At 39.7% G+C, this 72089-nt stretch overlaps 2 protein-coding genes across 2 annotated transcripts; one reads left to right on the top strand and one right to left on the bottom strand.

Moving 5' to 3' along the window:
- The first annotated feature begins 10425 nt into the window (after nt 1-10425).
- On the top strand, nt 10426-42885 carry LOC138884903 (uncharacterized). The gene is made up of 2 exons (XM_070165767.1): nt 10426-11073; nt 42742-42885. Exons 1-2 carry the CDS (start codon nt 10426-10428, stop codon nt 42883-42885), a joined length of 792 nt encoding a protein of 263 aa, XP_070021868.1.
- A 14123-nt stretch (nt 42886-57008) lies between these two features.
- Nucleotides 57009-57563, bottom strand: LOC138884904 (uncharacterized). The gene has a single exon (XM_070165768.1). The coding sequence runs from the start codon at nt 57561-57563 to the stop codon at nt 57009-57011; it is 555 nt and encodes a 184-aa protein (XP_070021869.1).
- Nucleotides 57564-72089: the final 14526 nt, after the last annotated feature.

Below are 72089 nucleotides of genomic sequence, written 5' to 3' on the forward strand. Positions count from 1 at the left end.
CTAAGTTGAAACTTTAAGTGATCCTATTTCTGTATACTTTTTGATTGCTGGGACCTTTGTTTGAGTTCCAAGGATTGAATGACCCTGTTTGCTCCTTACTTCCTGAGAATCCAAAACTATTTTCTTAAAACTGTCACCAGTTTTCAATTCCTACTCTTATAACACCTAGGGTCCTGCCCCTCCAGTGTGAACATTGCCTAGGAGTCCATGATACTCCTCTGAACTTTGACACACTGTGGTTGGCTCTCCAAAACTGGCTCACAAAAGGTTGCTTTGAAAAGTTTTCTGGTGTGAGCATTGCCCGGGGTCCCTGAGGCCCTTGGGAACTTTGACACACCAGGATACCATTGGGTGCACTATGAGAATATTGGCATGTTCATACTTGGTTGAAGGCTTGATTTTTCCAGGTTTACTTTTTGGGCCTATCCAGGCTCCCTATAGTTTTAGCAGTCTCATTTCTGTAATTCATTATTTATGTTTGGTTTGTAATAATAATTTCTTTGTAAACAGAATTGGGGATATTAGTAAAACTGGGAGGGATTCTTATATGTATTTTGTTGGGAACGGGTAGATACCATGCTTATAGAATTTTATTCAGTTCCTGCATTTAGAAACCATGTCTATCGGTTGTCGCGATGTTTGTTTACCTATGTGCATTTCGATACCCTACCTATAATTTTAATATCAGTTCCTGCATTTAGAAATCATGTCTATAGGTTGCTGCAATGTTTGTTTATTTATGTGCATTTAGATACCCTATCTATAAGGTTAAAATCAGTCTTGCATTCTAGATATCATGGAAATAAGGTTTAAAATCAGTTTCTGCATGCAAATAAGGTTCAAATCAATCTTTGCGTTTAGATACCATGTCTATAAGGTTTTAAAAGTAAATTGTGAAAATAAGATAAAGTGTATAAAAGGTTTAAAACTAATTCTGCATTTAGATACCATGTCTATAAGTTTAAATCAGTTTCTACACCTAGAAAGCATGCCTATAGGACCTAATGAATCAAACTACTTGTTTAAAATTGTTTACTGGTTTATTGTTGTGCTGATTAACGATTAGATATCATGTTCATAGGACACCTCTGATCCACGCCTAGGCAAGTCATTAGGGCGACTAAAATCTTGAGGTCATAAAGCTGTGCTTTGTTTAATTGTTGTGAACTGCCCAGATTTAACTAGTCCTAAAATCAGCAGGCAACTAATCAAGTACCTTCTGCCTCGCTTTAATAAAAACGCTGCATATGTTCTACTTTGTACCCACCTAGATATCCTGCTATAGGACTTCTAAAGTGTCTGAAATACTGTTGTTTGAGACGTGCAATTGCTTGCTTATTTGTGGAGGTAAAATGTGAGCCTTTATTTGTTTCTTTATCTAGCAGTCCTATTTGTTTTACTTGTCGCTTAGATTTTCTCCTTTTAAACACTATAGGAGAGTCTATATCCACCTTAACTAGAAGTACTAAACACCTCCATGAACATAATCAAGGGACGGGTAATGCACGCATAGAGTACATTTAGTTAGAATCGCTTATACAACCACTAAGGGAAGGGTAATCGGGTAGTAAAGTATATGATGACCTGTGCGCTAATGCTATGTGTAGCACTCCAACTTGGGGACGATTACCAAGCATTGTACAGAAGTGATCCTATAGGCTAAAAAACCTAGGATCCCCCTTTACTCCTTGTTTTAAATGTAATATCCATTTGTCTAAATTTGTTTATAAGACTAATTCACTTAATTCGAGTTTGGCCGGGACCCATCATTGTGAACCTCGAGGGGTATCTAACACCTTCCCCTCAAGGTTATTTCGAGCCCTTACATAATCTCTGGTAATGCAAACCGGTTTTATGATTTATTTTCTTTAGGTTCCCTAACACACCTTAAATCCGTTAGGTGGCGGCTCTTCAAATTCCATACTCACTTCCCAAAAAGAAATGAGTTGTTCCCAAGAAATGTCAAAACCCGAACTCAGCGAGGAAAAAGGGTGCACGACAGCATGGCGACTCTGCTAGGGATATTTTTGGCTTTTACCATAACGAACTTGTTTTTGTGAATTAGTCTTAAGCATGTTTAATTCTGTTAATGCATGTGCACCCTTTCCCTTTCCCCCTTATTTTGATTTAATTACCTATTTCTCAAGCATTCATGATTTCTTTCATTTCCTGAAACTGACTTGTCTCCTTGTTTTCTATCTTAACTGTCTTTCAATTATTTAAATACCATATTTACCATTTTTAACGTGCAAATACGTGACAACATGCTATTTATTGCTGCATAAATCATGCTCAACATCATATTCCATTCGTGCGTAATCAATCCTATAGCATTGCTTGATTAGTGTTTGCGCTCTTCCTATATATCACCCTTTAAATTCGGAAAGGCATATTTTTGGTAAAACTAGTCGATCAGTGGTGCAATCAATGGTTCCGGGCCTTTCCCCCTCAAGTTGTCCGCTTGAGGGTACCAGTCTAGACCTCTATAGAAACCTTACTCTGATTAATTGTATATGCATCATGGTTAAACCTAGCCGGGTTAATATGTTGTCCATATAATAACCCTTTAAGACAAGCCTCGTCTAAAGTCCATCAGGTTTTTCATAATCCCAACGGACGTAACCACGATTGTGTGCATTAATTTTGGAGAAAAGGGGAAAGGGCCTAACCATATCATGTGAAAAGGGTATTAGGAAATTTGCCTTCTTTGTTGGACCTCCATCCAAACAAAATGTTGATCGAGGCTGCCACCATGTTCTGGACAAAGAAAGGGCTATGTTCTGCTTTGGAGACATAGAAATGACCTCTCTTTTGGAAGAAATAGGGGGATTCGCTGGGTTGCCTTGGGATAGTCCTGGTTTATTGGTACTTGAAAATCACACCACTAGGGGATTACATAAGTGATGGGGTTAAAGAAGAATGATGACTTGGAGTGCCTGAAAAACTCCTACATATCCTTCGACTTTCTCTATGAACAATACGGTCACAGCAGGTCTTATCGTATTTTGGATGATGAATTCTCCATCACCTCCTTGGGTTGGATTCACCATAGGGTCTTTGTGTTCATCATGTGTTTCTTGGGTATGCTAGTGTTCCCGATCCAAGGAGATAGAATCCATACCAGGCTTTGATGGATGGGATCGAGGGGCAGACATACACCATTATCCCTATGATCATTGCAAATATGTATCGGGCCTTGGAGCGCTGTCAGAAGGGGTACAAATACTTCGAGGGTTGCAATTTGCTGCTGCAAGTTTGGCTATTAGAACATATCCAAAAAGGTCAATACCATCAGGAATTTTCACGAAGGCTATGGAATGAGAAATATAACCTTCCACCATCCCAAGAAAATGACCTATATCCCATACATGTTTGCTCAACCAAAGGATGATATAGGATAGGTGCAGTTTTTCAACAATTTAACCGAGGACTAGGTTCAATAGATGTTCGAGAGGTTCCCTACCGATGAGTTCATCATCAGATCCAGGGATGTTACATACTTGGTACTGATCGGGTTAAAGGGCATATACCTTTATGCTCCTCTCATCGTTATGAGATAGGCAGGTAGGAGGCAGGTCATACTGCGAGTTGCTAAAATGAGTCACTATAGGGCAAATTTTCAGGATGATGACATCCCATACAAATGTGAAAATCAGCACATGTGGCATTTGAAAATTATCGTGGAAAAAGATACCATCGAACTAGATCGATATCATGCCGGTCATGTGTACTTTTACCCGTCATGGTTGGAGGATAACATAGCAGGAATATTCGAGCCAAGGGTTGGTCTAGGAAACAGGGTCATAGACTAAGTTGCCGAAGCACATGTGAAGTATAATAAATTGTGCAAAAGAGTTTGCAAGTCTGAAGCCGAACATATGGAGCAACATATGGCCGATATGGAGATGATCAATGAGTAGAATGAGAGGGCTGTTAAATCCAGCGAAAGGTTGGAATATCTGGAGTACATTCTGATGGAATTAGAAGGAAGAATGAGGAAGAGAGTCACCAATTGCCAGAGTGCTGACGGAAACGAAGGAGGGCATTTGGCAAGGGCATTCTTACTGCTAAAACTGCGTGAACTGGGGAACTGATATACAAAAGCATCCAGCCTGGAGAGGGTCCTTCTGGGACCAAATAGATTAGGTTTACCTATTTTACAAATGTAATAAGGCCAAGTTCCATTAGTGATATTATCTCATTTAGTGTCGTTTTGGGTCGTCTATCTTTACATTAATGAAATGAGGCAACTATTAGCACTGAATTCTCCAAATCTATTTGTCGCTAGGCCTACCTCGGGCACAACGGGGCTCCTAAATTAGGACGCGAATTTGCATTCCCGCAATATGTGTTTAAATACTGCAAACTTTTCAGAATCCTTACTAACTTATTTACCTTTTGTTTTTCTTTATTTTTTTTATTATTCCCATCCCCTAGGGTTGGTTTACACATACTGGTATCATCAGCATATCATAACAGATCTAGAGGCCCCCTCCTCCTCCTCCTCCAAGTAATACGAAAAGCAGAGGAAAAACTAAGATGGATGACTTGAGTGGCATTCCAAAACAAAATGCTGAGAATGCGGAAACTTCAGACGGGCGGAGTACTCCGGCACAAAATGACTTGGTTTTGCGATTGGAACAAAAGATACTGGAATTACAAGGAGAACTTCAGCATGTCCGCAACTTATCAAACCTTTCCCTCACCCTGAATGTCCCAGATGTGAACCAACAAAATACCAAAAACCAAACACCTACCCAAAATACACCAAACCAACATCCACAAAATCCTCCCGCACCCTATCAATATGCCACACCACCTCAAAATCTCAATCCTCTACCGGTACCAACTCCTCCACAACACCATCATCAACTAATCCAGTACCCACAAACCGCTACCTATCACACTCCTTAGAATACACCACAACCCATCCCCAATCCTCAAAACTAAACCAACAACCACCACTATACCCAAATCCCTAGCACTCACCAAAACAACCCTATATACGTGGAAACCATGCCTCACTCCACTTAACCAATCTCTTATACACCAAAATCCGCTGAGAAGGACCTGCTCATCAAGAACATGGCCGAGGAACTCAAGAAATTGACAAGTTGAGTTTAGGATGTTGAAGGAGGTAAAGGAATAGAAGGTCTAAATTATGAGGATTTGTGCATACAACCAGATGTGGAACTGCCGGAGGGTTACAAACATCCCAAGTTTGAAATGTTTGACGGAACAAGTGATCCCAAGGTTTATCTAAGAACTTACTGTGACAAGATCCTGGGGGTCGGAAAAGATGAAAGGACCCTGAAGCTCTTCATGAGAAGTCTTACCGGAGATGCCTTGTCCTGGTATATAAGCCAGAACCCTAAGAAGTGGGCCAATTGGGTGAGCATGGCATCAGAATTTATGGACCAGTTTAGGTTCAATACAGAGAATGCACCAGATATCTTCTACATCCAGAACCTAAAGAAGAAGCCAACCGAGACTTTCCGCGAGTATGCAACTCGGTGGAGGATGGAAGCAACCAAGGTCAGACCAGCACTAGAAGAAGAACAAATGAACAAGTTCTTTTTCAGGGCACAGGACCCACAGTATTATGAAAGGCTAATGGTTATTGAGAATCACAAGTTCTCCGATATCATCAAACTCGGGGAAAGGATTGAAGAGGGTATCAAAAGTGGGATGGTGACAAATTTTGAGGCACTGCAGGCTACGAACAAAGCATTGAAATTAGGTGGCATATCAAAGAAGAAAGAAGTGGTGGCAGTAATGGTGGCTCAAGGCCCAAAATCCCCGCTCACATACCAAACACCTCCACCCATATACCAAATACCTTCACTCACATACCAACCCTCATCTCCCAGATATTTTCAACCTACTACCGCCTATCACACTTATAACACCTAGCCAGCCTACTATCATTCACCTTCAACTCGCCCAAATTACAAAAAACCCCGACCTAACTTTGATCGCAAACCACCTAGACAATACACCGATATTGCTGAACCTATCGACCAGCTGTGAAAAAGGTTGAAGGTTGCTGGTTATGTCACCCTATTGCTGTTGTGGCAATGGAGAACTCATCTCAATGGGTCAACCCAAACAAAACCTATGCATATCATTCTAGTATGAAGGGGCACACCATTGATGAGTGCCGAACATTGAAAGATAAAATCCAGACATTGATTGATAACAAGGTCATACAGGGAAAAGGAAGTTGTACCCAACATCCGCAAAAATCCTATCCTGGATCATCGGGGTGATGGGATCCATGTGATAGAGACAAATGAAGAATGGGATCCTGAGGGGTCAATCAGGCTTATTTGGTAAGGTGATGACTTCAAACCCGCAGTCACGCTCACTTCTATTGTGGTACAGACACAACCATCAGTAGAAGTCGAGGTAACCACATCGGTTCCATTTGAGGTAGAGGCAGCTCCACCTACAGCCACACCTATTCCATTTGAGGTAGAAGTGGCTATGCATTTCACTGTGACAGCGGCAACCACACCTCCATTCAAGTCCAACGCCATACCTTGGGATTACGTTGCCGAATCTAGGCGAAAAGGAAAAGCAAAGATGGAAGAATCTAATGTCACACAGGGAATGACCAGAACTTGAAGGATCTATACACTCGAACATTTGGGAAGATCAAGCAAGGAGATTGTTACCAAACAACCTGTCATTGAAACAAGACTGGATGATCTTTGGAGGAAAGTACAGGTGAGGGAATACTCCATCATCGATCATTTCAACAAGACCCCCACCCAGATCTCCATCCTGTCACTATTGCAAAATTCGGAGGCGCACAACAATGCTTTGATGAAGGTGTTAAATGAAGCTTATGTGCCCAACAATATCACCTGCGGCAAAATGGCCAACATGGTAGGGCAAGTGTTGGAGAGTCATAAGATCACCTTCCACGAGGATGAATTACTGTCTGAAGGGTTGAGTCACAACCGGGCACTGCATATCATGGTACAATTTGAAGACAAATTCATTGCAAGGGTCTTAATAGATGGGGGTTCAAGCCTCAACATTTATTCGTTGACTACTTTGAAAAGATTGGTAAAATATTTCCATGAGATACGGGTGAAAAGTATGAACGTGAAAGCCTTTGATGGGTCTCAAAGGGCCACGATCGGGAAGATTAACCTTTGTCTGTAGATGGGGAAAACTTGGTTCTTTATTGAATTCCAAGTGCTTGACATATCAGCTACATACAATCTTCTGTTGGGTCGACCTTGGATACACGTCGCTGGGGCCGTGGCTTCCACACTACAGTAGGCTGTGAAGTTCAAATGGAATCATCAGGAGGTGATCATTCACGGAGATGGGAGTAACAACATTTACACTAGTCAAACAATCCCGGTTATCGAGAACAGAAGAAGGCTAGGAGGGGAAACTTATCACCACATTGAACATGTCAATGTAGTTAAGAAAGACAAATTGTGGAGTAACAAAATAGAAAGCATACTAGCATGGTCTGGGTATGAACCCGACAAAGGGCTTGGGAAGAAACTCCAGGGCATTACCAAGTCGATACAGTTGAAACGTCACGTCACAACTTTCGGGTTGGGATACCCATACACCTGGAAAGAGTATAATGATTGGTCGTCGCCATGACATGGTTCTTATTACCCTCTTGAGAAACCAGTGCCACATCTGGGTCAGACTTTTCACCAGGCTGACACAATATGAGGAACTGTAGAGGAAGAAGCTTTAGCTGGGTTAAAGAATTTATTCCTAGAGGACTAGGATATGGAATGCAGTGCGATAATTGAGGAGGAGCAGGATGAAGGCCTCACCATTTAGACTGTGGAGAAGGGAGCTATTCTCAGGAATTGGACCGCCACACCATCCTGGGCCTGCCAAGTCCCTGGGTAGCTTGGAACTTAGCCTAATTTATTTCTATAGCCATGCTAGGCATTTCAGATGTTTTCAGTAATTTTGTTTTAAAGACGCATTTTGTTTCAAAATAATTGCTCGATTCATCGAGACGTACTTGTTTTGGATATTTTCAAAATTTAATCAATACATTGCTATTTATTATTCATTATTATCTTTCACATTTTTCTTTTTACAACGTTATTATGACGAGACTGAAGCAATGAATTTGGGAGACGCCAAAATCGTCTAGGAGACTCGCATAAGCATTCACTTATCACCGCCAGAGAAGGAAGAGTACATTCATTTCCTAAATGAATATGAGGGTATCTTTGCATGGTCATACAATGACATGACCGGTCTGAGCACATCCATAGTGGCTCACAAGTTGCCTACCAATCCAATGTGTCTGCCAATGAAGCAGAAACTCAGAAAATTCAAACCAGACATGAGCCTGAAAATCAAGGAAGAAGTCACTAAGCAAATCAAAGCCAAAGTCCGCAGGGTAGTTGAGTACCCAACCTGGTTAGCCAACATTGTACCAGTTTCGAAGAAAAAAGGAAAGGTCAGGGTATGTGTCGACTATCGGGATTTAAATAGAGCAAGTCCCAAGGACGATTTTCCCCTGCCAAATATACACAACCTGATCGACATTTGTGCCAAGCATGAACTCCAATCCTTTGTAGATTGCTTCACTGGTTATCACCAGATCTGGATGGATGAAGAAGACGTAAAGAAAATAGCTTTCATTACACCGTATGGAGTGTACTGCTACAAGATGATGCCATTTGGTCTAAAAATGCTGGGGCTGCTTACATAAGAGCCATGACAACCACCTTCCATGGTATGATATACAAGGAAATAGAGGTATATGTTGACGATGTCATCATCAAATCCAAGAGAGCCACAGATCACATAGCAGATTTGAGAAAATTCTTTGACAGGTTAAGGAGGTACAACCAAAAACTGAACCCCGCAAAATGTGCATTCGGGGTTCCTGTAGGAAAGTTGTTGGGATTAATTGTCAGTCACCGAGGAATCGAGTTGGACCCGTCCAAAGTTAAGGCTATTCAAGAGTTACCATCACCAAAGAGCAAGAAGGACGTGATGGGCTTCCTAGGATGCCTCAACTACATCAGTCGTTTCATATCACAGTCCACAGTTATATGTGAACCCATCTTCAAAATATTCAGGAAATACATTGAGACGAGTTGGACCGAAGATTGTTAGAAGGCTTTTGACAAAATCAAGGAATACCTATACACACCACCAATCCTAGTCCCGCTAGAACCTAGGAGACCTTTGCTACTCTATCTGTCCGTATTGGATGGAGCTTTCGGATGTGTTTTGGGACAACATGACGAGATATGAAGAAAAGATTAAGCCATATAATACTTGAGTAAAAAGTTCACACCTTATGAAGCACGATATTCTCTGCTGGAACGCACTTACTGTGCTTTAACCTGGATAGCACAGAAATTGAGGCATTACTTCTGTGCCTACACCACATACCTCATATCCAGGAAGGACTCTCTCAAGTACATCTTTTAGAAGCCCATGCCAATCGGGAAGTTAGCCAAGTGGGAGATATTGTTAAGCAAGTTCGACATCATCTATGTAACTCAGAAGGCAGTCAAAGGACAAGCATTGGCAGACCATCTTGCTGAAAATACTGTGGGAGAAGAATATGAACCCTTAAAAACATGTTTTCCTTTTGAAGAAGTATCATTCGTAGGAGAGGATATTGCTGAAGCTTACAATGGTTAGAGAATGTTCTTTGATGGAGCTGCAAACTTCAAAGGAGTGGGCATCAGAGCAATTTTGGTATCAGAAAGAGGTCAACACTACCCTATATCCATGAAGCTTAGGTTTCCATGCACCAACAACATGGAAGAATACGAAGCTTGCATCATGGGGCTCAATCTGGCCATCGATATGAATATACAAGAGCTGCTGGTAATTGGTAATTTGGATCTTCTAGCACATCAAGTTCAAGGAGAATGGGCTACGAAGAACACCAAGATATTGCCACACTAGTATCATGTACATGAGTTAATGAAGAGATTCACAAAGATAGAATTCAAACATGTTCCCAGAATTCAAAATGAGTTCGCATATGCATTGACCACTTTATCATCAATGATACAACACCGGACTAGAATTTCATCGATCCCATCACGGTGAAAATCCATAACCAGCCAGCTTACTGTGCTCATGTTGAAGAAGAAACGGATGGAAAACCTTGGTTCTACGACATCAAAGAATATTTGGCGAGAGGAGAATATCCAGAGCAGGCAAACCATACTCAGAAATGTATGTTGCGTAGGTTGTACAATAAGTTCTTCCAAAGCGGAGGGACCCTGTATAGAAAAACTCCCGATCTGGGGTTATTAAGATGTGTTGACGCAAAAGAAGCTTCCAGATTGCTCAAGGATATACATGCCAGAACTTGTGGACCACATATGAATGGTTTTGTCCTAGCCAAGAAAATACTCAGAGCAAGATACTTTTGGATGTCCGGTATGTACAAAAATGCCACCAGTGCTAGGTATGATAAAGGTACCACCAAACGAGCTCAATGCAATAAGTGCACCTTGGCCTTTTACTGCTTGGGGAATGGATGTCATTGGTCCAATCGAGCCCACTGCTTCAAATGGGCACCGGTTCATTTTAGTGGCCATCAACTATTTTACAAAATGGGTAGAGGCCGCATCTTACAAAGTTCTAACCATGAAAGTTGTCGCAGCTTTTGTCAAGAAGATACTAAGGAAGATGGTAGAAAATCACAAACTATGGGATGAGAAGTTACCTTTTGCCCTATTGGGGTACCGCACTACGATCCGCACATCAACTGGGGAAACTCAATATTTACTGGTTTATGGTATTAAAGCTGTCATTCCAGCCAAGGTAGAGACTTCTTCTTTAAGAATCATACAGGAAGCCGAACTCAGCGATGCAGAATGGATAAGGAGTCGTTTTGAGCAACTAGCCCTTATAGACGGAAATAGAATGAATGTTTTATGTCACGGTCAGCTTTATCAGAACATAATATCCAGAGCTTTCAACAAAAGGGTCAAACGAAGACAATTCGCACCGGGACAGTTGGTGATGAAGAAGATCTTCCCGCATCAAGATGAAGCCATAGGGAAATTCTCTCCTAATTGGAAAGGTCCTTACATGGTTCACTAGGTGCTAACAGGAGGAGCACTCATACTTACATAAATGGACGGAGAAGTATGGCCAAAACCAATCAATTCAGATGTAGTGAAGAGATACTATGTTTAGACTATCTGAGTAATTGAACTATGCTTGACCTGATTCCCGTTTAAGAGGGGATACATAGGCAACTCTGTGGGTTCGGTCATATCTTAATAAAAAATTTATTTCCCCCAGAACCAGAAACAGGGGTAGAACTTTGAGGAGGACCCTCAAAATTTCGGAGCAAGTCCAGCCAACGCCTTCATATGCCAGACAATCAAAAATTAGTTAAGAAACTGGGGCAGAATTTTGAGAAGGATTCTCAAAATTCCGGATAGGGACTCTCAAAATCCCGGATAAGGTTTAGCAAGTTTCATTGCACGCAAAACAACCAAAGGATCATTTACCAAACTAGGGCAGAATTTTGAAGAGGACCCTCAAAATTCTAATACAAGAAAGCTGTAATGTCTTTGAAATGTATTACAGTCATTAGTTCATCTAAAATTACTTAATATTTCATTGTATTTTCTAAAATAACTCTATTTTCATCACTAAGTGCATATTTTCGAAAACTCTACTCTGGTGATAGCCAAGCATTACCCAGGGAAACTCAAACAGGGCCCCAAGAGCGGAGCAAAGCACAGCCAGCAAATAAAGGCACGAACCAATCTCCCCTTACAAAACTTACAATTTTTCTTTGGGTGCAGGAGCAATACACATAACAGGAGCATTCGCAAATATATATACACGCAGCAAAATCACTAAATCGGGCAACCAGACACCAAATATATCTCCAGCTAAGACACATTCTACTCCTATTTGCTACTTGTCCACATTTGCATAAGGCTAAGCATTGCCTTCTCTTTGCATGAGACTAAGCTGTATCTCAAACCTTGCATGAGGCTAAACCCTGCCTCCATATTTGCATAAGGCTAAGCACTGCCTTCTCTTTGCATGAGACTAAGCCCTGTCTCAAATCTTGCATGAGGCTAAGCCATGCCTCCATGTTTGCATTAGCCTAAGCATTGCCTTCTCTTTGCATGAGACTAAGCCCTGTCTTAAATCTTGCATGAGGCTAAGCCCTGCCTCCATATTTGCATAAGGCTATGCATTGCCTTCTCTTTGCATGAGACTAACCCCTGTCTCAAATCTTGCATGAGGCTAAGCCCTGCCTCTATATTTGCATAAGACTAAGCATTGCCTTCTCTTTGCATGAGACTAAGCCTTGTCTCAAACCTTGCATGAGGCAAAGCCCTACCTCCATATTTTTATAAGGCTAAGCATTGCTTCTCTTTGCATAAGACTAAGCCTTGTCTCAAACCTTGCATGGGGATAAGCCCTTTCTGCATATTTGCATAAGGCTAAGCACTGCCTTCTCTTTGCATCAAATTAAGCTCTGTCTCCAATCTTGTATGAGGCTAAGCCATGCCTCCATATTTGCATAAGGCTAAGCACTGAATTCTCATGGGAATAAGCATTGTCCCTCCCTGCTGAAATTTTGCTCTATTCTAAACTTGGCACCATCTTCTTCCCTCGGGTTAAGCTCTGCCCCCAAAGCTCTATGCAAGACTAATCTCTGTCTTATTGTCACTTTCTGTATCATATCTCTGCACTTCATGGGCTGACATATAGCTAACCTGTCCAAAGGTGTCATAGTCCGAAGGCATCATCCTCATAACCTGAAGACACCATGTTATGGCCTGAGGATCTCTCAATACTTGCACATCATTATTCAAAGGTGGCATGGCTTGGGGGCACCATCCTCATAGCTCGAGAACATCATTTCATGGCCTGCAAAACTCCTATCTCATAATTCATGGCCCAGAACATCATAGTCTAAGGACGTCTTCTGCACTGTCCGAAGACAATATTTCATGGTCCAAAGGGAATTTGCATCACATTTAAATTCTCGCAATAATCTATATACTTGTATGCATCGTATTTTGATGTTTTGCAGGTAATCCGGTAGGTAACCATCCTTCAAACAGGAGCAACCTTCACTCCAGTTTCTGCTCATACCATCTTCACCTTGTCATTATAATCGATTCCTATCAATTACCCACCTTACTCTGTGACCATTTAGATATCTGCCCTATAATACATCCGTTACACTCCAAGCTCACAATCATAACTCCATCTGGCATCACCCTTCACAAAGGAACCTTTTCAATCGGCTTCATTCACCGTTGGGTCCAGAACTACACATGGATTGATTCCTGTAAAACCAGGGATGTGTAGGCAATTCATAGACCAGGATTCGGCCTCTATTTTTTCAAAACACACATTCGGTCAAAATCGATCATCATTTCTTTACTCAAACTCTTTCATCCTTCCCCGGAAAGAGGGGTAGTTGTTGATACCCAATTTTTTCCTCATATATTTTAAATGTGCATTCATACTTTCAAAATATTGTAGATGCATGCACAAGTATTTTACAATTTTTCTCTAATTTTTAAAGACCTTAAATCAATTTATTTCTGCATTTTTAATTATATAAATATTCAATAATTATCCATATATTACTTTACAATGATTTAGTCATCTAAATTCATTATTTATGTTCATATGAGTGTTCAAATATTTTAATTATATTTTTTACAATTACATTTTCATTTTTAAGTCTATAATTGCATATTTTGCAAAAATAGCCCTACATATGCAAAACTACATTATCTATACAAAAATAACTTTTTATTTTTTTATCATATTAAGTAAATATTTTAAATCATCTTCATGTACAAAAATTATTTTTATTATTTAATAAGCTATTTTTACAAATTATTTTATTAATTAATTGGGTATTTAACAAATAGCCCTATTATTAAGTTTAATTTCGAACCCCCCAAGCCCAAATCAAAATTAAAACTTAGCGCAATTAAATCCAACCTGCCCCAACCCAGAACCAATCGTGACCGTTGATCTCTAAGATCAACGGTCCATATCACCCCTTTCCATTTTTAATCGAAACGACCCCCTAACCTTATTCATTTGTTACCACCCTCCACCCTTGAATCCCTCTTCTTATCCGTTATCTCTTAGACCACCCAAACCCTAGTCGCTGTCACATGTAAAACTCCCCGTCCATGGGATTTCTGTGTATCTCCTGGCCCTTGCCGGCCTGTTACATCATCTAGTTGTTCGACTTCATTGATTTATGAGAGAATCTCGAAGAGATTCAACCGAGTTTTGTTGAAAACTGACTCACAGTCCTGTCTTTGGCCATTCTCGTTTGTGAGTACTATTCCTTGCCTATTTTTGGTTTGAATCTATGGTTTTGGACCGAGCTTCTTTCATCTTTGCTATTTTCGAAAACCCTAGTCTTATAACTACTTGGGTCTGTCCAGATCCTTGTAGATCTGAAGGTTTAAGTGTTATTTGATATTCTCCTAAAAAATCTTATACTTTTGTTACTACTATTTCAATTTTAGTGCTTCTCATAAATTAGAGTTTTTATCCCAGATTTCCTCAAAAGGCTTTCTTTCTCTCAAGTGTTTAACCTGACTATTCTTTCTCGTTTGGGCAATTTTTGTGTATGTTCTTTAAACCCTAGGTCTTGTTCTGTTATGACACTGATTTCTTCAATTTTTCTTCCAGTTATTTGTTTATCCCTGTCAACCCAATATGCTGATTGATTTTATTAGGGATTCGAATCATATTTTCCTATTAAAATCAGTATTTTCTGTGATTTTACTTATTTCCTTATTTGTGACCTTGATTAGTTGTATTTACCTTAATTAAACTGTTAGTATGGGTTGAGGATTTGAATGACTCCTATATGATATGAGATTGATTTCTTGCCTTACTTGAACCCTAGTTCTATACCGTTAATTGACTCTCCCCAATTTAAGGGGTCTCTTCCGGATTTCTCTATAGGAATTGATTCTCTAATTGGCTGATTGATTTTGTTTAATTACCCTTGTTTTACAAACTATGATTTTCTTTTTACCTTATTTGTTTTACCTCACTAAGTATTATATATACTCTCATTAAAGATTCTACAACACATGAACATAGTTCAAAAACACACAGACACACACAAAAACTTTTCTCTCAAAACCTCTCTGCTACTTGTGTTCATTGCATTGCCTAGCCAGCTGAAAGCCAAGGCTAGACCACTGAGTTATGTACATCTCTCATCTTCAATTTTTCATCTGTAACTGGTATGCCTCCATTACTGCTATTCAATTAAACTATGTGTTTCCTTTTATTAGCATGTCTACTTTTATTTTATTAGATCCATGCGCATTATGTTTATTATTCCTAATCAACATGTTCCCTGCTATTTAATTAAACCTATATGTTTCCCTAATCAACATGTTTACTGTTATTCAATTAGACTATATGTTTCCTGCTATTCAATTAAACCTATATGTTTCCTTGTAGTCAGCATGTCTACTTCTGTTTAACCTATGTGTTTACTGCAATAGCATGTCTACTTCTGTTTGATTAAACCTATTTGTGTCCTGCTTTCAGACCTGTTCACTTCTATTTTAACTAGACATATGTGCTTCTGCTTTCAGCAAGTCTGCATGCTTGCTCATATCTAATTTAGACCTATGTTTGTTTACTTCTCTACTAGCATGTTCTTTCTATCTTGTTTTAAATGTTCACCTCTCACAGACTTCTGACTAGCATTGCTCCCAATCCCTGCTACCTCTTTGTATGTAACTGTCTGATTGATCCTAGCATGCCATGTCATTTTTTAGTGTTTGTCCATATTCTCACCTAGTAACAACTAGTAAGCTAAGTTGAAACTTTAAGTGATCCTGTTTCTGTATACTGTTTGATTGCTGGGACCTTTGTTTGAGTTCCAAGGGTTGAATGACCCTGTTTGATCCTTACTTCCTGAGAATCCAAAACTATTTTCTTAAAACTATCTCCTATTTTCAACTCCTACTCTTAGAACACCTAGGGTTCTGCCCCTCCAATGTGAGTATTTCCTAGGAGTCCATGAGACTCCTCTGAACTTTGAGACACTGGGGTTGGCTCTCCAAAACTGGCTCACAAAAGGGTTTCTTTGAAAAGTTTTCTAGTGTGAGCATTGCCTGGGGTCCCTGAGGCCCTTGGGAACTTTGACACACCAGGATATCATTGGGTGAACTATGAGAATATTGGCATGTTTATACTTGATTGAAGGCCTGATTTTTCCAGGTTTACTTTTTGGGCCTATCCAGGATCCCTATAGTTTTAGCAGTCTCACTTCTGTAATTTATTATTTATGTTTGATTTTAATAATAATTTCTTTGTAAATAGATATTGAGAATATTAGTAAAACTGGGAGGGATTCTTATATGTATTTTGTTGGGAATGGGTAGATACCATGCTTATAGAGTTTAAATCAGTTCCTGCATTTAGAAACCATGTCTATAGGTTGCTACGATGTTTGTTTACTTATGTGCATTTAGATACCCTGCCTATAAGTTTAAAATCAGTTCCTGCATTTAGAAACTATGTCTATAGGTTGATGCGATGTTTGTTTACTTATGTGCATTTAGATACCCTGCCTATAAGGTTAAAATCAGTCATGTATTCTAGATATCATGCAAATAAGGTTTAAAATCAGTTTCTGCATGCAAATATGGTTCAAATCAACTTCTGCTTTTAGATACCATGTCTATAAGGTTTTAAAGGTAAATTGTGAAAATAAGATAAAATGCATAAAAGGTTTAAAAACCAATTTCTGCATTTAGATACCATGTCTATAAGTTTAAATCAGTTTCTCCACCTAGATAGCACGCTTATAGGACCTAATGAACCAAACTGCCTGTTTAAAATCATTCACTAGTTTATTGTCGTGCTGATTAACGATTAGATATCATGTTTATAGGATACCTCTGATCCACGCCTAGGCAATCCTATAGGGCGACTAAAATCTTGAGGTCATAAAGTTGTGCTTTGTTTAATTGTTGTGAACTGCCCAAATTTAACTAGTCCTAAAATCAGTAGGCAACTAATTAAGTAGCTTCTGCCTCGCTTTAATAAAAACGCTGCATATGTTCTGCTTTGTACCCACCTAGATATCCTGCTATAGGACTTCTAAAGTGTCTGAAATACTGTTGCTTGAGACGTGCAATTGCCTGCTTATTTGTGGAGGTGAAATATAAGCCTTTAATTGTTCCATTATCTAACAGTCCTATTTGTTTTGCTTGTCGCTTAGATTTTATCCTTTTAAACACTATACGAGAGTCTAGATCCACCTTACCATAAGTAAGGGATGGGTAATGCACACATAGAGTACGTTTAGTTAGAATCGCTTATATAACCACTAAGGGGAGGGTAATCGGGTAGTAAAGGATATGATGGCCTATGCGCTAATGCTATGTGCAGCACTCCAACTTGGGGACGATTACCAAGCATTGTACAAAAGTGATCATATAGGCTAAAAAACCTAGAACCCCCCCCCCCCTTTACTCCTTGTTTTAAATGTAATATCCATTTGTCTAAATTTGTTTATAAGACTAATTCACTTAATTCAAGTTTGGCTGGGACCCACTATTGTGGACCTCGAGGGGTGCCTAACACCTTCCCCTCAAGGTTATTTCGAGCCCTTACCCAATCTTTGGTGATGCAAACCGGTTTTATGAGTTATTTGCTTTAGGTGCCCTAACGCACTTTAAATCCGTTAGGTGGTGACTCTTCAAATTCCATACCCACTTCCCAAAAGGAAATGAGTTGTTCCCAAGAAATGTCAAAACCCAGACTCCCCGAGGAAAAAGGGGGTGCGACACGTGTATGCGAGACGATGAGTGCGTGCTCGAACTTATTTGTGGAAGTGGCCATTAGGGTTTTTAAGTCCTTATATTCATTGTGTATGAAGTTGTTCATGATACGTTTGAGTTCTTATTTACTGGCTTGACTTCTACATGCTTCAATTAGAATTAATTACCTTAGGATTTACTCTTATTTCCTATTTGACTCTTATTTGACTTAACTGAAGATTTTGCCTCTTGTATCGTCATGCTATCTTTTCACAACTGTTTACCTTTAATTGAAATTATTACTATCTCATCCTATAATTTTGTAGTCTTAATTGGATCTATGATTATCTTCTGCTGCCTACCATTATTTGAATTGTTAAATATTTTTTGCAAATTACTCAACCTTAAAAGGAGTTTAGATAACGTATATCTTAGTTGACTTGCCTTTATTTAGGACTATTGGACTCGTGTTGACTTCCTTATTATTGACTTGTATATTGTGAGATTTGCTATATAGTTGTCTTCCCTTGTTGAACTGTTCCCTTTATGCTTAGTATTCTTTTCTGCGGTTATTCCTTGTGAATTGGTTCTACCATTTCCTTATGATTTACAGTTCTTGAGTTGATTTACTTGTCGTACTTTGTATTATTATCATTTTTGCTGTTGCACTTTTGTGGTGATGTTCGAGTTTTCTGTTGTACTTTAACTGTTGACCTATTGGTTGTGCTATATATTAACTTTGGGACTACGGAATAGTATTCCGGGAGATCCCCCTGCATGTTTACTTTGGGACTACGGAACGGTATTCCGGGAGATCCCCCTACACATTTATATTTGGGACTATGGGACGGTATCCTGGGAGATCTCCCTGTACTGGATATTTACTTTGGGACTACGAAACGGTATTCCGGGAGATCCCCCTGCACATTTATGATTTGGAGTACGGAACAGTATACCGGGAGATCCTCTGTACATTTATGTTTGGGACTACGAGACAGTATCTTGGGAGATCCCATGTTAATATCATTATGTTCTGAGCTATTGTTTTTATGGATCCTATCCCTGTGTAAACATTATATGTGTTGTCCGTTCTATTCCTTATACTTACTTGCTAGTATGAACTATGTTAGGACACTTGCACAAGCATACACGTGGCTAGGTGCCCTTATCGGATAGGAGGCTTCTTGGTATTGTCGAGAATAGACGCACACACTTGTTTATTTGTCTTCCATGTGAGAATGGCTATATTTGGCACGTGAGTTGTCAGTATGATTATGTGGTGTGATGAGGTAACAAGATGCCAAGTGTTAGGGTTCAGGTATTGAGGCCCGTATTGTATGATTATGATATGAGGTGTCACAGGGTGACTTATATTCGAAAGTTATTTATTTGAGAAGATTATATTCGAAAGGTATTTACTTTGAAAGTACTATTTTTGGAAAAATATTTATTTGAACGAAGTATATTTCGAAACATTTATATCACTTGAATGATTTGACTAATTGATTGAAGTTTTCTAGCTAAGACAAAATGTGAAAATTGCCGTAGTTGCTGAGTTATGACTTGTCTTTGCTGTATTTGTGATTTCGGATTTGGGTTGTATTTCCGTTCACTTTTCTGTGTTCTTATTATGGTGTTCCGCTATTACTTGTTGTTTTCTTCCCTTATTGCAATTATTATGTTGTTAGCCATATCGCGTAGTCTTTATACAGATAATATATTATGTTGTTTCTATACTTACACTTGTTCTGCTTATTAGACTAGTGGATGTCTTGATTGTTCCTTGTCATTACTCCACCGAGGTTAGTCTTGATACTTACTGGGCACCGCTGTGGTGTGCTCATACTACACTTTTGCACATTTTTGTGTAGCTCCAGGTATTGATCATTAGTAGCTGTGCGGATTCTTCCCGAGGAGACTCAGGGTAACCCTGTTGCTGCGTTCGCAGGCTTTAAAGTCTCCTTTCTATTTTGTAATCACACTGTTGTACTTATTTCCATACAGTTGTATTTTGAAGTTGTAGTGAAACTCTGTAGAGCTTATGACTTGTACCGTCGGTTTTGGGAAAATGTATATTCCATAAAGATTTCTATGTTGAAGCTGTTAGATATTTCGTGTTATGGTTGATATTCAGTAAGTGTTTGGACAACGGAACGGTATTCCGGGAGACCCCCCTGCACATTTATAATTTGGACTACGGTACGGTATCCTGAAAGATCTTCTGTATATTTACATTTAGGACTATGGGACGGTATCCTGGGAGATCCCCTGTTAATATCACTGTGTTCTGAGCTGTTGTTTTCATTGATCCTATCCCTGTATAAACATTATATGTGATGTTCGTTCTATTCCTTATACTTACTAGTTAGTATGAACTATGTTAGGACACTTGCACAAGCATACACGTGGATAGGCACCCTTATCGGATAGGAGGCTTCTTGATATTGTCGAGAATAGACGCACACCCTTGTTTATTTGTCTTCCATGTGAGAATGACTCTATTTGGCATGTGAGTTGTCAGTATGATTATGTGGTGTGATGAGGACATAAGATGCCAAGTGTTAGGGTTCAGATATTGAGACCCGTATTGTATGATTATGAGATGGGGTGTCACAAGGTGACTTATATTCGAAGATTATTAATTTGAGAAGATTATATTCGGAAGGTATTTACTTTGAAAGAACTATTTTTGGAAAAATATTTATTTGAACGAAGTATATTTCGAAACACTTTTATCACTTGAAGGATTTAACAAATTGATTGAAGTTTGCTAGCTAAGACCAAATGTGAAAATTGTCGTAGTTGCTGAGTTATGACTTGTCTTTGTTGTATTTGTGATTTCGGATTTGGGTTGTAATTCGGTTCACTTTTCTATGTTCTTATTATGGTGTTCCACTGTTACTTGTTGTTTTCTTCCCTTATTACAATTATTGTGTTGTTAGCCATATCGCGTAGTCTTATATAGATAATATATTCTGTTGTTTCTATACTTACACTTGTTCTTCTTATTAGATCAGTATATGTCTTGATTGTTCCTAGTTACTACTCCACCAAGGTTAGTCTTGATACTTACTGGGAAACGCTGTGGTGTGCTCATACTACACTTTTGCATATTTTTGTGCAGCTCCAGGTATTGATCGTTAGTAGCTGTACGGATTCTTGCCGAGGAGACTCAAGGTAACCCTGCTGCTGCGTTCGCAGGCTTCGGAGTCACCTTCTTATTTTTTAATCACACTGTTGTAATTATTTCCATACAATTGTTTTTAGAAGTTGTAGCGGAACTCTGTATAGCTTATGACTTGTACCGCCGATTTTGGAAAAATGTATATTTCATAAAGATTTCTATGTTGAAGCTGTTAGACGTTTCTTATTATGGTTGATATTCAGTAAGTGTTAGGCTTACTTAGTCCCTAAGACTAAGTGTCATCACGATATCCAAACGGAAGGAAAGTTGGGTCATGACAAGAAGGAAGCCAGATATCAGCAACAACAACGTCAAAACACCCAAACTTGGTCCGAAACTATCCCAAATCACACCCGAGGCCCTCGGGACCCCGTCCAATCACACCAATAAGTCCCAATACCTTATACAATCTTATTTAAAGGCTCGAAACGTCACAAATAACATCAAAATCATGAATCGACGACCAAAACCTCTCTTTCAACTTTCAAACTTTCCAACTTCAATGAACGTGTCTGAACCATGCCAAAACATTCCGAAATGATACCAAATTTTGCGCACAAGTCACAAATAACGATACAAACTATTCCAAGGCTTGAAACTCCGAACGGACATCAATAATGTCGAAATCCACTTCAAACCAAACTTATAAAATTCTAGAACTTCCAAAATGACAACTTTCTACAATAAGCACTTAAATGCTCCCGGACCACCCGATACTCAATCCGAACATACGCCCAAGTCCGAAATCATCATATGAATCTATTAGAACCTTCAAATCCCAATTCCGAAGTGGTTTACTCAAAAATCAAACCTTAGTTAATTCTTCCAACTTAAAGCTTCCGAAATTAGAATTTTCTTCCTAAATCAACTCCGAACTTCCCGAAATTCAATTCCGACCACATGTACAAGTCATAATAACTGAAGTGAAGCTACTCGAGACCTTATCGTTGAAGGACATGCTAGATCTTAAAATTGCCGGTCGGATCGTGATAGAAATTTTATTTTACATTTTCCAGCCTAAGTTTATTGTCTTTAAATTTCTTTTTGAGAATATTCCAGAATTCTTTTAGGCGATATATGTCAAATGCAAATTAATGTTTCTTTTTGTAAATAATGTAGAATTATACAATTCAGAAATATAAACAAGTACTCGAAAAAATATTACATAAATAAGATTTTAGACTATTAATAGTACTTGTCAAATAAATAATGCATTAAATTCAAAAAGAATCCATTGGTTATTTCCAGCTAACGAATAGTAGTATTTCTTTTAAAAAAATATAGACAAGTACTCGAATAGTTGTCACGAGCCAAATTTTTCTCTAAAGGATGTTGTGACGGCAACTAGTCGCTAAGACTAGGTAAGTCTAACAAACATGCGGAATAACTGAAATAATAACTTAAAATCTTCAAACATCAATAACTATATAAAATGAAAACTGCAACTCACATGTACAACTCCCAAAACCCGGTGTAATATAAGTCACAAGCGCTATATACAACACTGAACACTCCTATACATCATTGTCTCCAAAGATTTAAATAAACAAGAAAGGATGGGATAGAAGGGGACTCCGAGGCTTGCGTACGCGGGCAGGTGTACCTTGAAGTCTCCAAAGGAGTAACACAACACTCTAATACCGAGGTTGACAGGATGAACCTGGATCTATCCAAAACATGTGTAGAAGTGTAGTATAAGTATACCGCAATGGTACCTAGTAAGTGCCAATCCTAACCTCGGAAGAGTAGTGATGAGGTCAGGTCAGGGCCCTACTGGAGATAATAAGAAACAACGCAGAAGATATAATGATATAACAAAATGACATGAAAGTGAAACAGATAAGGATTTACGGAAGGTAACAACACGGAATCAAAGGAAGCAAGTACAACACAAAGAGGAAACAAGAATCTTACATGTTAAGTGTCAAGCCTAACCTCGAAAGAGTAGTGACGAGGTCAGGTCAGGGCCCTACTGAAGATAATTAGAAACAACGCAGAAGATATAATGATATAACAAAATGACATGGAAATGAAACAGATAAGGATTTACGGAAGGTAACAACATGGAATCAAAGGAAGCAACTACAACACAAAGAGGAAACAAGAATCTTACATGTTAAGGATACAACAACCAAACAATACAGCAAATAGAGAAAGATCAATAGGGGCACTCCCGAGGTACCACCTCGTAGTCCCAAATCATAAAATAACTCAAAGTCTTTCGTTGTATGACCGCGAGAGCCTTTATATTTTTGTTTTTGAAAAATCACTTTCCTGAAATAGCATCCTGCATTTTAGCCCGTTTTATCATACCACGTGGCTTCTAGTAGTACCCTTACTAGCCATGCGTATTAAGCCCACCTTATCTCACCGCATGCGTTTCAACACCCAAACCTTATACCACCGCATGCATATCAATAATCACAATGGCATGCAGAAAACTTGTGCAATAATAACAACCGCACGGTAGAAACCTCGTACATCAATAACAATAGCACGACAGAAACATCGTGCAAATAACCAAACAATCTCCTCAGCAATAACACGGAAGCCAAATATAATAGCTAAATAATATGAAGTTTCACAACTTACAACTTGCCTCAACAGAAACCATGACCTTGCAACTCAACACCAAAAGTCAACAACAAGATATTTCAAGGATAGCCATTTCAAGTAAAGAACTCCACAGTTAAACAATGAATACGGAATCAAGAAAGCAAGTATTTCAACTAAGCATGTAATACAAGTTGCAAATAGGAGGTAAGACAAGTAGACATGTGAAATTAGACTAAATATGATGACTATAACATGCTAAAGTAACTCAAATTAAGGCATGAAAAGGAAACTACGTAGCTAAAATGAAATTTCAACATTTAGCCCATGTACGCACTCGTCACCTTGCGTACATGGCCTTCACATATAACAAATTATCACAACAGCACAAATTCCTAAGGCGGGTTTCCCCCACATAAGGTTAGACAAGTCACTTACCTCAAACCACGCTCAATCAATCAATCAATTAGAAGGCCTTTTCCTCGATTTTCCAACTCCAAACGGCTCGAATCTATCCAAAATAATTTCATACTATAAATATAATTATATGGAACTAATTTAAATAATGAAATAATGACTTTTAGCAAAGAATTAAAAAATTGCCCCAAAAGGTCACCTCGGGACCGGGTCTCGGAACCAGACCAAAATTACAAAAATCGAATACCCATTCGATATCGAGTCCACCCATAAAAAAATTACACAAATCCGATACCAAAATCTCGCTCAAATCCCCAAAATTCGACCTAAGAAGTTTCCTCTAATTTTTCCCAATTTTCAACCTAAATCCCTAATTAAATAATTAAATCAATGATGAATTAAGGGAATTTAATCAAAAACGAGTTAAGAACTCTTACCCCAACAATCCCTATGAAAATCCCTCAAAATTTTGCCTCAAACCGAGCTCTCAAGTCTAAATGGTGAAAAATAACATAAACCCTCGATTTTGAAACTTAAATCTGCTGCCCAGATATTCGTTGTTCGCGAACGGAGAAATTGCCTCACGTTCGCAAAGCAAAAAATGCTACCGGCCAATTTTTCCTCTTACTGAACGCGAGGGTCCACTCGCAAATGCAGTGGTCAAAGTTCTCCAGCTTCGCGATCGTGAATCCCTTCTTGCGAATGCGTAGACCAACGCATGAGATCCCCCCCCCAGTCTGCCTCTCTTCTTCGCGAACGGTGCCCTTCTTTGCGAATGCGAAAGACAATTATCACCTACCTCATAGGTACCTTTCGCGAATGCGGGATCTCTTTTACAAATGCGGTGAAGGAAACCAGACATCAGCTTCAGCAATCCCTACATGATCCGAAATACACCGAACAAGGTCGAATTTCACCCGAGGCCCCCGGGACCTCAACCAAACATACCAAGAAGTCCTAAATCATCATATGAATACGATGGAAGCGTCAAATCACATCAAACAATATTAAATCACGAATCATGTATCGATTCAAACATAAGACCTTATGAACTTCAGAATTTCCAAAACTAATGTTGATTCATACCATAACAACTCCGATTGATACCAAATTTTGTACATAAGTCATAATTGACATTACGGACCTATTACAACTTCCAGAATCGGGAATCGACCCCGATATCAAAAAGTTCACTCACGGTCAAACCTTCTAAAACCTTCCAACTTTTCAACTTTCACCAATTAACACCGAAACGACCTACCGACCTTCAAATCATCATCCGAACACTCTCCTAAGACTAAAATCACCATATGGAGCTATTGGAATCATAAAAATCCTAGGTCGTCTTCACACAATTCAAACTACGATCAACTCCTACGACTTACACTTCTATTTTAGGGACTAAGTGTTCTATGAAACTCTCCCGAACCCAGCACCAAGCACCCCGGTAAGTCACGTAACCATAAAATAAAATAGAGGGAGCAATAAACAGGCAATCAAGGCTAATACTCTCAAAACGACCGGCCGTGTCGTTACAATAATGCATCCACTATATAATGTAATTGGGTTTTAATAAAATTCAGTTTTCGGATATGAATTTTCGATTGTTTGTTTGAGATGTTCATATATAAGCTTTTTCTTTATTGTTTCGATTTATTTGTATCATTTTATAACATTTAATTACATGTTTGTTATTCGGCGTTTTGAGTCTATCTTCTCTTTCTCAAAAGAGCTTTTTCTCGAGCATACTATCTACTCTAATTATTATTTTTTTGACGATTTAGGTTGATATGTAATTTTTTAGTTGATTCATTCTTCTGGTGTTGATGTAATGTAAAAGCACCTTAGGTTTTGAGTTTTGACTTACCTCGGAAGTGTTGATGCTTTATTTTATGTCAATTTTCGATTAAATTGATTGATTAACTATATATGTTTATTAAACGCTAAGCTTGCAAGACCGTTTTTTAATTTCCTAATGTTCATTCAATAAAGATTTAATGACTTAGATGCAAAATTTCAAATGCTAACCGAACTATGAAATTTGAGAATCATGATCCCTTGAGTCTGTATCGGTTTGGTTTATTTGCATCATTTTATAATATCTAATTACATGTTTGTGATACTTAACAATGTCCTTTTTGAGATCTGTAAAGACTAAAGTTAAATAAAAATTTCTTTACCTAGCAAAACTTAATTTACGTTTTACGATAAGGAACTAATGATCGTCATGGTACTGTTAATTAACTAAAATTAATGATGAAAAAAACTGAATTGACCTATAAAATATGAGAATCATGATTCATTGAGTAAGTATCGTTTTTGTTTATCTATATCATTTTAGAACATCTAATTACATGTAGAGTATTATTAATAATTAAGCTTAGAACCAAAAGCTTCAGACGACATAACCAAAGTTCAAACTTTTGAAAATCACTATTCATTGAGTTTATTTGAATTCAAGCATGTTTCTCTATTTCTTGATGTTCAAGCAATGAAATTTGTTTTTATTTTTAATTTTTGTTTTAACCTGTGTAGGCTTAGTATAGCTAGTTCATAGTGTATAAATAGTAAAATTTTGATGAAATGTTGCATTGATGAATTGTTAGTATAGTTGGACAAACTCAGCATATGCAGTCGACATGGATGAAATGTGCCTTAATAGAACAGAGTAGATGTAAAGATCATTCGGTCGACTCTAATTGATGCTTGTTGTTACGTTAGTTTTCAGTTTAGTTTGACTGATTAACTGTACAATTATGATTTCGTTTAGTAAATTTTGACGAACTATTAGTATATTCGGCAGGATCGGGTCAATAAAATCGATGGTCTAAAGCTAAAAGTGTAATAGGATACCATTAGTTTTTAATAAGTTCACTTATATTTTCATTTAAACTCCGCGTTTCTATGTTTTTGAGAAGCAAAAATATAAATTAATCTTTGTAAGAATTAATTCCTTCAAAAAATCTTCTAATGAGAAATATAGACAGTTATTCAGAAAATTTAATTAAAATTGGAAAAGTGAAGTCGTCAATAAAATAAAAAACATGTATGCGAAGAAGGAAAAACAACTACCAATGGGTAGTTAATGTCACGACCCAATTCTATAATTGGCCGTGATGGCGCCTAATGCCGCCACTAGGCAAGCCAACTTGTTACAACCCAAATTCTCCCTTCGTGAATTTGTCATGACGGCACCTAGTCTCTACGGCTAGGTAAGCCTAAAACTTCCGGAAAAATAAAATGGAAGCATAAAAGCTAACAACTAGCAAGAAATTTTTAAAAAGCAATTAAGTTGCCGCTCGGCATATACAATAATCACTCTCGAAATGTACACAACTATCCCAAGACCTGGAACACCGTGAATTACAAACTACAGAATAAAAATAGTGTCTCTATACTCCAGAGTCTAACAAAAAGGAAATACAGGAAGTGTTTAACATCGAAAAGAGTAGAAAGGGACTCCGAGGTCTGCGGACGCGACAGATATACCTTGAAGTCTCCAAAGCTATCTTGACTCACTGATAATGCGGCTGGTAAGAGGTACCTGGATCTGCCCACAAAAAACATATGCAGGGAAGGGCATGAGTACACCACAACGATACCCAGTAAGTGTCAAGCCTAACCTCGATCGAGTAGTGACGAGGTAAGGTCGGGTTCCTATTGGTATATATATATATATATATAATAAAACAAGATAGAATGAAAAACCGCAGTAAAATAAAGACGGAAATTTAACAAGAATGAAATCATAGAAGATAATAGCTCAGTACCCAGAGATAACAATAGGGGATCTCCCGAGATACCGTCTCGTACTCTCAAACATAAATGTACAGGGGGATCTCCTGGAATACTGTTCCGTAGTTCCAAAGTAAATATGCAGAATAGGGGGATCTCCCGAAATACCGTTCCGTATTCCCAACGTAAATATACAGCAGGGGGATCTCCCGGAATACCATTCCGTAGTCCCAAAGTAAATATGCAGCTCAACCAACGGAAATAATAGTTACAGAAAGAAAACCTACAGTTTAGACTAAGTCCAAGTCAAGGAAAAGCAGGAAATTCACTAAACATGTTGCACAGAGTTCATATAAACATTCAAGGCAAGTAGACATGTTATTCTAAGCTAACAGGACATTATACATGCTGATATAACTCAAATAAGAATGAAAACAGGTTATTACTTAGCAGAAATCGAGTTTGTTTTATAACAATTAGCCCGTATACGTACTCGTCACTTCACGTACACGACACTCACATATAAAAAATATTACCAAATCCTTAGGGGTGTTCCCCCACAGAAGGTTAGGCAAGCCTCTTACCTCGAACCAAGCTAAATCAATCAGTCACAATACCTTTCCCACGAATATCCGGCTCCGAGTGGCCCAAATATAGCCAAAATTAATTACATAATATAAATATAACTACAAGGAACTAATCTAGCTAATTAAATCAAAGCTAAAGCAAGAAATTAGAAAAATCACCCTAAAAGCCTCCTCGACCCCCCGTCTCAGAATCGGGTAGAAGTCATAAAATACGAACATTCATTCACTCAGGAGTCTAACCATACAATAATTACTCGAATCCAACCTCAAATCCCAAAACTCGAAATTTTTGTTATGAAGTTTCTACCATTTCCCCCCAAATTTTTAACTCAAAACCCTAATTAAATGATGAATTTAACCATAGATTAGTGGGATATAACCATAAAGAAGTTAATTATCATTACCCACAAGCTTCTTCTGAAAATCCCTCGAAATTTTGCCTTAATCTGAGCTTTCTAGGTCCAAAAATGGAGAATGAAATTAAACCCTTGCACTTAGCCCTTTTTCTACCTAGCGATCTCGCACATGCGGGCCAAGAATCACACCTGCAACGCCGCACCTACAGAATTTCCATCGCATGTGAGGAAATGACTTAAGTCCCCTAGGTCCGCATCAGCGAAAGGAGAGTCGCACCTGCGGATGCGCTCCTGCGACCAAGGAGCCACACCTACAACCACACCGCTCCCGCGCAACTTCCCTTTGCAGAAGCGGCCTCGCTTTTGCGTGAACCACTCTGCACCTACAAACCCACCATGGGCTGCCCAAATCCGCTTCTGTGCTACCTCTCTTACACGTGCGATCTTGCACCTGCGGTCTCCCCACCGCAGGTGCGAAAACACCAGAACTCAGATAGCTTCAGCAATAACACAATTCCAACTTTTGATCCGTTAAGCACCCGAAACTCACCCGAGGCCCCCGGGACCTCGATCAAACAATCCTAAAATACCATATGAGCTTAGTCGAGTCCTCAAATCACATCAAACAATGCAAAAATCACGAATTACTCTCCAATTCAAAATTAAAAAACTTGAAACTTTAAATTTCTACTAACGATGCTGAAACCTATCAAACCACGTCTGAATGACCTCAAATTTTACACACAAGTCATATTCAACATTACTGACCTACTCCAACTTTCATAATCGGATTCCGACCCCAATATCAAAAAGTCCACTACCAGTCCAAATCTCCACATATTCGACTTTCACCATTTCTAGCCTAAATCAGCTACAAACCTCCAAAACACAATCTGGACACGCCCCTAATCCCAAAATCACCCAACAGAGCTAACAAAATCGATGGAACTTCATTCCAGAGTCGTCTTCAAACAGTTCCGACTACGGTCCAAATTCTAAGACTTAAGCCTCCGTTTAGGGACTAAGTGTCCCAAACACTCAAAAAAACCAAAATGAAACCTCCCAGCAAGTCACAATAGCAGAAATAGATACGGGGGAAGCTGTTAATAGGGGATCGGGCTATAACTCTCAAAACGACCGGCTGGGTCGTTACACAACTGTGTACTAGCCGTGTGATTTCCTCTTTTTAATAATTTTTTCCAAGTAATTAAACTTTCCATAAATTAAAAGAATTGAGAAATAATGGATTTAAAATAAATAACATGATAGCAATTGAGTGCAATCATAATCATAGAATAAAAACCAAAAAACACAAGTCTACTAGTGTGTGCCAAGACCTGGTGTCATAAGTATATGAGCATCTAGTAGAATATACAAAAGAATACTAGTCTACTGTCCAAAGAGAAATAGACAGAAAAATACAATCAAAAGAAAGATTCTGGCTGCTGCAGATTGGGCTCAGAAGGAAGCTCACCGTGAAGCCTCAAGTAGTAATCAAGTGTGTGCGCCGGACTGATATCCAAATGTACCTGCCTCAGATCCTGTATATTTAAGTGCAAAAGTGTAGCATGAGTACATAAACAACATGTACGCAGTAAGTATCTAGTCTAACCGCGAAGAAGTAGTGACGAGGGGTCGACTTCGACACTTACTATGGGCCAACAATATAATAATGTGAAATTCTAATTAAACATGATAGATATAAATGAAAATAGAACTCAGAGTACGAAATAAATAAACAATCCTTTTTCCGTTAGCAAGAACTGAATAATTCCCTCATTTAAACATGAAAGTTCTCATCCAATGAAATAAATATCAAGTATAAAGGGGACTTTCAGTATTGTTACGTACGAATTATACCGAGGACGTACGACCCGATCCAAATATACATATACATATATTGTGTGCACTGCCGAGGGTCGAATGGCACGAACCATAAATGCATCTATTAACCTGTCGAGGTGAACGACCCGCTGCCATGAGAGTAGTGGAAAAGTGACCCCGCTCGCGGAATATACTTGCGACGCGGTTAAATATAAATTTCTCAAGTTATCATAACATCCCCCAATTCTTTTCAAAATAAATAAATTCAACTTGAAACTTTTAAAAATCTGAAAATCCTAAACCTCAGCTCTATTCATGACAATTAACAAACATAATCAAATAACGGGGTCCACAAAGCATGGTGTAGGCCTAAAACTACCCGGACATAAGCATAAATAGTAGCTACGTATGGACTCTCGTCACCTCATACGTACCTAGCCCCCACAAATAGAAGTACATATTAATTAAGTTCACCTATGGGGTTAATTCCCTCTTACAAGGTTAGGAAAGAGACTTACCTTGTCTCAAGGCCTACTTTCCGGTCCAAAGTTGTGCTCAAAACCTTCAATCCGGTGTCGAACAAACCAAAACTAATCAAATTGTACATAAATTAATCAATATATATTCAAAAGTTCATATTCCAACTATTGTAATGATTACCTAACCCTAAATGTAAAATTCCTAAAATTTACTCCTGGGCTTACGTACCCAGATTCGGAAAATTTTCAAAGAAAGTTGTTACCCATAACCTCATGAACTCAAATATACGATTTTTATAAAATTTCATATCAAATTTCGTGGTTAAATCTCATTTTTATCAAAAACCTAGGTTTTCACCTAAACTCATAATTTTCACTAATTTACATTTTATATTCTACCCATAAACTATGTATTTAACTCACATTGTGAAGAAACTACTTACCTCAAAGTGCTAAGTGAAATCCCCTCTCTAAGAGCTCCAAGAATCACCCAGCAATGGAAGAAAATGAGCCAAAATAGCCTAAGTCTTGTTTTTTGAAATGCTTTTGCCCAAGTGTGCCTTCTTCGCGATCGCGGAAGTAGCCTCGCGATTGCGAGGGCAAATGGCTTACGCCCAGGAAATTTACCCTTCGCGAACACGACAGGAGCCTTGCAAACTCAGAGGCTCGCTTGGCCTACCCCACGCGAATGCGAGGGCTTCTTCGCGAATGCGAAGAATGATCAGCAGCCACCCAGCTCAGCCTCCTTTACGCGAACACGAGCCAGATCACGCGAACTCGAAGGCTAGAGGACCAAGACCTCCGTGAACGCGGTCCTGCTCACGCGAATGCGAAGGGCAAAAGCCCCAGCCCACAGTGCCCCAAATCCTTCATCACTAACGCGAAGGTCTGACCCGTTCGCGAAGAAGGAAACCAGAAGCAGAAATCTGGTGTGTTTCAACTTAATTTCGGGCTGTCCAAAACGCACCCGAGCCCCTCGGGACCCTGTCCAACTACTCTAACAAGTCTATAAACATAATACGGACTTTTTAGAACTCTAAAAACTCGTAAAACAACAACAACAAAACCAAGAATCATACCCCAAAACCAAATTGGATCAAACTATGAACTTAAAGTTTCTAAATCGCTACGACCGCGCCGAATCATACTTAGACTACTCGGAATGATGTCAAATTTTATGTGCAAGTCTTAATTGACATTGCGGAACTATTTCCGATCTCGAAATTCCATTTGGACCTTGATATCACCAAAATATACTCCAAAATAAATTTAAAGAACTTCAAAAACCTTCAAAGAACTAATTTTCACTATTAGGCGCCAAAATACTCCCGAGTCATCCAAAATCCGATACGAACATATGCTCAAGTTCGAAATCATCATACGAACTTATTGGAACCATCAAATCCTGATTCCGAGATCGTTTGTTCAAAATATTAACCGAAGTCAAACTTGACTTTTTTAGCCAACCTTAAGGAACCAAGTGTTCTGATTTCAACGCGAACCCTTCCAAATCCCGAACTAACCATCCCCGCAAATTATAAAATAGTAAAAGTACATACGGAAAGTATTATTTAAGGGAATGAGGTTATAGATAGCAAAACGACCGATCGGGTCATTACAGGTAAATTACAAATTAACGAGAGGTGGAAACTTTAATGTACTTACTCATTTGATCAGCCTCAACCAAATCGAGAAAAAAAAATTAAAACCTTGTATTTATGTTAATTATAAAATTTTATATTATCTATACTATTATATAAAGAACGAAACTCAATACAAAAATCTTTCATTATTGTAATGTGTATGTTGGATAAAACTGTAATTGCAACTTATAACTAAAAACTTAATTATTTGACCTTTTTATTTAATACATAAAAATTTACTAGAAAGAAAATAATCTTCTTTTTAAAAAGACATTTAAAATTTTTATTATTTCCTTGTATGATTATAGCATTAGGAATGTAGTAAATTTTCTTTTCACAATTTTAATTAATTGCTTGAAATTTTCAAGTTTTAACTTGGACTAATGTTTTAGAACTTTAAATTAAACTACTCAAATATTTATATCTACCTAAAAGGTTTTTGACAATAACAGCCAAGGTGGTGTATTTACACAAATGACTAACTTGGATGAACAAATGGATCACTTAATCACACTTTTTTTTTTTTTAAAATTGTCACGACGCAAACTCGACTCGTTGTGATGGCGCATATCATGGAACTAGGCTAGCCTAAACTCAATAATCCAACACTGCAAAAATATTTTAAACAATAAATATGGAAGCGACAATTCATTAAGGAACATTTATGAAAACATAATAAAATTCAAATTAAGATACAACTGCCCAAAACCAGGGTGTCACTGAGTACATGAGCGTCTAGAGGAGAACATAGTCTATTACAATGTTTAAAGGAACAAACTGAAATACATCTGGAGATAAGAAGGAGAGTCAAGGCCTGCGAACACTGTGCAGATACCTCGATATTCTCCTAAAGCCTGAAGCCTCGAGCAACGATTGCCAATAGGACCAAAATGGCCTGAATCTGCACACAAGGTGCAGGGGTAACGTGAGTACACCAACTCAGTAAGTAACGAGTCTAAACTGTGGACTGAAAGGTAGTGACGAACTCAACCGCAACAGAAATAATAGAAATGAACGTGCAGAAATGTAGGCATACTTTCAATTTAATAGGCAGCTAAAACAGTAAAATAGAGCAGATACGGACAAGGTAAAGAATAAAACTCTGTTACATCTACATACCAATGCACATGTTATATGTGATGCACCACACTGAATATCTCATGTGCTCACAACCTCAAATGCTTGTCTACTCAGTACTGTATATGGCTCATACGGCCTAGGAAAGATCCATCCCGGATTATATACATCTTTTACAGCAGTCAATCAATACTTAGAAAGGCCAATCCAGCCCTATGGAGAAGATCCATATCCAATTAATAATAATAATAATAACATTACAGCCACTCAGTACTGTATATGGCTCATACGACCGAGGGAAGATCCATCCCGAAATATATACATCACTGACCATCAGTCTCCTGTACTGAGGACATAGGCCAATCTAGCCTCATGGAGAAGATCCATCTCCAAATAAAAATATCAGTTGTACTCACTGGAGGGTGTGTACAGACTCCGGAGGGGCTCCTTCAGCCCAAGAAATATCACAAATTAATACAACTGCTACGGCGTGCAGCCCGATCCCATTACAACCACTCATAATCAGGCCCCCGGCCTCACTCAGTCATCACTCTCCAGTCTCACCCACGGGCTCACAATGTCATAAAACTAGCTCGGAAAAATGATACGATGTGCCAATAAATAATAACTGAGACTGAAATAAGATATGAAAGGCATGAATATGACTAAGTACCGAATATCAATGGAATCAATGAGATGACAGCAAGAAACGACCACTAAGGGTCCCAAAAGTATCGACGTAAAGCCCTAACATGATATCTAGCATGGTTTACAACTCATTACTTTATCACATAATGGAAACACGGATATCAACAAGAAAGAGTCACTAAACGGTTCCATGGAATGAACCAGGTCACGATTCTCACGGTGCACGCCCGCACGCCCGTCACTTGGCATGTGCGTCACCTCAATACTAACCACATAACACGTAATTCGGGGTTTCGAACCCTCAGGACCAAGTTTAAAAGCATTACTTACCTCAAATCAAGCATAAATCCTACTCCGCGATGGCTTTGCCTCTCAAATCGGCCTCCAAGCGTCCCGAATCTAGCCACAAGAAACACAATACGATCAATATAGTCTAAAGGAACCAATTTCACAAGAAAAATAATAAATAATAACCAAAATCCAAAATTGGCTCAAACCCGGCCCTTGGGCCCACATCTCGGAATCCGAAAAAAGTTATAAAACTCGAAAGCCCATTCACTCACTAGTCTAACTATACCAAATTTATCAAAATTCGACCTCATGTGGTCAATCAAATCCCCAAAATTCACTCTCCAATCCTCAAGGCCTAAATCCCCAAATTTCTAGCTCAAATCCCTAATTAGATGATGAATAAAGCCATGGATTCATGAAATTTATACCATTATGGGTTAGAATCATTTACCCCAACGTTGCTCCTTGAAATCCTTCAAAAAATTGCCTCTCTCTCGAGTTCCTCACGTCCAAAATAGAAAATGGAGAACAAAACCTCGAGCTGAGGTTTTTCTGCCCAGCTAAACCGCACCTGCGGTCCTAGTTCCTCACCTGTGGAACTGCATCTACGAGCAAAGCTCTGCTTCTGTGGAGATTCATTAAAAAGGTTGGCTCGTTGTCACGACCCATATTTTTTACCCTCGGGAGTCGTGATGGCGCCTACTTGTAGAAGCTAGGCAAGCCACGAAATATAGGAATTCTAACTCTTTCATTTTTAATCCTTTTAACAACTTGAATTAACAAAAAATCAACAATTTAAAGATTAACGATAACAAAATAAGCGGAAGACTTAACAGCTAAAAACGATCAAAATCAGTACTACAATATCAAAATACTCCTCTACCCAGAATCTGGTGTCACAATATTCACAGACTGTCTATGAATACTACATACAAATGTCTGAAAAAGGAAATACAGTCTGTCTCAGATACAAGTGAAAACAGAACATATAACTAGATAGAAGAGAACGTCGGGCCTGCGAACGCCTACAAGACTACCTCGGGATCTCTGGGTGGACTGAAAGCTGGCTCCCCAAGTGCTACTGTCCCAGTGCTGCTCCGGTATCTGCATAGAGTGCAGAGTGTAGCATCAGCACAACCGACCCCATGTGTTGGTAAGTGCCTGGCCTAACTCCGGCGCGGTAGTGACGAGGCTAGGACCAAACTCCAGATAAACCTGTGCAATTATATAATATACGGCGGAAAATAAACATGAATAAACAGTTTAAATGGAAGGGGGTACATGCTTTGAGGAACACATCAAATCCAGTAGAAACAAAGAAAAGTATGAGAGAAACAATTCAAAATCTACAACAAAGCAATAGTAACATTGTTGCGGCACACAACCTGATCCATTTATAACATTGTTTCGGCGTGCAACCGGATCCAATATAACATTGTTGCGGCGTACAACCCAATCCAATATAACATTGTTGCGGCGTGCAACACGATCCAATATAACATTGTTGCAGCGTGCAACTCGATCCAATATATATAACATTGTTGCGGCGTTCAACCCGATCCAATATATTTAACATTGTTGCGGCGTGCAACCTGATCCAATATATTTATATACCTTAAACTCAACCACACCACGAGTCCCGGCAAGGGATCAACAATAAACTACACTATTCCGGCAAGGGAATTCAACAATAAAAGTATCTACGTCCCGGCAAGGGAGAATCATCTATAACCAATCTTAACTCATCTCCTACTCAGCTCAATTAACACCAATACTCAATGATAAATAAATTCCACGAAAATAAACTAAATCCTTGCTTAATATCGAGAATCACCAATTAAAGCATCTGTAGTATCATTTAAGAACACAACAACTATCAATTTAAGACTCACGGTCATGCTCGACACCAACATATAGATACTCGTCACCATGCCTATACGTCGTATTCAACAAGAAGCAATTAGCAAATAGGACACAACTACTAATCCCTCAAGCTAAGGTTAGACCGAACACTTACCTCGAACTTCCACGACCAACTCAAGCCTCAAACACCGTCTTTCCTTTCGAATTCGGTTCCAAATCAATTGTATCTAGACATAATTGACTTAATAAGATCAATAAATGCTAAACAATCCAATTCCAATACTTAATTATAGCTTTCTAATCATTCGTCCCAAAAATCCAAAAATTGACCCTGGGCCCGCTTAGTCAAAACACGAGGTTCGGACCAAAACCCGATCACCCATTCACCCACGAGCTCGAATAAATAATTAGTTCTAAAATTCGACCCCAAAACGAGGTCTAAATCACAATTAATCAAAAAGCCCTAAATCTACCAAAATCCCTAATTTTCTATGCTTAAGAACATGATTTAAGCCTAGAAATCTAATTGGTGTTAATGAAAATTGAAGAAAATGAGTCTAAGATTACATACCTATGAATTGGTGGTGAAATCCCCTTTAAATAATTGCCCAATTTGGAGTTAAGATGAAGAAGTTATGAGTTTTGGTGTAAATCCCGTAATGGCTACTGTTCTTGTCTTTTAAAATAACTGGGCGAAATTACTCATTGCGTTCGCGATGGGTTAGGCCTGCTAGGCCTTCGCGTTCGCTGAAGTCGGCTCATGTTCGCGGAAGTCGGCTCACGTTCGCGGAGAAGTGACCCCTCGAGCCTTCGCGTTCGCGTGTATGTGGTTGCATTCGCGTAGGTTTAATGCCCCACCCCTTCCCAGGCTCAAATAGCCTTCGCGTTCGCGTGGCCAGGACTGCGTTTGCGAAGGGAAGACCCACCAAGGCTTCGTGTTTGCGACCTGGGTTACGCGTTCGTGTAGAAGGAATTTTCCTTCAGCACAATTAACACATCGCGTTCGCGAGGGTCCTCCTGCGAACGCAAAGAAGGAGATATCAGAATACCAACATCTGAAAACCTGCAACATTTTAAGAGTTTAAAACCTTCCGAAACACATCCGAAACTCACCCGAGCCCTCGGGGATCCAAACCAAACATACGTACTAACTCAAAAACACCATATGAACTTATCTGTGCGATTAAATCGCCAATTTAACCTCATTAATAACTAATTAAACCTCAAATCAATGAAATATTCCAAAACTTCTTAAAGCACCAAACTTTGCATTTACGGTCCGAATCACGTCAAACGGATTCCGTTTCTTACCAAACTTCACAAAGTTATCTTAAATCACATATAAGACCTGTACTGGGTGTCGGAACCAAAATACGGGCCCGATACCAACATTTTCTAATCAAATTTCATTTCAAATTCCTTTAAACAATTTTAGAAAAGAATTTTCTTTTAAAAAATTCATTTCTCGGGCTTGGGACCTCGGAATTCGATTCTGGGCATACGCCCAAGTCCCATATTTTCCTACGGACCCTCTGGGACCGTCAAATCACGGGTCCGGGCCCCTTTACCCAAAAAGTTGATCGAAGTCAAATTTATTCATTTTACAGTCAAAACTTATCATTTTTCATAGATTTTCATATTTAGGCTTTCCGGCTACGCACCCGGACTGCGCACATAAATCGAGGTGATGCTAAATGAGCTTTTCAAGGCCTCGGAACACAGAATTCAATTTAAAAGAAAGTGATGACCTCATCACATTCTCCACCTCTAAAACAACTGTTTGTCCTCGAACGGACATAAGAAGGAAGTACCTGAGTCGGGGAAAAGATAGGGATAACGGCTCCATATATCGGACTCGGACTCCCAGGTCGATGCCTCAGGAGGCTGACCTGTCCACTAAACACGAACAGAAGGAAAACTCTTCGATCTCAACTGATGAACATGCCAGTCTAGAATAGCCATCGGCTCCTCCTCATAAGACAAGTCCTTGTCCAACTAGACAATGCTAAAATCTAACACGTGGAATGGATCGTCGTGATACTTCCAAAGCATGGACACATGAAACACTGGATGCACGGATGATAAGCTCGGCGGCAATGCAAGTCTATAAGCCACCTCTCTCACTCGATCAAGAATATCAAACGGACCAATGAACTTAGGGCTAAGCTTTCCCTTCTTCCCAAATCTCATCACACCCTTCATAGGCGATACTCGGAGCTATACCCGCTCACCGACCATGAATGCCAAATCACGAACCTTGCGATCTACATAAATCTTTTACCTGGACTGAGCTATACGAAGCCTATCCTAGATAATCTTGACTTTGTCCAAGGCCTCCTGAACTAGATTCGTACCCAACAACCGAGCCTCTCCCAGCTCAAACCATCCAACCAGGGACCGACACCGCCTACCATATAAAGCCTCATAAGGAGCCATCTGGATACTCGATTGGTAGATATTGTTGTAGGCAAACTCTGCTAAAGGCAAAAACTGATCCCACGAGCCTCCAAATTCAATAATACAAGCTCGGAGCATATCTTCCAAAATCTGAATAGTCCGCTCGGACTGCCCATCCGTCTAGGGATGAAATGTTTTGCTCAAATCAACCCTAGTGCCCAACTCTTGCTGAACTGCTCTCCAGAAGTGCGAGGTAAACTACGTACCTTGGTCCGAAATGATAGACACAGGCACACCATAAAGACGAACAATATCCCGGATATAGATCTCAACTAACCTCTTGGATGAATATGAGACTGCCACAAGCATGAAATGCGCTGACTTGGTCAGCCTATCAACAATGACCCATACTGCATCGAACTTCCTCTAAGTCTATGGGAGTCCAACAACGAAATCCATAGTGACCCGTTGATCACAGCCTACTCCGCACTACTAATTAAGTAGCGAGAGAGGGTCGGAGCAGCTTTTACCCGATTTAGGGTCAGGATCGATATCCACAGAGAGCTAAAATTTGGAATCGAGTATTTATCTAGTGTAGGATTGCGTATGTGTTCCAAATTACACTTCTAATCATTTTTGGGGTTTTTGATTTCCTTCTACTATTATCAAAATACAAATTGCAAATGAAACTAGATTAAGCTAAGAGTTAAATGCTACGGGTTGTTCAAATGGCTTAAAAGGCACTAGGGTAGTGACTTCCACCTAGGTGGTCAATTGAAGGGTACTTGAGTCTAAAGCACGGTTGACATATTTGGGGAGTATGATATAACCGTTGCACGACTTTACCCACTCTATACCTCTCGGTGGTGATTTTGCCGGAATTGACTTTCTCAAGACCAATTGGGTATGCAAATTTGCACAAGCAACTAGGGTTCAAATCGGGTAATACTCTCTCGAGGTTTAACCCTTTAATTGGGGCTATCAATCTCTTGAGTACGCCCCAATTCCTTGTTGGGCCAATTTCGGAGACTTAGGCTCTCTTTCTCAAGAAGAGCCCAAGTCAACTAAACACAAACTAGTGTTTGCAACCACTAATTCAACAATTAACCATGAAATTGGCCCAAATATCAAACACACATAGTCAATTTAGCCCTAAAATACAAGACCCATTAATTACCCACGCTAGGGTTGAGCCACAACCTAGATTATGGGTCTAGCTACTAATAATTGAAGAAGAAAAGCAAGAAATAGATGAAGAACAACTCATATTAATTAATTGCTAAGCTAAACAATAATATCAATGTTGAAAAGTAGCTAAAATTGCCCAAAATGGCTAAAAACTTCGAACCCACAAATGCAGCTGAGTTACAAAACTATCTAATGCCCTAAAAATGGGAAAATAAGCTATTTATACTAAGCTAAAAAATCTGGACAAAAATACCCCTTCGGGGTTAGTGCGGACCGCACAAAATGGACTGCGGCCGTACTAGGGCTTTTGCCTTCAAAATCCAACTCTCTGAACTCGGGCAATGCAGACCGCACAGAATGGACTGCGGCCATGGAGGCTTCTAGTGCGGTCCGCACATAATGGAATGCGGACCGCATTGGCTTGAAACTATGAATCTGGTAACTCTCTGATCTTGGATTCTACGGACCACACTAAATCGAGTGCGGTCGCATTGATCCTAGTGCGGACTGCACAAAACTTAGTGTGACCGCATTGCCTTTTATCCTGAATACATGCTCTCTAAACCTCCTTGTGCGGACCGCACAGAATGGTGTGCGGCCGCACTGGGCTTGTTTTGCCTGAGCTTTGTCTTGACATGGCACTTGTGCAAGTTTCACTCTTTTTGAGCTGATCGTTGACATCTTGTCACTTTGTCGATCAAACCTGCAATCAAGCACAACTTGTGAGCCGTTCGGGACTATTTGTATGAATTTCTAATCAAAACATAAGCAAGAAGGAGTATAAAATGCATCAAAATCCCTAGTTATCAACTCCCCCAATCTTAAGCTTTTGCTTGTTCTCAAGCATACAAAATAAGACCCACCCCTTAAGGGAAATCACAAGAAAATTTCAGCTCTCCTACAGTAACCTCATCTAGAATCAATTGGGACTAACAATTACCCTCAATACAAATGAATCATTAACAACTTTTACTCTTTGAAACTCCATGGATTAAGTGCGACACAAGAGCATCAAGAGTTGACTCAACACATCAAAGAACTCTTTCTACTACTTTGGTCATTATGGAACCCAAACTCACATATCCTCAACTCTCCCTAAGCAAACCTTACCTTTAGAATAGTGGCACTCAAAACGAAGTTAATGGAAGTTCACTCATCTCTCTCAAGAAAAAGTCACAAGTCCGGCTCTAGGTACCATATGTTTGCCCCTTATGTGAGTATCCATTAATGTAAGTTTCATTCAACTCAAGATTATGTAGGGCTTTTGTGGATACATTGTGAAGGCTTTTGGTTCAGGGTAGGAAATGTTTTGATCTAAGTAGGTTCCATATTCCCTTAAGCACTTTTTTTGTTTCTTTTGGCACACATTCACTTGACTCTTTGAGTCATTTCACTTCTTTCTAAGGGATTAGAGAGACACCTTGTCACTCTTTCTTATGCGTTTCAAACCTCTTCTCCTTTTTCAACTTTTCACACCATTCATTCATTGCTTTTCTTGAATCCCTTTTTATTCTTTTTCATATTGAACATTCTGTTTGCCATTTTGCTTTTCTTTCTTTTTCATTGCCTTTCCTTTTCTTCATTTTTGTTCCTTTTTACCATTTTGTTGCAATCCTCATCTCTCCCCCCAAACTTATACTTTTTCCATGTGCTAAAGAAAATATTGGGTGCCAAGAGAGGGTATCTTTCAGAATGGGTATAGGCTTGTATCATGGTTCTTGAAGGAAAAAGGTCTAAGGCTCAAAAGGGTTGACTAAGGATCTTTTCATTGGTAGGTTATGGATGTGTTCAACTATCATTTGGAATCAAGGAGAGCCTATAATCATATCTCAAGTCAAAATTCACTTAGGATTTCGCCTCAACAAACATTCAGGGCAAGTTCTAGACCAATAGATCGGGACTTGGACTTACAATACGATTACTCACCACACAAGCTCTGGGATTGATAAAGACACAGAGTCGGGGACCCACAATGACCTTAGATAAGATTTGAGCACACAATAGGCCTGAAAAACTACTTGATGATTATCGGTCAACACAAGAGTCTCAAGGTCACGACTTTCACCATCATAAACACAACAAATTATTTTTGACCATAAGATCAAAGGCAAATGTACTAGGCCCAAGTGAAGCCTTTTTTTATGCACCCTTAACTACTAACTACTAAAAACAAAATGAAATACGAACTCAAACCCTTAAGAAGGTTGTTACGCCATCCATCATTGGGAAGAGCCACCCGGTTCACACAACACTCCACCTTTGAAAAGAACCGTGGCATTAAGAAAACCAAAGACTTATTGCAAACTTTCAAAACAAGAAGCTACGAATCACAAATAAGAAGCTAATAACGAAAAATTTGTGGAAAGTAGAATGAATATATACAAGAGGGGATTTGAATATACAATAGATGGGATGAATATGTACAATGTAACGTAACTTTATATACAGACCCAAAGCTAAATAAAAGTGCGATAAATGTAAAAAAATATTAAAATTATATACAACCGAAAGATGAAAAATCAAGAAAGCATAAAAAATGTCAAATATATACAATCATCCGAATGTAGGGCCTACCCTCTCAAATGAAAGCTGGCATTGTCCCCAATGCCAACTAGACTAAATAAGCACAAAAATGAATGAGAAAAGGATATAGAAACTCCCTATGGCCCGTCTGTCTGCTTGGGCTCATGAGTGGTCCTTGGCTCCGCAGTATACTCGGGAACCGCAGACTGGTTCCCTGTGGCCTACTACTCTGCTGTTGCTGGGACCTGGGCCTGGACTTGGACAGGCTCCAGAGGTGGTGCACCCTGTGGCTGACTGGAGGATGTCTCATGTAGGTCTACCAGCTGGATGATTGCATCGTCTGCTCTGGGAATCATCCTCTTCCTCTTGGGAGGCCTCTAGGACTGCTCTGGCTGGGAATAAGCTGCGGGTACTGGGTCCTGGAGCAATAAATCTAAAGGCAGCTGGTCTGCCTTCATTCTGTCAACATCCGCTCTCAGCTCTTTCACGAACTCCTTGGAGGCCTGTGTCTTCCTCAACTTCTTGTGCTCCCTATCAATCTCCTTGAGAGCCTTGCTATGTGAATCAACTACATCAGTAAGCACCTTTTGAGTGTCGAGGATTTTCATCTGGTTGTCTAAAATCTATTTGAGAGCATCCTCTATCGACTGGGGAACCTGTGGGGGTGGAGGTGCCGACTGAGCCTCTACCGTGGTAGTGAGGGTGGACAACTTGGATGATGTCGTCTGCATCCAGTTGTTGATACTAAGAAGTGACTGGCTCAGTCAGTGGGTAGTTATTGGATGTACACGGGAGGATGGAATCTCCGGGTTCGCTGAGGTGGATGGACCAAGAGGGATAGCAGTGGAAGTAGAGGCAGGCTCAGCAGGAGTCACTACCACAACTGGCTCTTCAGACTGTCCAGTTGGAGCAGTAACTGTACTCTTGAAGTTTTTGCTTTTGGGGTTGTCATCCTCCTGCACGTTGTACCAAGAAAAATGGGTCTTCGCTTTGACTTTGATGTCGAAAGGCCTCTTTTCCACTTTCATATCCCGAAAGTACATAGTGAGAAAACTAGGGAAAGGGTAGTTTCTGTCATGCTTAGCACCCACAATTGTAATTATTCTCGAAATCACATTCCCCACATTTATTGGGTACCCCACCATGATCGACACCACCAAAACTGCCCAGTGAAGAGGAAGGGAGTTGTCATGTGTCATGGGTTCCAACCTGCTACATACAAATGTCTCTTACCCCCGTGCCTCAATATTAAAAATACGTCGCAAAATCTTGTCGCCCGCAGTCAACCAATCAGGGGTGGTACCCGAGATAGTCAAATACTGTGCCAACCATGGGCAGACCTCCTCGCCCAATTCCATCTTCGCCATTTATTGGGACTCATCCTCCTCATCAAAGCTGAGGTAATCATTGATTGTGTTCCCATCAAACAACACCTTCAAGTTTCGCACCTTGGTCACCTTGGTACACTTTTTGATGTGGGCAATGTTGGTGTAGAATTCCTTGACCAAGTGCTAATTGGCGTCCACACAGTCCCCAAAAAAATGTTCCTATCCGACTCTCTCCCTAAACTGTCTCCTCACATTGGGGTTGTGAGGTAGCAAGTCTCTATCTATGTAGCTCCTCTCCGGGATCAACTTCCCCACCGGCCACCATTCCCTGAATTTGTGGTACGCTACCTCACTAACAAACCGGTCTTGCCACACTTCCGATTTCCTAGTTCTAGCAATGCCCCACACCTGTGGTTCACCTCCTTCTCCTACTTCTTCTTCTCCCCCTACTTCCTCGTCATCACCTACTGCACCCTCTCCAGATAATGAAGTTGTGGGAGAGGTGGAGTATTCCCCACTACCTTCACCTGAGCCCTCAGACGACCCAGAAGAAATGTTCACTGACGCTTGAGCTGTGGGGGATGCTGGAGGTGTATCTCTTAGCTTATGCCTCTCTGGCCAGTCAGGGATGTGAGTTGGTACTAAGTCTGAAGATATCTCCCGGGAAGGCTTGTACTCCCTCCCTGACATGTCAATTGCTCTTCCAACAGCTCTAATAAATTTTTTGTGTTTTTAATGTTTTGCCAGGCTTGGGGAGTGAGTTTTATCATCTTCTGTTTCCCTCCCCGGGAGAATTCTCCTCTGCCCGGTTGCTTAGATCCTTTACCTCGTTGTTTTATCATTGTCTGCAAACACAATCTAAGTGAACTTGTTAGTATCAATGGCAATAGTCAAGAAACAGAATTGCAGAACAGAAGAAAAAAATTGCAGACATGTTGCAGAAGTCACATAGTGCGGACCGCACAAAATGGTGTGCGGCCGCACCGGTCAATGTGGACCGCACAAAATGGCCATGCAGTCCGCATAGAGGTGGGGTTAGACTACCCACTATCTGTATCCAAGCAGTGCGGATCGCACAAAATGTAGTGCGGCCACACAGGGAGCAATACGGTCCGCACAAAATATAGTCCGGCTGCATTCCCTTAGATTAATCTTTTAGAACAATAAGTAGTGCGGTCCGCACAAAATGGTACTGCGGACCGCACAGGGGCACCACGAACAACATAGAAACGACCGCGGTCCGCACTGAGTGCCCAGCTGTGGCACTATGTTAGGGTTTACGAGATTTTGATTTTTAGTCCAATTTTTGCATCAAAGTAAGTCCCTAAGTGATTGCCCATTGATTGTAAATACCTAAGCCTACTTTAACTAAGGAATTAACTACCCTAACTAAATCTATGAGGAAAATATGGGAAGAAGAGAAATAAAAGCTAAGTAAAACAAAAAGGAAAAGAAAATAACAAAATTAAAGCAATCAAATAGAAGTGGAGTTACCAGATGTGAGATTAACAGGTGATTAATAAGTCCTAGCAGGTAGTTACGAGCAGACGATATGATGAACAATGTCTATATGAGGTTTGAGAGTCAGAGGATCAAAAAGTTTGAACGTAGGACCTCAGGGACTATTTATAGAAAAAGCCCTGGGGCCCAGTCTTACCAATCAGTGCGTACCACACAAAATGGACCACGGTCCACACTAAAGTGCCTTTTTTAAGTCTACCCAGGCAACCCACTGCGGTTCGCACAAAATGGACTACGGCCATAGTAGGCTACCGTGGACCGCACAAAATGTAGTGCGGCCGTAGTGGCAAACTTCAGAGAGGTGGTCATTTCACCAGTCACCAGTGTGGTTCGCACAGAATGTATTACGTCCGCATTGACAACTTCAGAGACCTGAGCACTTTTTTCCACTATGTCTTGCACTGCATCAACACTACCCTGTAACATCTCACAACCAGTTAGCCCAAAAATCAATCCTACACTACAATTGAAAATCAAATAAAAACAAGAAGAAAAACACATGGGTTGCCTCCCAAGAAGCGCCCGATTTAACGCCACGGCACAACACAGGTTACCATCACATCATTTAAAATGAAGAAGTGCCACCACGTGGCTGTTATCAATTTTTCCAAGATAATGCTTGACCCAGTGCCCATTAACTCTGAAAACTTCACTATTTTTGTTCTTTAAATTAAGAGCACCAAATGGGGTCACACACACCACTTCAAAAGGTCCACTCCATTTTGACTTGAGCTTTCCTGGAAACAGACGTAACCGGGAGTTGAACAAGAGAACCAAATCACCTACTTTGAACTCCTTTCCACGAGCATATTTATCATGAAGGTACTTCATCTTGTCCTTATACAAGGACGAACTGGAGTAGGCATGGAATCTGAATTCATCAAGTTCGTTAAGCTGCTCCACATGAAGATTGGCTGCAACATCTCACTCAAGATTTAGCTTCCTCAAAGCCCACATGGCCTTGCACTCTAACTCAATAGGTAGATGGCAAGATTTTCCAAACACCAACTGATACAGAGACATACCAATCGGAGTCTTGTAAGCAGTCCTATAAGCCCATAGAGCGTCATCCAACTTCTTTGACCAATCGGTCCTATTTGCATTCATTGTCTTTGACAATATGCTTTTGATTTCCCTGTTGGAGACTTCAACTTTACCATTTGCTTGAGGATGATAGGGAGTAGAAACTTTGTGATTGACACCATACTTTGAAAGCAAAGTGTCGAAAGCTCTATTGCATAAATGAGACCCCCCATCACTTATGATTGCACGAGGAGTACCGAACTTTGTAAAAATGCTCTTCTTGAGAAATGCAACAACACTCCGGGCCTCATTTTTGGGCAAAACCACGGCTTCAACCCACTTTGAAACATAGTCAACCGCCACAAGAATATAAGTGTTCCCACAAGAGATAACAAATGGGCCCATGAAATCAATTCCCCATACATCAAAAATATCAACCTCATGGATGGTATTGAGAGGCATATCATCTTTCTTCGAAATTCCACCCGCTCTTTGGCATTCATCGCATCTCTTCACAAAATCACCCACAACTTTGAACAAAGTTGGCCAATAAAATCCACAACTAAGAACTTTAGAAACCATCCTCGCCCTGCCATGATGGCCACCATAGGGAGAGGAATGCCAAGCCTCCAAGATACTCAATTGCTCTTCCTCTGGGACACACCTTCGGATCACACCATCCGTGCAAATCTTGAACAAGTACGGCTCATCCCAATAGAAGTCCAAACTATCTCGCTTGAGATTCTTCCTTTGGTTAGAAGAGAGCTAAAATGGGATTATACCAGTCACAAGGAAATTAGCAACATCGGCAAACCATGGCATATCATTCACTGACACCGAAAGAAGTTGTTCATCAGGAAATGAATCATTGATCTCTAGGCCATCACGAGGCCTCCCCTCCTACTCCAATCGGGACAAGTGGTCCGCCACTTGGTTCTCACGACCCTTCCGGTCCACAATCTCCAAATCAAACTCTTGAAGTAACAAGACCCATCGCATCAGTCTAGCTTTGGAGTCCTTCTTCATCATCAAGTACCAAAGTGCGGCATGATCAGTATGAATAATAACCTTAACACCCATAAGATACGGCCAGAATTTTTCCATTGCAAACACTATAGCCAAAAGTTATTTCCCGGTCACCGTGTAGTTCACTTAAGCATCATTCATTGTCTTGCTCGCATAGTACACCAGATGAAAAATTTTGTTCACTCTTTGATCCAAAACAGCCCCAACCGCAACATTGCTCGCATCACACATGAGCTCAAAGGGCAAGCTCCAATTAGGCGCGGTAATGATAGGAGTGGTGGTCAACTTATGCTTGAGAAGTTCAAATGCTTGCATACACTTTTCATCAAACACGAACTTAGCATCTTTTTCCAACAACTTGCACAAGGGATTCACTACCTTTGAAAAGTTTTTGATAAATCTCCGGTAGTGTCAAACCACCTTTTTTACACTCCCGAAGGTATATAAAGGGAGTTTTACCAATTTAAGTGACATTATTCGAAATGAGATTATTTATTTATTTTCAGAGTCGCCACTTGGAATAGTTTTGGTGTCCCAAATCACCGGTTTATTTTAAATCCCAAATCGAGGAAATTTCGACTTTCCTTTTGAAGTCTACGAACTAGAAATTCTAGATAAGGAATTCTGTTACCCGGGAGAAAGTGTTAGGCATTCCCGAGTTCCGTGGTTCTAGCACGGTTGCTTAGCGATTTATTCTTCGCTTAATTATTTAACTACTCATTTTAAGACCTATGTGCAACTATCCTTTTATCGCTTTTTAAAAAACTTGATTTATTCGTAATAAAAGAATTGAGTTATGTGTATGTATACTCTTTTCTTTTGGCACGTCGAAAATCATGTCACGTGAATGTGTCCATAATTAATAACGCTTTGTTTATTTTTTTAAAAAAAAATTGGTTGAGGTTGCGCGAACGCATACCTCGAGTCTTTTAAGAATTAAATTTGTAATTATGTTACGCGAACGTATACATAATCACAATACTAGCCTAAATCGAGCCTAAAGAAAACTACGATTATTTGATATTCGTTAAATCTAAATTATGAAACTAATGCAAGGGCCACGTATTTCGGGATTTGATTATTCAAGGTCGGTTAGTGTGTTCACATTTGGGGTTTAATTCAACAAGACTAAATGAACACGGGAAAAGATCTTAAAAATATTTTGGGGCACACAAAATGGCCCAGAAATCATAATTCTTGAGACCCAATGCAGGCGCTGATAGCAAAACAGCCCACGTTGGGCTTGGATTTTAAAACAAACCCAGTTGTGCATTGGCACAGGCTGGCCTGCCTACTTCTTTGCATTTTTAAACCATGGTATGCATAAATCAAGAGCTACAAAAAAACTTCTTTGCCCAGATTTAAAAGTTCGAATTTACAACCATACAATTGAAAGTTAACCATAATATAACTGTTTGCAAGCAGTAAACTATTCATGGCTAGACTCCAAATATATGATCCCTTTTTGTTCATGAGAACATACAATAAGGAATGGATGGCCCAGCTTTATAAAGTCAGGTCCAACTCAAACTTAAACATTGAAACATTCATCAAGCTTGAGGAAACGAGACATAAATACAAGAGTCATTTGGTCTTGAAATTGGGCCCTAAAGGCAGGGAGTGAAATTAGAATATAGGGCAGCCCAAATGTAAATTTCAGCAGGCTGCCTTGGCTTAAAATAAGCCCAAACCCAAAATATTCGAATCTCTGAAATTACAACAAATTCATGCAAAGCTATTCCCAGAACTGTACTTTAAACTTACCAAGCACACACGCTCAGGCACATTAATTGCAGCCTAGCTTGTGAAGCGTAAGTTTGATTCAACGTTTAGACAGTCCTAATATTACATAACTCTTAGTATTAAATAAAAACTTTACATTAATAAACAGCTCTGCTTTGCTGTTAAAACTTATGCTATTGTTTTCTTGAAACAAGTATGCAAAATGATAAACTAATCTAATACTAAGCTATTATAGTTTGATTGTATATTAACATGTAAATCCCACCTTAAAGCTTTCAAATCCAATTGATCCAACCAACTGGTGGTTGAACTAATAGACTACAACTCATGACCAAACAGCCAATAGAAAAAATGAAAAATAAAAACAGTATGTTGAGTAGAAGGAATCAGATGAAGGGGAGAAAGTAAGCATTATGAATAATACCAACTAAATGTTGTTTTAAGGCAAGGCTTTTTCTTTTAAAACATTTTCCTGCATACTGAAATGCATAGAAAGAAACATGTAAATCTGATGAAGAACAATGAACAACACATAAATTTCTATTATTGAAACATACAACCATACACACATAGTCATGAATAACTTCAGATTGCACAAACAAGTTCATTCTCATAGCTAGAGTGTAGTTACATACCTATAGATGATTCAAGAAAGACCAAATAAAGGTCACTAAAACAATTGAGCTTTCCCAAAAGGTAATGAGCAGCAGCAAACAGCAAACGACACCCAAATCACAACCAAGTTTATCCTTAAGAACCAAGAGACTTCAGCCAAGGAAAACCAGGAAAAGAACCTTCTACTTCAAATCATATTTTCAGCTTTTAAGAAAACCAAGGAGGAAAGTTTTTTCTAAATTTGAAACCCTAGTCTTTTCAGCAGAGTATGTCCTTTTCTTATCCAATATGAAATTTCAGAATAGTACAGCATCTTTTGACAGTTGTATGTCCTTTTCTTATCCAATATCAGCATTTTTGCTAAGGATAGGGACAATTGTCCTAAATACTAGAACCTTATAATTTTGGCTTAAGTAAAAATCCAATTTTACCCTTTAAGTTACTGCTTATTTCAATTTACCTAGACTCTTTTACCTCAAAATAAGTCCTTAAAGTTTCTATTGGTTTCCAAATCAAGCCAAACAAATCCAGAAAGCATTTAAGAGACTAAATTATCATGTTGAAACAAACCCTACTGATCTAATTCTAATTTAAAACTAACCCATTGATCCATAAAGGCTATTTATCTAATTAACCCTAAAGAACACTAAATTGAAACTATACTGGTAACAGAAACAAAGTGAATAAATTATCTAACCTGATTAAAGACTTGAACCTAATCATGAAAGAAAAATAGGAACCTAATTAATCTAAACTCATGAGATTCAGGCATGTTTTTATCAATTAAATACCATACTGAAACATGAAGAAGAAAAGAGCAATCAGGCTATCTGTACCTCTAACATTAACCCTAATTAATATAATGCAATCAAAAATAAACTACAATATGCTTTAATTGACATATGAAAACAATTCATAATAAGCTCTAGATTAACATGATATCAAACCAAACTTAAAGTCTAGTTAAAACAATGCATTCACACTAAAAATAACTGAAAGTGCTAATTATTCTAATAAGCTAGATTAATCTTGAACTAATACTAAATCAGTTAAACCTAATGAAACTTGAACAAACAAACTGGAGTAACTAATGCATTCTAGAACAAGAATTCTTAACTAAACAAACAAATTTCCCAAACTAAAAATCAAAGTACGAAGAACACTGACTCGATATTTGAAAAGGAAAGAAGGAGGAAAGAAAGAAAGGAGAAAAGAGCTTGGCAGAAGCTTACCATTGTGACTTGGAAACGACAGAAGCTTTGGAGTCGAACCTTGCTTTGACCAATAGAGGTCTTTTCCCTCAAGGGATCCAGCTCTGCATGGTTTTGACTCCTTAAGAGAAAAGACTTCTGGGAGCCTAAACTTGACGGAAAAGAAAATTAACGAAGCTTTGGGGTCGATTTGAGGAGATTAGGATTTTTGGTTTGAATCTTAGATCCAAGATTTGAGCCATTTGGTGGGATTCGAAGAAAATTGGTTGGGGATTTAGGATGAGAAGAGGACGAAGATCCCATGGCATTTATTTGGGGATTTTTGTGTGACTTAGGGTTTTGGACGGCTTCTTCGATTCAAGATTCAAAGAGCTCAGCGGGGATTCGAAGAAAGCTAATTGGATATTAAGAATGAGGAGGTGAAGGGGAATTCAGGGTGTAAATTTGGGGTCGATTGGACCACCGGAACCGCCGTGAAGCGATTTCCGGTGGGTGGTTTGCGGTGGAGACGGTGAGGGTTTCATGGTGGCTAGGGTTTGGATGTTGAGAGAAGGGAGACGAAGTGAGAGAGGGAGGGTCTGATGGGGGTAGGTCTCTTCGGACAGTTATATAGAGAAGTACAAAGCAGTTCCGAGCCGTTGGATGATGAAGATCCAACGACTGTGATGAAATGAGGCAAAAACGGGGTCGTTTTGGGGTTTAATGGGGTGGACCGGTTTAAATCAAATTTGGGCCTGGTTCTGGAGACGGGTTTGGGCTGATTCGAGCCAAATTCTGGGCTCTTTTTGGGGGTCCAATTTCGGAAAATAGACCCCTTTTCTTTTATTTTCAAAATCTTTTCTTTCTTTCTTTCTTTTTCTTTTAATTAAAAATCCTAATAATTAAAATGAATCCTAAATTACCTAGAATATGAAAAAAATTAAACTAATTAATTAATTACAAAATTATAAAAGCTACTTAATCCTAAAGAGAAAATCAATAAAAAGGATAAAAATGTAGAAATTGGTCCCTTTTTGTGATTTTCATTTTTAATAAAACAAATAATTAATTTATTAATCCTAAAAAATATAAAAATAAATCCTGAATGCAATGCATGATATTTTGGTATTTTCTTTATTTAAATAAAACTTAAACATGCACAAAAATGCAAATACTTAAATAAAAATCCTACAAAAATCCCTAAAATATTAAATAATTAAAAGAAGAAACCTAATTATTGGAATTTTGTAGGACTAACCCATGTGGGGCAAAAATCATGTGCTCACAACTGCCCCTCTTTGCTCGGAGACACGGAGGGTTTTCGAGCAAAGATAAAAAGAGCAATTATGAGGGATTTTTGCCCGTTTGAAACCCCATGAGAAGCATTTTTTTAAAAGAGTCTGACCGAACCTTGCTTTAAAGATTGCCTACATATCCTTGGCTATAAAGGAATCAGGTCAGTGTACTTCTGGAAGTTTTGGTAGCTGGGACTACCAAGAAAGCTGTGATTCCACTGTTGTTGCTGCTTGCTGAGCTCCTTATTACACAAAAAATGAAAGTAAAAATCTAAGCTAGCTAAACCTATCAACTACGAGTTACAAGATTCCTATCTATAAATCTCTTGAGGCTTGATCTTGAGTCTTAGCTGGTCCTTGCTGTGGACTTCGATCTGAATCTTGATGCTCGTCAACTGTAGGTGCTGGTTCTTTCTTCAGCTTTGGGTCAAGGCGGGACATGCGAAGCTTGTGACTTCAATCATATCTTGGGCAGTTCGCATCTTTCTCCGCTTTAACCTTTTGAATCCACTTCTTTTGTTCTTTTCCTTCTTTTCTTTATTCTGGATTGAGACTCATTCTTTTGGTCATCTCGAATTCTGTGCCTCGAGGCAAAACCTGCCTAGACACCGAAAACAAACAAACGAACGAAATTTTTCTGCCCCAGTTTTTACTAGGAATATTTCATGAGTTATTTGCAACTAAAATCTACATTATTTCTCTATTAAAAACAATAAAATAAGGATTGTGTGTTTAAGAGGAAAGATTACGGAATGGAGGCCCTATGTCTAAAATCTCAACTCAGGGATTGGAGCCCTAATGTTGGTAAAAAGTGACTAGGGAATGGAGGCCCTATGTTTAAAAACTCAACTCAGGGATTGGAGCCCTAATGTTGGCAAAAGGCGACTAGGGAATGGAGGCCCTATGTCTAAAACCTCAACTTAGAGATTGGAGCACTAATGTTGGTTAAAGGCGACTAGGGAATGGAGACCCTATGACTAAAAACTCAACTCAGGGATTGGAGCCCTAATGTTGGTAAAAGGCGACTAGGGAATGGAGGCCCTATGTATAAAACTCTCAACTCAGGGATTGGAGCCCTAGTGTTGGCAAAAGGTGACTAGGGAATGGAGGCCCTATGTCTAAAAATTCTCAACTTAGGGATTGGAGCCTTAATATTGGCAAAAGGCGACTAGGGAATGGAGGCCTTATATCTAAAAAATCTCAACTTAGGGATTGGAGCCCTAATGTTGGCAAAAGGCGACTAGGGAATGGAGGCCCTATGTCTAAAAACTCAACTCAGGGATTGGAGCCCTAATATTGGCAAAATGCGACTAGGGAATGGAGGCCCTATGTCTAAAAATTCAACTCAAGGATTGGAGCCCTAATGTTAGTAAAATGCGACTAGGGAATGGAGGCCCTATGTCTAAAACTCTCAACTCAGGGATTGGAGCCATAGTGTTGGCAAAGGGTGACTAGGGAATGGAGTCCCTATGTCTAAAAAATCTCAACTTAGGGATTGGAGCTTTAATGTTGGCAAAAGGCGACTAGGGAATGAAGGCCCTGTATCTAAAAAATCTAAACTTAGGGATTGGAGCCCTAATGTTGGCAAAAGGCGACTAGGGTATGGAGGCCCAATGTCTAAAAACTCAACTCAGGGATTGGAGCCCTAATATTGGCAAAAGGCGACTAGGGAATGGAGGCCCTATGTCTAAAAATTCAACTCAAGGATTGGAGCCCTAATGTTGGTAAAAGGCGACTAGGGAATGGAGGCCCCATGTCTAAAAAATCTCAACTCAGGAATTGGAGCCCTAATGTTGGTAAAAAGGCGACTATGGAATGGAGGCCCTATGTCTAAAAACTCTCAACTTAGGGATTGGAGCCCTAATGTTAGCAAAAGGCGACTAGGGAATGGAGGCTCTATGTCTAAAAACGTATCTCAGGAATTGGAGCCCTAATGTTGGTAAAAAGGAGACTAGGGAATAGAGGCTCTATGTCTAAAAAAATTTCAACTCAGGGATTGGAACCCTAATGTTGGTAAAAGGCGACTAGGGAATGGAGGCCCTATGTCTAAAACTCAACTCAGGGATTGGAGCCCTAATGTTGGCAACAAGGCGACTAGGGAATGGAGGCCCTATGTCTAAAAACTCAACTTAGGGATTGGAGCCCTAATGTTGGTAAAAGGCGACTAGGGAATGGAGTCCCTATGTCTAAAAAAAATCTCAACTCAGGGATTGGAGCCCTAATGTTGGTAAAAGGTGACTAGGGAATGGAGGCCATATGTCTAATAACTCAACTCAGGGATTAGATCCCTAATGTTGGTAAAAGCATAAAAGATTGAGGTTGGGAGTCCCAAGCTAACATTTTTTTTTCAATTTTCATTTTTCAATAAAATGCGGGAATGAAACTTGGAGTGAACTTCCCTTATTTGAAGTGGTTGTTGCGGCAAGCTGTTTCTAGCTCTTGCGTATCTTTTCCCTTTCGGCTGCACCTGCTTCTCACACGGTTGCTTTGGGTTGCACCTATTTCAACTTTTCAAACAAAGAACAATTGATAGTTTGAAACGGTGGTTGGTTTTGTGGACTTTATTGTTTTTGATCACTTGGTCTTGGTTCAACTCTTTTGGTTGGAACCTCTGCTGCTTTGCTGGCTTTTCCGAAAATTGATCTTTATCCTAAAACCGAGGAACTCAACTTTTCAAAACTTCTCATGACGGCTTATAGGCCTTGGCCCTTTCATTTTATTCTGCCTCTAGGGGATTTGACTTGGGATTTCTTTTCATTTTTAATAAACTCCTATTTCAAAGCATCAGTTATCATGGCCAGTCAGGATCGACTTGATGCACTTGCTAAGGCTGGGTACTTTTATTTGGACTTGGCTTTTATTAAGCAGAACCCTGTAAAACCAATCTTGCCACCTTTTCTTTACATTAGATTCGGAACAAAGTTAGATCGAAAGGGATTCAAGGAAAAGTAAACAAAGGACAGGAAAATGAATTTAAGGAGAAGTGTCCCTTTCGGGGAAGAAGAAACGGACTTATCATGGATGCATGCAGACTTCAAATAGACATGACATGCTTCTTGTACTGGATACCCGATCCGTACAACTAATCCGACTTCTCACATACCCATTGCGATCCGTGTTTTTTAAACTGAGGAAACTTGCCAGGACCCTTTCAGTACTAGTGGTGGTGAGGGGTTCTTTCTTTTCGATCAACGACACCCTTTTCGGGTTTTCGCCAATCGACCTCTCTCATTTCTCTTCTCATCATCGCCTTATAGTGCTCTTTTACGAGTTTTTACTAATAAGACTCTCTCAATTTATTTCTCTCATCTTGATTGCACTGGACCAAAAGACCACGTTCTCCGATTTTGAAAAACCTTTTGCCGATTGATCGGAAGGACTTGAATCAGGTTTGGGTAAAAAGAACTTAGATCGAATTACAACTTTGGAACCGTTCGGGTGGGATCATCACCAAATCATTATAACATCTGCCCCAATTTCACTTTTGTGGGGAAATTGGATTTTTTTTTGGTGTGACTGAACCCCAGAGAGAGGCTGCCTACGTATCCTTTCGGAATCATGTCGAACGTAGTTCAGGGAAAACATTTTTGTTTGTTTTTTACAAGCATCCATGGGTTCCAAAGAGGGGAATGAAATAAAAGTAACCTGCTCAAAAGGGTTAGCCAAGGAGTGTATGGTGTAGAGAGAATGAAAGCCTTCGTCATCCCAATCAAACAATGTTGTCATTGCAGAAAGATTAGACATAGTACCTCTTGACTGCATTTGCATTTACAGCTGCTTCGGGATCATTTCCTTCAATGTCTCCCAAGCACACTGCTCATCTTGGCAATATCTTTCTGATGATGTATGGGCCTTTCCAATTGGGAGAAAATTTCCATTTTGCCTCCTAATGATGCGGAGAATACGCCTCAAAACGAGTTGCCCCACTTCAAAATTTCTAGGCCGCACTTTCTTGTTGTAGGCACGGGCCATTATTTGTTGATACAACTGCCCGTGGCAAACTACGACCATCTTTTTTTTGTCAATCAGGGTCAACTATTCCAAACGGGTTTTGACCCACTCACTGTCTTTGATTTCAGCTTCAACAATGATCCGAAGAGAAGGGATCTCGACTTCTGCGGGTATTACGGCTTCAGTTCCATAAACCAAAAGATACGGGGTTGCTCCGATTGATGTGGGCACAGTAGTGCGATAGCCCAACAATGCAAAGGGTAACTTTTCATGCCACTGCCTAGAACTTTGGATCATCTTTCTCAAAATCTTTTTGATGTTTTTGTTTGCTGCTTCGACGACACCATTGGCTTTAGGGCGATAAAGAGTAGAATTCCAATGCGTTATCTTGAATTGTTCGCATATCTCTCGCATCAAATGACTATTCAAGTTTGCAGCATTGTCCGTGATAATAGTTGCGGGGATACCGAAATGGCAGAAAAGATTGGAGTGCACAAAATCTACCACAGCTTTCTTGGTGATAGATTTGAGAGTGATTGCTTCAACCCATTTAGTAAAATAGTCGATGGCGACCAGTATGAATCTGTGCCCATTTGAGGCTATTGGCTCGATTGTCCCAATAAAGTCCATGCCCTAGGCAACGAATGGCCAGGGCGCTAACATGGGATGCAATTCCGTGGGAGGTGCATGAATCAAATCACCGTGCACTTGACACTGATGACACTTCCGAACAAAATTGAAGCAGTCTCTTTCCATGGTCATCTAGTAATAGCCTACTCGGAGGATTTTTTTCGCCAAAACATACCCGTTCATGTGGGGTCTACACACTCCTGAGTGCACTTCATACATGATTCTTCCAGCCTCTTCGGTATCAACATATCTTAACAAGTTGAGATCCGGAGTCTTTTTGTACAAGACATTGCCGCTCAAGAAGAAACCACTTGCGTGCCATCTAATGGTTCTCTTTTGGTATCCACTGGCTTGCTCGTGGTATTCTTTGGTTTTCAAAAATCTTTTGATGTCATGATACCATGGCTGAACATTTGGTTCTGCCTCAACCGTATTATAGTAGTCGTGCCTTTCCCTGATTTGGATTTCCAAGGGATTAATGTGGGCATTGCCTGGGTATAGCAGCATCGAGCCCAAAGTGGCAAGTGCATCAGCTAGTTCATTATGGCAACGAGGGATGAATATGAACTCTATCGACTTGAATCGCTTGCCAAGTTCTTCCACATGTTGCTTATAAGGAATAAGCTTGACATCTCGGATTTCCCATTCTCCTTGAGCTTGTCGCATAATCAAATCTGAATCTCCCATGATCACTAGCTCTTCGACATCTTGGTCGATTGCCATGTTCATACCCATAATGCAAGCTTCATACTTGGCAGTGTTGTTTGTGCAGAATAGCCAAAGCCTGGCTATGGCCGGATAATGTTGACCATTGGGTGCGATCAAAATGGCCGCAATTCCAACACCTTTTTGCGTTTACCGCTCCATCAAAGAACATTTTCCAAGCATTGGTGTCCTCGGATATTGCCTCAAGTGAATTTAGCTCTTCATCAGGGAAGTAGGTATTCAAAGGTTGGTATTCATCATCAACTGGGTTTTCAGCCAAGTGATCTGCTAATGCCTGGGCTTTCATTGTCGTGCGAGTGACGTAGACTATGTCAAATTCAGTGAGCAAGATCTGCCACTTTGCTAACCTCCCAGTGGGCATTGGTTTATGGAATATGTACTTTAAAGGGTCCAACCTAGTATTGAGGTAGGTGGTGTAGGCCAGCAGGTAATGCCTCAGCTTCTGAGCAACCCAAGTTAAAGCGCAGCAAGTTCTTTCCAACAACGTATATTTGGCCTCGTAGCTTGTGAACTTTTTCTTAAGTAGTAGATTGCATGTTCCTTCCTTCCGGTCACATCATGTCGTCCAAGGACACATCCAAAAGAATTCTCCAAGACTGTCAGATATAAGAAAAGAGGCCTTCCTGGTTCAGGCGGGACCAATACTGGCGGGTTTGACAAGTATTCTTTGATTTTGTTAAAAGCTTCTTCACACTCGCCTGTCCCTTTAATTGTTACGTCTTTCTTTAACAGTTTGAAAATGGGTTCACATATGGATGTCAACTGGGCAATGAATCGGCTGATGTAGTTCAATCTTCCGAGCAAATTCATAACATCTTTCTTGGTTCTTGGAGGAGGCAAATCTCGAAAGGACTTTATCTTGGTTGGGTCTAACTCGATGCCCCTCCGACTGACTATGAATCCCAAAAGTTTGCCAGATGGAACCCCGAATGCACATTTGGCTAGATTCAGCTTCACATCATATTTACACAGTCGCTCAACGAATTTTCTCAAATCCCGCACATGGTCATCTTGAGTCTTGGACTTGATGATCACGTTGTCCACATACACCTCTATATCTTGGTACATCATATCATGGAAAATGGTGGTCATGGCTCTCATGTAGGTTGCCCCGGCATTCTTCAGACCAAAAGGCATGACCCTGTAGCAATAGGTTCCCCAAGGTGTTGTAAACATTGTCTTCTCTACATCTCCCTCATCCATTAGGACTTGATGATACCCAGCTTAACAATCCACAAAAGACTGTACCTCATGTTTGGCATAGTTGTCAATGAGGATATGTGGATGTTTGGCAAAGGGAAATTATCCTTAGGACTTGCTTTGTTCAGATCCCTGTAATCCACACACACTCGGGTTTTCCCGTCTTTCTTTGGCACTGGAACTACATTGGCTAACAAAGTGGTGTATCGAACCACTCGGATCACCCACGCTTTCAACTGTTTTGTGACCTCTTCTTTAATCTTGTCACTGATATCAGTTTTAAACTTTCTCTGCTTTTGCTGAACAGGGGGATAATCACGATAAGTTGGCAACTTATGAACCACCAAACCAACATTGAGTCCTGGCATGTCGTCATATGACCAAGTAAACACATCTTTGAACTCAAACAAAAGTTGGACCAAAGCAATCCTAGTCCTTTCATTTGCGTGAATGCTTATCATGGTCTCTTGGACCTCTTCTGAATTACCCAAATTTACTGGCTTAGTATCATTTAAGTTTGGCTTTGGTTTATTCTCAAATTGCTCCAATTCTCGATTTATTTCCCTAAAACCTCTTCTTCATCATAGTCTGGTTCTTGGTTCATTATTTCATAGTTAGACAGCGTGTTTGGATATGGGCATGAAGTCCGCAAGCATGTCATATTATTTAAAGCTGCATTATTAGAACTGAAAGAAGAAATAAAGAGAAATAACAAAAATTAGAAGCAATAAAAAAAGATGAACGATGAAATATTGATTTCATTTCAGGGTTTACATTGGAAATTAAAAGACAATAAACTAAAGAAAACATCCGAGTTACACCCCGGAATAACTCGTGATGTAAAGAAAGTGGTAGGACAGGTCTACCGGGACTCCTGCCTGATTGGGAATGGCGTAGCCTTCCAATTCTGCAGTTTGGCATTAGGTCCCATGTACAGCACCTCAGCGGTGCTTGCGCCTTCCCCTGGTTGAACCATGTGGGCTTCATACAGTATCTTCCTCATGGCCCCACAGATTTCTTTGATTTCTTTGGCCGTAAAGGCCTTATCTTCCTCTTCCTCATTGTATTTCGGCTTGACAAATGTTCTGTACAGATGCAGCACCGGCTGAGGCAAGACTCAACCATCATTCTTTCTAACATCTGCCCATCTTACATCAGCTGGAGTGGGTCGGAAGCCTACCCCAAAGAACTTTTCACTGGCGGTTAGGGTGATAGGTTCAGCTACTCCTTGCAATGATTTCCCAAGCCCCTTCCCAGGTTTGTAGCCATGCCTGATCCTTTCTTTAGCCACCATGATTGATGCATTAGAAAGGAAGGGTTGGGGGCAAGGGTCTCCTTCTTCGTACTGGTCTTCGACCACGATTTCAAAGGCCTGATAGACTATGTGCTCACTCCCTTCTCTTGCTTCAAGACATGGGACTAATGGGTCCCAATAAATTGATTTCCCATCTTCCCCGTGGACCACAATCTCTTGATCCTCATGCTCGAACATCACCATCTGGTGAAGAGTAGAGGGTACATCCCCCGCTGCATGAATCCACGGCCTCCCCAAAAGAAAGTTGTAGGATGTGTCCATGTCCAGAACCTGGAAGGTTACTTCAAAGTCTAATGGGCCGATAGTCAGAATTAGATCAATCTCTCCAATTGTGTACCTTTTGATACCATCGAAGGCATGTACACAGACATTGTTGGGTCGGATTCTTTCGGTACCGATTTCCATACATTGCAGAGTTGAGAGTGGACAAATTTCTACCCCAGAGCCTCCGTCAAACATAACCCTTTTCACGTAGTACCCTTCACATTGGACTGTCAGGTGTAGGGCTTTGTTATGTGTAGCCCCTTCTGGGGGCAAGTCATTTTTGCTGAAGGAGATCTGGTTGATTGCGAAAAATCTTTCTGCCATTCTCTCCAACTGCTCTACAGAAGTCTCAACAGACGCATATGCTTCGTTAAGGGTCTTGATCAATACCTTTTGATGTTTGGTGGAGTTCATCAACAGAGATAACAAGGAGACTTGTGCGGGAGATTTTCGAAGCCGGTCGATCACCTCATAATCTACCATTTTCATTTTTTGAAAGAAGGCCTCCACTTCTTCGGCACTCACGGGTTTCTTAGATGGGAAGTGCTTTCTAGTGGCGTTGTTTACCTCTTCCAAATTGAAATACTTTTCAACCGGGTTATTATCTTGAACTTCTCTTGAGATTTCTTTGCCCTTATATGTCACCACTGATTTGTTGTAATTCCATGGCACAGCGGCCAATAACCACGGGCTCACTCAGCCTTGGTGGATTAATTGGCCCCCGCATCACATAAGCTCCCTTGAGCACATATATTTGGGTTGTCTTGTTCAGCTCGAATCTCCTGGGAGGACTCAAAGTCATCTGCTTTTCTTTGCAGCCTCGAGGGACATAGAGAATAACATCTTTGGGAGACGTTGCCCCAGTTTCAATTTCAATTTTCTACTCTGACTTTGGAGGGGTGGTTTTGTTCTTTTTCTCCCCTTTGTCTTGTTTTGGGGAAGCTTTGTATTTCTTTTCTATATCAGCGATGGAAATGATGGCCTTCAACGCTGGGTAAAATTCCTTATCCTCACAAATCATTCCGATTATCGGCCCGTTGTTGTAGGCTGGCAATGGGTTGTTAGTCACATTGGGAATATTTTCATCCCTTAGCACTATATTCCTTTGTTCTATCAAGTTCTTCATGGCTCTCTTCAGAGTTCAGCAATCATCCGTGTTGTGCCCTTCTTCCCCTGAGTGATAGTCGCATTGGGTACCAGCTCTGTAAGCGGGTGATGCTGGGTTCTGTCTGGTTTGGGGAACGGGCTGCAACAAACCCATCTGAACAAGTTTGGGGAATAAGCTGGAATAGGATTCACCGATGGGTGTGAAGTTTAGCCTTTTGGGTGGTTCACGAGGTTGGAAATTGTTTTGTGGAGGCCGGGGGTTGTAGTGGTTTTAGTAAGGAGGCTAGTTTCTAGGAGATGGAGATTGGTTCTGGTTGACTTGTTGTTGTGGCCGGACATAAGGTTGAGCATTCATGACCGTGTATGGCTGAGGAGCATAGGCCACATCCTGGTGGGGGTAATAGTGTTGTGGGGTCCTTTCTGAGAAAAGGGATCTAGGAGTACGGTGTTTTCTTGCACCTGACGCTGCCATGGATGTTTCTTCCTTTTTCTTGCCCTTCGCTACTCCTCCAGACCCACCCTGAATGGCTTGAGAGGTAGCTCTGATAGCGTATTGGCTTAGAATTCTACCCGTTTTCAAACCATTTTCAACTATTTCGCCAATCTTGATGGCTTTAGCGAATGGTTTACCCATTGCGGACATCATATTTTGGAAGTAGTCAGCTTCCTAAGGCTTGGAGGAAAACTGTGACCATTTCAATCTCGTCCATCGGAGGCTTTACCCTGGAGGCCTGCTCACGCCATTTAACTGCTTACTCTCTGAAGCTTTCCGAGGATTTCTTCTTCAAGTTTGTTAATGAGTTCCTATCTGGAGTAATATCAATGTTGTACTAGAACTGCTTGATGAAATCTCTAGCAAGATCATCCCAGATGTGCCAGTGGATATATCTTGGTCCATGTACCACTCAAATGTGATGCCAACCAGACTTTCTCTGAAATAGGCTATGAGGAGTTCTTCCTTTCCACAGGCTCCTCTCAGCTGGTTGCAATATCTCTTGAGATGAGCAGTAGGATCACAGTGCCCATCATACTTCTCAAATTTTGGGGTTTTGAATCCCAATGGTAGATGCACATGAGGGAACATACATAAGTCAGCATAGGATACACTTTTCTGTCCACTCAAGCCTTGTAGGCTTTTGAGACTCTGTTCCATACTCCTCATCTTCCTCGCAATCTCTTCTTGCTCAAGAGTTTTGGTGGCCTTTTCTTGCCCCGCAGTGAACTCATATTGGGGTGGTTGAGAGTAAGTATAGGTGGGAAACTGTGCAGGTTCCAGTGGGAAAGATGGTGTTTGGAAGGTGAAGGATGATGGGTCAAAGCTGGGCCTGGGCAGCGTAGGTTGTGTAGTAGCTGAGCATGGCGGAGTAGTGAAAATATTTGAAGCTGCTCCTGAAGCTAACACCTGGAGGCGAACCTCAGAAGGTGTTCCAACAAAGTGGGCCGAGATGGTAGGATATCCGAAGTGGGGTATTGGGGTGACTGATCGAAATATTGGAGGTTCCACCTACCCTAGGAAAATGCTCAGGAAATCCGGGGATTACACTTGGTGGCTCTCTTCCGTTTGACCAAGCGTCCCATATTTCCAACATGCAGAGACGCAGTAACCTATTTTCCTCGGCAGCCGCCGATTCTGAAGTCGGGATGCCCGAGATCGGACTCTCATCCGTGATAGGAACTATTGGTAGTGTGATTTCTAAAGACATTTCAATGCTATCTTTCGACCTTGTGAAGTATGGATGCGAAGCCAGACTACCACAAAACCAACAACCTTATTATAGAACCTGGACTTGACAATAGACAACCAACTAGTTAGTTTGAAACAAATAACACATAGGAAATCGCACGTTGGGATGTGATGCACCTATACAGTTAAACGTGTTTCTACATGTTTTGCAACGGTTGCATGTTTCATCCCAGTTTTGCTTATTTTTCCCCAATTTTCTCCTCTTGCCTCATCGGTTATTCCTTATTTCCCTCTTTTCTCTTTCCTTTCTCTCCTTTTTCTATTTTTGGTTTTTCTTTGACTCTCCTTTCTTTCTTTTTGTTTTTTCTTATGGTTTTTTCCCTCTTTTATTTAAATTGTTTACAAAAACATGACCGGATCCGATGAGAATTGCCTACGTATCATGACGCCGCACGAATTAGATCATAACGTAGTTCAAGAAGTAAATGCAAAAAATAAAAGAACAATTTTTGTGGGTTTTTTTTCAATTTTTCATTAATACAACTTTACTGAATTACAAAAAGACTCAAAACATACCTTTTCTAGGACTTTAAGATTCAAGACATGCCTTTTCTAGGAATTGAAAACAAACTCGAAATATGAAAATACAGACTCGGAAAAAGGAAGAAAATACAATCGAGAAAACATCAGTGCCTCCAATCCTGCCCTAGGAACACCAACCGGTCTTGCCGCGGGCCTACTTGCCATGTCATCTTGGAGCCGATAGAGTTCTTCCATTATCTGACGGACGAAGATCATTACAGTGTCAAAAAACATGGATCTTGTCATATCCTCACACGCACTGCATTTCATGGTGATGTAGTCAACAATCCTTCGAACCCTCTCTCTTATGATGTCCTTCTCTTGCAACAAACGGTCAATCTGACAGGATCTAGCCTCTAAGACCTGGGTGGTAGCATGATTTTGCTCTTGCAAACATTGTAAGTCCTCTTCCAACTGTGCCATTAAGGCGTAACAATGTTCTCTCTCGACCTTAAAATTTTTGGCTTGTTTAGCCATTTCACCTTCGAGGTTGCCAATCGCCTTTTCCCAACCTGTGACCCCTCTTTCATATCTTTCTTTCATCTGTTGAATGAAAGTTGCACGCCCTTCGGCATTTTTAGCCAACCTCGTTCGTGCTTTTGCTAGTTCAGGCTCAGCTTTCTGCAGGTCATCTTCATAGTCATGCACATTTTGAGTAAGGTTATAAATGAACCTTTCATCTTTCCTACTTCAGCCCGGATTCTTAGCTGTTATTTTTAGCTGTCGAACCTGGGCCCTGAGAGATTCATTTTCTCGAACCAATCTTCTCATCTCACCCTCGGCCTCTTATGCCTGTAAATCATTGTTGAAAGTGACATTTCTCAACTCTTCTCGCAGATCATAGATGGTGGCATGATATTCCTTTTCCTTTTCCCCCCAGGCTAACCTTTCCTGAATTTTGTCATCAAAAGCCTGATCATGGGGCCTTTTGGCGGGCCTCACAGGTTCGGGCTCGGGCTCCGGCTCATTGTACACATAAAAACTCCTTTCAAACCAAGTAGCATAATTGGGATCAACTTCGCCCTTAGCTGGGTCTAGTACCTGGGTGTTACTTTTTAGATACCGACAACAATTCCAGTCTCTTTGAACTAAAGCCTCGGGTATCATTGTTTATGGGTGTAGTTCAATGATTTGAGTACTTAGGTCTGCCTCTTCGGGTACCACCTGATATCTTCCTAGTTGTCTCAAAACTCCTTATGGTGCATATGGTTGTATACTTCTCGCTCCCATCATCATCAAGTAGCCCTTTGAAGAGGTCATGTAGATGATTTCTATTATTGGGAGCCATCCTATGGTCCATTCAATTTGATCTGCTCTCAATTTTCTCAAATAGGAAGCCCATGCTTCAAACCCTTCCGGTGGTTTGTAATCTTCCACCCTTTCCTCATACTTTTTGATGAAATTGTTCCCGTCTAAAGCATATCACATGAACTTAGGATGACAGCGAAGGTGTTCGATCATCCACATCTGAAGAAGAATATTGCAGCCTTCGAAAAATTGACCCCCAGATTTGCACAAGGTTAATGCCCAGTAAATGTCGCCAGCACTAATGGTACAAGTGTGTAATATTTTTTGTAGACGAGGACCTGTGCGATTCTGGCCATACCAAGGTCTATTGTACCCTCAGAATTCGAAAATACCATGATTCCCAGAAATGCCACGATGAAAGCAATCCGTCGATGAATTTTCCATATGCTCTTGTACTGTTTGTTACTCAACCCCTTCTCATGTGTTTCAAACTCGGCCAAGCGTCCAAACCTGAAATACAAGAAGTATAAAGCACAACCCCTTTGCTCGCGCAGTCCTTGCTCATTTGTTTGCTAATTTTTAAAAGATCGAAAAATTTGTGCACTGAGGGAGCCCTGGGGAATATGAGCTGCTGCTTTCTTAACTCTTGGCCGAAATCAATATACCCAACTATTTCTTCTAGAGTGGGTGTGAGCTCAAAATCTGAGAAACGGAAACATTGTGAACGGGATCCCAAAAGGTTACCAAAGCCTTAATTAAATCCTCTCGTGTCTTGATGTGCATGATGTCTACCAAGGGACCCAACTTCTCTTTTACCCAAACTTGGCCATCTTCATCAATCACACTACCACTTATGTAGCTGCATCCGAGCCCTTTCTATGACAACTTGCGATGATTCCTGGACGGTATTCATTTGTACCTATGGAGGGTTAAGGTTAGGGTTGACTCTTGTGGACTTTCTTTGCAAAACAAGTTTTTTTCTAAGAAAAAATCAATGGATAAGGCCCCCTTTTATTTCTATGTCAGCAAGAAATGGTCGTTTTTGCAAACGTGGCCCCTTCAAAATTCCAAACGAATTTTAAGGCCGAGGGATAGGTATTTTATTGGAAAAGACACCTTTTGCATGTTCCTTTCGAAAATAGCCTTTCGACAATTGGAATATAATTTAAAGCTATTTCGGGGAGAAACGACTTAAATACAATCGAAGCCGGGTCGGCATATTGTTTTGACCAAAGCCCTGAAACACCTTTTTATTTTATTATTTGGTAAAATGAGGCCGAACCTTATGTGGGTTGCCTACGTATCCCATATCCGGTGAGAATCAGTTATGCGTAGTTCGGGTAGTTTTGATATTTGACTCACTCTTTCTGAAATACATTTTCCTTTCTTTTTTTTTTTCAATAATTCGGCAGAGTTTCGGGATATTTCAAATACTGAGATTTTTAGAAACCGAGTAAATTTTCTATCCTACATCACTCTTGGTTTTTCTCGTTATTAACCGGTCAACATGCAAGCCAAAATAATTAAATATTCACATAGCACGTAGGGTGCATCATGATGGTCTTTATTTTGGGTACACCTGTCCTAGACGGACCCAACCCCTGTGTTGAGTCCCCAAGGTCAAATGCACATGATGCAAATAATCGTTCCTACTAGGGATTTGACATGAGGTTGCATTATTCTAGGTTTAAAACCTGGGGTTTGTGGTCTAGACTTGGGTTATCCGAGCGGACAACTGGGGCCGAAGAGGGGGCAACGCACTGGGAGCACTAAAGTCTAACCAGCCTTGTTGCTGGCCCAACCTCGATCTATTTGGTATAATTTCTATAGAAAAAGTGGGTCACGCGAACGTGTGCACCATTTTTAGAAGACTCAGAAGGAAGGCGTAAGAAGACATTTAAATACAGTTCAAGTAATATCAAAGCGGTAAATGGCAATTAGCACATTAAGTCCACAAAATACAGTAATATCAACAATAAAGCCAAATAAAAATTGCATTAACAAGCTCGAATTTTTGAACCTTGAACCAGAGATTCTAGGTTCTTGTCCCCAGCGGAGTCGCCAGAGCTGTCACACCTCCTTTTTTACACACCTGAAGGTATATAAGGGGAGTTTTTCAAATTTAATTGACATTATTCGAAATGAGATTATTTATTTATTTTCAGAGTCGCCACTTGAAATAGTTTTGGTGTCCCAAATCACCTGTTTATTTTAAATCCCAAATTGAGGAAATTTCGACTTTCCTTTTGAAGTCTGCGAACCAGAAATTCTAGATAAGGAATTCTGTTAACCCGGGAGAAGGTGTTAGGCATTCCCGAGTTTTGTGGTTCTAGCACGGTTGCTTAGCGATTTATACTTGGCTTAATTGTTTAACTACTCATTTTTAAGACCTATGTGCAATTATCTTTTTATCGCTTTTAAAAAAACTCTATTTATTCGTAATAAAAGAATTGAGTTACGCGTACGTATACTCTTTTCTTTTGGCACATCGAAAATCATGTCACGCGAACATGTCCATAATTAATAACGCTTTATTTATTTTATTAAGAAAATTTTGGTTGAGGTTGCACGAACGCATACCTCGAGTTTTTTAAGAATTAAATTTGTAATTATGTTACGCGAACGTATACGTAATCACAATACTAGCCTAAATCGAGCCTAAAGCAAACTACGAGTATTTTATATTCGTTAGATCTAAATTATGAAACTAATGCAAGGGCCACATATTTAGGGATTTGATTATTCAAGGTCGGTTAGTGTGTTCACATTTGGGGTTTAATTCAACAAGACTAAATGAATACGGGAAAAGATCTTAAAAATATTTTGGGGCACACAAAATGGCCCAGAAATCAGAAATCTTGAGACCCAATGCAGGCGCTGATAGCAAAACAGCCCACGTTGGGCTTGGATTTTAAAACAAACCCAGTTGTGCATTGGCACAGGCTGGCCTGCCTACTTCTTTGCATTTTCTAAACCATGGTATGCATAAATCAAGAACTACAAAAAAAACTTCTTTGCACAGATTTAAAAGTTCGAATTTACAACCATACAATTGAAAGCTAATCATAATATAACTGTTTGTAGACAGTAACTATTCATGGCTAGACTCCAAATATATGATCCTTTTTTGTTCATGAGAATATACAATAAGGAATGGATGGCCCAGCTTTATAAAGTCAGGTCCAGCTCAAACTTAAACAATGAAACATTCATCAATCTTGAGGAAACAAGACATAAATTCAAGAGCCATTTGGTCTTGAAATTGGGCCTTAAAGGTAGGGAGTGAAATTAGAATGAAGGGCAGCCCAAATGTAAATTTCAGCAGGCTGCCTTGGCTTAAAACAAGCTCAAACCCAAAATATTCGAATCTCTGAAATTACAACAAATTCATGCAAAGCTATTCCCAGAACTGTACTTTAAACTTACCAAGCACACATGCTCAGGCACATTAATTGCAGCCTAGCTTGTGAAATGTAAGTTTGATTCAACGTTTAGACAGTCCTAATATTTCATAACCTTTAGTATTAAATAACAACTTTACATTAATAAAGAGCTCTGCTTTGTTGTTAAAACTTATGCTATTGTTTTCTTGAAACAAGTATGCAAAATGATAAACTAATCTAATACTAAGCTATTACAGATTGTATACTAACAGAAGACTCTTGCTCCTTTTGAACATGACTTGTCCACAACAGCCTCATCTTTTTTCCTTAACATGTAAATCTCACCTTAAAGCTTTCAAAGCCAATTGATCCAACCAACTGGTGGCTGAACCAATAGACTACAGCTCATGACCAAACAACCAATAGAAAAAATGAAAAATGAAAACAGTATGTTGAGTAGAAGGAATCAGATGAAGGGGAGAAAGTAAGCATTATGAATAATACCAACTAAATGTTGTTATAAGGCAAAGCTTTTTCTTTTAAAACATTTTCCTACATACTGAAATGCATAGAAAGACACATGTAAAGCTGATGAAGAACAATGAATAACACATAAATTTTTATTATTGAAACATACAACCATACACACATAGTCATGAATAACTTCAGATTGCACAAACAAGTTCATTCTCATAGCTAGAGTGTAGTTACATACCTATAGATGATTCAAGATAGACCAAATAAAGGTCACTAAAATAATTGAGCTTTCCCAAAAGGTAATGAGTAGTAGCAAACAACAAATGACACCCAATTCACAACTAAGTTTAGCCTCAAGAACCCAGAGACTTCAGCCAAGGAAAACTAGGAAAAGAACCTTCTACTTCAAATCATCTTTTCAGCTTTTAAGAAAACCAAGGAGGAAAGTTTTTTCTAAATTTGAAACCCTAGTCTTTTCAACAGAGGACAGAATGATTTTGTGCAGTAGTGCTCGGAATCTCTGTGTGAGTGAGGGAGTATTTCCCTTTTATAGAGTGTACAAAAAGCATCACAAAAGGAATATTCTGACCTAATTTTTGAAATTTCAGAATAGTACAACATCTTTTGACAGTTGTATGTCCTTTCCTTATCCAATATCAGCATTTTTGCTAAGGATAGGGACAGCTGCCCTAAATACTAGAACCTTATGATTTTGGCCTAAGTAAAAATCAATTTTACCCTTTAAGTTACTGCTTATTTCAATTTTACCTAGACTCTTTTACTTCAAAATAAGTCCTTAAAGTTTCTATTGGTTTTCCAAATCAAGCCAAACAAATCCAGAAAGCATTTAAGAGACTAAATTATCATGCTGAAACAAAACCTGCTGATCTAATTCTAATTTAAAACGAACTCATTGATCCATAAAGGTTGTTTATCTAATTAACCCTAAAGAACACTAAATTGAAACTATACTGGTAACAGAAACAGAGTGAATAAATTATCTAACCTGATTAAAGACTTGAACCTAATCATGAAAGAAAAATAGGAACCTAATTAATCTAAACTCATGAGATTCAGACATGTTTTTATCAATTAAATATCACACTGAAACATGAAGAAGAAAAGAGCAATCAGGCTATCTGTACCTCTAACATTAACCCTAATTAATCTAATGCAATCAAAATTAAACTATAATATGCTTCAATTGACATATGAAACAATTCATAATAAGCTCTAGATTAACATGATATCAAACCAAACTTAAAGGCTAATTAAAACGATGCATTCACACTAAAAATAACTGAAAGTGCTAATTATTCTAATAAGCTAGATTAATCTTGAACTAATACTAAATCAGCTAAACCTAATGAAACTTGAACAAACAAACTGGAGTAACTAATGCATTCTAGAACAAGAATTACTAACTAAACAAACAAATTTACCAAACTGAAAATCAAACTACGAAGAACAGTGACTCGATATTTGAAAAAGAAAGAAGGAGGAAAGAAAGAAAGGAGAAAAGAGCTTGGCAAAAGCTTACCACTGGGACATGGAAACGACAGAAGCTTTGGATTCAAACCTTGCTTTTACCAACAGAGGTCTTTTCCCTCAAGGGATCCAGCTCTGCATGGTTTTGATTGGACCTCCTTAAGAGAAAAGACTTCTGGGAGCCTAAACTTGACGGAAAAGAGAAGTAATGAAGCTTTAGGGTCAATTTGAGGAGATTAGGGTTTTTGGTTTGAATCTTAGATCCAAGATTCTAGCCATTTGGTGGGTATTCGAAGAAATTGGTTGGGGATTTAGGATAAGGAGAGGACGAGGATCCCATTCCATTTATTTGGGGATTTTTGTGTGACTTAGGGTTTTGGCCGACTTCTTCGATTCAAGATTCGAAGAGCTCGGCGGGGATTCGAAAAAAGATAATTGAATATTAGGAATGAGGAGGTGAAGGGAAATTCAGGGTGTAAATTTGGGGTCGATTGAACCATCGGAATCGCCGTGAGGCAATCTCCGGTGGGTGGTTTGCGGCGGAGACGGTGAGGGTTTCATGGCGGCTAGGGTTTGGATGTTGAGAGAAGGGAGACGAAGTGAGAGAGGGGGGTTCTGATGGGGGTAGGTCTCTTTGGACAGTTATATGGAGAAGTACAAAGCAGTTCCAAGCCGTAGGATGATAAGGATCCAACGGCTGTGATGAAATGGGGCAAAAACAGGGTCGTTTAGGGGTTTTATGGTGTGGACTAGTTTAAATCAATTTTGGGCCTGGGTCTGGAGATGGGTTTGGGCTGATTCGAGCCAAATTCTGGGCTCTTTTTGGGGGTCCCATTTCAGAAAAAATAAACCCCTTTTCTTTTATTTTCAAAATCTTTTCTTTCTTTTCTTTTTTTCTTTTTTTTTAATTAAAAATCCTAATAATTAAAAAAAATCCTAAATTACCTTGAATATGAAAAAAATTAAACTAATTAGTTAATTACAAAATTATAAAAGCTACTTAATCCTAAAGAGAAAAATCAATAAAAAGGATAAAAATGTAGAAATTGTTCCATTTTTTGTGATTTTCATTTTTAATAAAAAAAAATAATTAATTAATTAATCCTAAAAAAGATAAAAATAAATCCCGAATGCAATGCATGATATTTTGGTATTTTTCATAATTTAAATAAAACTTAAACATGCACAAAAATGCAAATACTTAAATAAAAATCCTACAAAAATCCTTAAAATAACAAATAATTAAAAGAAGAAACCTAATTATTGGAATTCTGTAGGAGTAACCCATGTGGGGCAAAAATCACATGCTCACAGGTAGAACCCCACATGCCCAAGAAAACTTCGAACTCCCTTGACGGATGTAGGGGGAGGGAGCCTTGAAATCACATCGATCTTTGCTTTATCCACCTCAATGCCATTCTTTGAAATTTTATGCCGAAGAACTATGCCCTCTTTCACCATAAAGTGGTATTTCTCCCAATTGAGAACAAGATTTGTTTCTTCACAATGGGCCAACACCCTATCAAGATTCTTCAAGCATTCATCAAATGAATCCCCCACATTACTAAAATCATCCATGAACACCTCCAAAATGTTTTCCACCATATTGGTGAAAATGGCCATCATACACCGCTGAAATGTAGCCGGTGCATTACACAATCCAAAAGGCATCCTAGAGAAGGCAAAAGTGCCATATGGACAAGTGAATGTGGTCTTCTCCTAATATTCCGGAGAAATCA

This window comes from Nicotiana sylvestris, chromosome 2 (assembly GCF_000393655.2).
Source record: "Nicotiana sylvestris chromosome 2, ASM39365v2, whole genome shotgun sequence".
NCBI lineage: Eukaryota > Viridiplantae > Streptophyta > Magnoliopsida > Solanales > Solanaceae > Nicotiana > Nicotiana sylvestris.

What these genes read in the sequence shown, in the direction of transcription:
- LOC138884904 (XM_070165768.1), bottom strand. Translation starts at nt 57,563, where the DNA reads ATGGGAGATTCAGATTTGATTATGCGACAAGCTCAAGGAGAATGGGAA.
- LOC138884903 (XM_070165767.1), top strand. Translation starts at nt 10,426, where the DNA reads ATGCCACCAGTGCTAGGTATGATAAAGGTACCACCAAACGAGCTCAAT. An exon ending in ATTGGAAAGGTCCTTACATG is followed by an intron (nt 11,074 to 42,741) that starts GTTCACTAGGTG and finishes TTGGCTCCGCAG; the next exon opens with TATACTCGGGAACCGCAGAC.